Raw genomic sequence first — 72089 nt, 5'->3', positions numbered from 1 at the left:
CGGTATCAAAAATTTTTAGGTTTTGTTTCATTTATCATATTTTATGTAAAGTCAGCTTTTCAAAAAGTATAAATTCTATATACATCTTCTTAGAAACTTTTTAGATAACTTAAAAAGAAAAAGATACTTTTTTCCCCAAAAAATGGCAAAAAATTGCCTTTTTTTAATTTTTTAAATTAAAATGCCTATAACTTTGGACGCAGTCATGATTTTTACATAATTCTTTCACTGCTTGATATATAGACTTGTTGTTAAGCGAATAAAAAAAGAAATGGCGAAAATCGGGAATATTTGGACCCGCTATTATCAAAAAACTAAAGTAAGGACGGTAAAAATTTTAAAATTTTAATTTTCAAATGCGAATATCTCCTAAACTATAAGAGATAATTTACTGCTATAACGACATTTTTTATAGTGCTCGATGAGGAGATTCTATATACGAAATTTTTTTTAAATCGGAACTCAAATGAAGAAATAGGATCGTTTTAAAAATTTAACATAGCCGAGGTGTCCTAATTTGAGGACCCCCCGCCGGGCCCCTGGTTGGCCTATAAGGCCCAAATTCAAAACCTAAACTCGACAACACCTCCTCTTTGTGCATACCAAATTTCATTAAAATCGGATTAACCGTTTAGAAGTTACCGAATTATTTCCCTCTTTTTTTTTTCCTATACCACTGTGTGACGTCCGGGCTGCATGCCATTATATAATTATGGTCTAACTCGAAAATATCGACATCTGTTTAAAATTGATTACTATGATCAAAATAAACCCAAAATTTTGGACTTACAGTGTTATTGTAATGGGCAACATTAGCGTGAAAGTTACGAATAGTAAAAACTGAAATCTACTGTATAGGGTGACGTTTTGTAAAGGCATGTTTTGGAATTGTATACCGATATATTGTATCGAAAATTTAAAATATATTAGTGCTAATATGCACATGAATGCATACTAGCCAACTTTGTTGACCATAGTGGTACGAAAATCGACTTAAGGTCCATACAATTAAATTAGAAACAGAAGAAACAGAACGACACCAAAAATACATCTTGGAACTTTTAAGTACAGATCCTTATAACAAAAATTATTATTTTTATATACCTCAAGGGTCTATTAAATCCCAATATTAAAGTTTTATTTCTGAAAAAAAAAATAAATTACAAATATGGTCAAAAATCGCCATTTTAATGATATTACATAAAAAGAAAAAATGCTCAAAAATTGTGGAACATATGGGCCAAAAATATACAATTTCGGTTGATAGTAACCCCTTAACACAATTTTAAGCAAAAAACCACTCGGTTATAATTTTTGTGTTTCGTAAAGTATATGAAATACAGGAAAAATTCGAATACTTTTGTCAGGCAATTTTATGGACTTTTAAAAAAAAGTTAAATCAATTGAGGTAAATGTAATTTTTCCAAATTTTAAAGAGTGTGATATTATACTTTAGGACTTTCTAGACAATATAATAAATTTAATTATTCATTTCACACACAAAAATATTATTAAATTTTGTTCCTTTTCAAAGTACAACCAAATTCGAATACTTATGTATGTGAGACAATGTATAATGAATTATGCGTTATGGCTTAATTTTGAAATCTATTAAATGTTAACAAACTAAATAATATTGTTTTATATAAATACTATGTATATGAAGAATATTATTATATATTATGCAATTTATAACAATTTTAAATTACTTTAAAACCATTTTAAATTTACTTTTCAACTTTTCACAAATTTTAACAAATAGCATATACAAAAACAAGTTAATAATTCTCAAAACAAACTTTGACAACTAATTTATCTAGTAAAAAAATAGTTAGCTGTTCAAGTGATCTAAAAATACAAAGCATTTGAAAAGAAAAAATATTATATTTAAGTAATGACATAATTGATATGTATATAAAAGTTTAATTTAAGAAAAATATTTTTTCTATTAAATGTCAACATATTAAACAATGTTGTTTTATATTTTAACTAAAAAATATCTTTCGGAACACCTCAAATATAGATATGCATATGCAGAATTTAGCCGCAACTTGTTTTTACGTTATTGGTTAATTTTGAAATCTAAAATGTAATAAATGTTAACAAATTAAACAATATTGTTTTATACCTCATTTACACATACACGAAATCTAGTAGATTTTATTTAAAATCTTTTTTAAAATCTAGACCATTTACACTTACAATTTTTGGCACTTAGGAAGATTTAATTTTTCTAGTATTTCTTGAAATTGTGTTTGATATAAAAAATAAGAAGGAAAAATTGAATATTTATTAATATTTTATTTATAATAAAAAAAAAGTTATTGAAATATAACATTACTTTTTATTTTAAATAAAGTTTTCATTCATGTTTTTCAATTTATTAAAATTTTGTCTACATTTTAATTATTTTTTCCTCTTTTAGTTTTTCTTTTTTTCTTGAACAGCGCCGTATTTTTAGTATTATTCAGGAAAAAAACAGAGTTGCATCACTAAATACTATTAGATTTTGTGTAGATTTTAACGAAATCTAGTAATGAAGAAGATATTGTTTTGTATGGGAAATCTAGTTAAAATCAACTAGATTTCGCTTAAAATCTCATAAGTACTAGATTTTGTGTATGTGTAAATGGGGTTTTACATATACACTATGTAAATGAAGAGATTAACTAAAAAGTCTGTTCGGAACGGTGTATATAACAAAACACATATCCGGCCGACTGCTTTATTTTTATTTTGCTCTCGCAGTGTAAAGATCGTGTCCCTATAAGCACAGTGACAGTCACTTTTTTCCTATCACTTTCTTAAGGGCATTATGTAAAAAGTGATGGAATCATTTATTTGAGATGCTCATTCTTTTGTTGTTTGCTAATCATGGATAATATAAATATTAGATACGATTGGCTAATTATGTTTAATGCATATATCTGTTAAATTGACGGCTAAAGCAATTTATAATAAAACACAATTTGTTAATATTTTTAATATTTATGTTGTAATTCTTATTATATACTTGTGGATATAAGTTGTCTATAAGGAAGTACGTAAGTATGCATAAATACCGTAATATAAAAATCATATATACATATATATGTTACCATTTATTGTTAAAACTCCGAGTTGTTTATCTTCTGATTCACTTCCTGCACTTTTTTAAAATTTAATTTATATTAGTTCTTTTTACTTTTAATAATTAAAAGACATTGTAATAATTTTAAATTATTTAATTAATTTGTAAATACGAAAAATACAACTCTGTAACACAGTAACAGTCATTTGATAACATTTTACATGTATTTTGTTTTTGCTTTTATTTTACGCAATCATAAGAACGGCGAATTCATATTATAAATTTTTTTGTAAAATGTTTCTGCCGGTCCACACTAGGAAACTTTTTTGGGAAACTTTTGATTTTGCGTGAGAGAGAAAGAGAAAGAATATCATTCATCTCTCGCTCGGCACGGAGTTTCTCGTACTCGGAAACTTGTTTTATTTTGTTATTCTTCTCATTCGTACAACAAATCAATTCAATTAATACGCAGTTTCTGAAACAAAAGTTTCTATGTGTGGACATTAAGGAAACTTCAAAAGAGAATTAAGGAAAAGTTTCTCAACAAAAGTTTCCTAGTGTGGAACAGGTATTTCTATTTTAAACATAAAGATATACAAATTTGTAACATACAAGGCGAATTCAGATAAGGTGGTGACCAAGATATATTAATTATAAGGTAGTGTCGTCGGCGAATTCAGAAAAACAAAGCGAATTCATTTTATTTTTTATATATGGAGTTTGAAAGTATGCCTACACTTAAAAGTGCCAGCACACTGCCAAAATACATGTAAAAAAGTCAAAAGTGTTTTAGCAAAAAACAATCAGCTGCTCTGTTAACACTACCTTATAATTAATATACCATGGTGGTGGCAGTTCTGCAACAACAACATTTCCCATGTATTTTGTTTTTGGTTTTCGTAAATGTCAAAAACCATAAGTACGGCGAATTCATTTGATGAAAATATATTAAAAAAAAAAAGATAAAGATATTAAAATTTGTGAGGAAAATATATTCAAAATTGAATAACGTTTGTTTCCATCGAAAAATTCTATTCCGGCAGCTTAATTAGCAAAATTTAAGTAAGTGCCTTTAGTTAAGTAAAACTTAATTTTTTGTGAAAAATAAACATTAAAAAGTACATATTCATGAAAATATTATATTACGAATGAATATTTGTTGCGAATGGATAATTCTACTCCGGCGGAGTAATTTTCAATATTTGGCCATTATGTAGAACGCGCCGGATAGTTAATATCTTTATCTAAATAGTGTATATATAAAACAATATTGTTTAATTTGTTAACATTTAATAGATCTCAAAATTAAGCCATAACGTAGAAGTCAGTTGCCGCCAGCCGGGTAAATACTTCATATGCGTTTTTTAAAATTAAGTGTTCCGAAAGAGATTTTTTTAGTTAAAACAATATTGTTTAATTTGTTAACATTTAATAGATTTCTGAATTAAGCCAAAACGTAAATACAAGCTGTCGCTGTTTGGCTAATTCTTCTGTGTGTTTCTTAATATAAAGTGTTCCGGAATCGATTCCTTTTAGTTAATAACATTATATACACAATGTTAATGTAAAATAAAAAACAATATTGTTTAATATGTTAACATTTAATAAAAATATATTTTATTTTCTTAAATAAAAATTTTGTATGCATACCAATTATTATTTAAAAAAATGATATTTCTTTACGATATGCTGATTTTTTTACTTGAATATAAACGAAGTTTTTCTCCGTTTAACGGAAATTTTTAAATAAAATATGTAAACAATAACAAACTTTGATAGCTAAATAAATCAGGCAAATTAAGAAAAGAAACTGTATGAATTCGCCATGTAAAAAATCAAAAGTGTATTTCAAGGCGAATTTATATAAGGTGGTGTTATTCAATCAGCTGATAATTATTTTCTTATTTCGCCTGGTTTTCCCAGCTGTCAAAGTTTGTTATTGTTTACATTTTTATATATAAAAATGTCCGTTAAACGGAGAAAAACTTCGTTAATATTTTGAATTATTTATGTAAAATATCTGAAAATACCAAGCATCTCGTAAACAAATATCATTTTATTTAAATAATGGCATAATTGTTATGTATACATATATGTTATTTGAGAAAAATATTTTTTTTTCTATTAAACGTTAACATATTACACAATATTTTTTTATATTTTATATAAAACTTGTGTAGATAACGTGATTAATTAAAAAATATCTCTTCCGGAACACTTAATATTAAGAAACGCATATGAAGTATTTACCCGGCTGGCGACAGCTGACTTCTATGTTATGGCTTAATTTTGAAATATATTAAAAGTTAACAAATTAAACAATATTGTTTTATATATACACTATGTAGATAAACAGATTAACTAAAAAAAGTCTGTTCCGGAAGCTTTATATAAAAAATCCATATAAGGTATTTACCCGTCCCGCGGCTGCTACATTATGGCCAAATATTGAAAATTACTCCGCCGGAGTAAAATTATTCATTCGCAAAAAATATTAATTCATTCGTAATATAATTTTTTCATAAATATGTACTTTTTCTGTTTATTTTTCACAAAAAATTAAGTTTTACCTAACTTCAGGCACTCACTTTAATTTTGCAAATTAAGATTTTTTGCTTAAAACAATTCAGAATATATTTTCCTCACAAATTTTAATATCCTTATCATTATTTTTTAATATAATATATACATTTTGCAAAAATTTTTCATTAAATAAATTCGCCGTACTGATGGTTTTTGACATCTACGTAAACCAACTGCAAAAAAAAACTACATGTAAAATGTCGTTGTTGCAGAACTGTCACCACCTTATCTAAATTCGCCTTGGTGTATTTATTAGCAAAAAAATAAAACAATCATCTGCTCCGTCTAGTACAAGGCGAATATTTCATTTTGCGGCGAATTTATGAAATTTTTTATATATGGAATTTCACAGCGTCGGGTTTGAGAGAGATTTTTTTTATATGGAGTTTGACAGCTTCGGGCTAAATTTCCGTGGACAAAAAAACAATCAGCTGTTGAAATTACTTCACCTTATTAGTTTCGCCATGGTCTAATATAGCTTTAAGTATACCAAGAGGTTGGTGTGGACATGGACATTGACCGGTACTAATGCTAAGATCCTACGAGTCCAGGTTTGTACAATATTCTGTTTAATTTTTAATCTTGTTGTTGTTGTAACAGCTCGACTGTGGCCGATAGTTCTGGGGAAAAAATCTTTCGGTTGATACAGCTGTCGCTGGGTTGACAATCTTTGGCCGAGTATGACTCGGGTCGTTCTGGAGCGAAGATCCAATTGTCGTGGGAACGTTTAATCTAGTAAGCTTACCCTGATGAACCCAATGACTTTATTTATAATATTTTTTATTTTTATATTTCCTTAATACGTTTTTGAACTTTTAAAATCATTTTTCTAGCAGTTTAATAGTTTTTACAAGTTCAATTTGAATAAAATCAATGGTAATATTTAAGAAAACAATTTGGAAAAAATCTGTTTATATTAATTTTTATATTGCTATCAATCGTCACGAATGGTGACAATTCAATTAAATGAGTTTTAAATGTCTCAAAATATATTCCAGAAATAAATTAAAAAGAATTTTTTTTCAAAATATTCGAAAATATCGGACTTATGGGGAAAATTCTTAATTTATCCATACGGTTACTATGTAGCGAAAGGTATAACACTACCATTTAATTAATGTACCTTGATTATAGATTTTCAATAAAATCTGTAGTGATTAACTTGATGTATTACATTAATTTGCAACTCTGTGGTACATACTATTGATTGCCATTCGTTATAGATTTGTATACGATTTTCATAGCAAACAAGTTGGCAACGCCGTAAAATTTATAATTTTTTCTATCCCAAAAAAATCGGAGTCACGCTGAAAATATTCTTTATAATTATAAAAATAATTCAATTTAAATAAAATTGATATACATATAAAGGTAAATATTAATTTCAATAAATCATCTTGTTGCCTGGTAAAATTTTTTAAAATTTTATAGAAACAAAATGGCTGAGGACTTTGATGTGGAAGCCATGCTGGAAGCACCATACATTAAAAGTGTAAGTACATATTAGAAAACGAAGCAATCCTATATGTATGTAGATACATGTACATATTATCGCATACATAGGCACGTAAATATGTATCAAATATTAAAAAACAAACGTTTTCGTATGTATGTAATAATTTTATTAATATGTTTCAAAAATTTTTGTGGTAAACCAGACTTGCCTCACAAAAATTCATTCTTTCCGTACGAAAATCTTATGAAACATTAATTTGTAAATCGTCAACTTAAAGCCTGTATAACAAATGTTAGTGATTTTGATAACATAATTTTTTTTAATAAAAATTTTACTTTTTATTGTGCTTACCTTACTGGTTAAAGTAATTTACATACATCTGCAGTTGTGCATCTAAAGAAATTAAAGTTGGCCTTGTTATGCCTTTAAAAGGATCGGTATATTTGTTTTCGTAAAAGTTACGTATTAGAAACGACTAATATACTATTTATTACAAGATTCTAATTATCTTTTAGTGAAAGATATATCTAAATTTTTTAATAAAGAGTGTGTGCCAAACGATAGCAATTTACTGTTAAAAACATAACACAATATGGTTCTATGGATGTATCATGTGTTAAAAGTAAATTTCTGATAGATATGAGGTTAATATAATTTTACTAGCTCATTGGCTTACATAAATTTCTGACAAATGAAAATAAAAAATTTACAAAAAAAAAATAATAATAATTAATTAATGAAAAACAAAAATTTTAAAATTTACACTTTATTTTAAAAATCCATTTCATATTAAAAAGGTATATTTATAAAATTCATAAAGGACAAAATAAAAGTTTATTTTCAATGGATGTGTTAAATTTACGGGATTAATCAGTGAAAATTATCAAAATTTATCACAGAAAGAAAAGATATCGTTTGGCAAAACAAAATGTAAAAATTTTCCCACCATAAGAAAATTAATAATAATCCAACATAGAACTTTGCTATCATTTGGCACACACTCAAAGTCAAAAATTAAAGAAAAAACTTAAACGAAATTTTCACTATTTGATAATAGTGATTACTTTTGTCATTATCTAAAACGCTCTGGATCAAATTTAGTTTTAAGTTGGCAAACAATTCTGATTTTAATCCCCTTTGATGTTTTTGAGTACAAGATTAAACTTATCAAAACAATGCATGTTTTATAAAATAGAAAACATATTGTGAAGTCACGTCAATTTGTATAAATCGATAAATCAATAAATTTTTACTAAAATAAACATTAATGTTTTAGTAAAAATTGTATTAATTTTTTTGGATCAGCTGTTTACACTTTTGCATTTTTTGCTCAAGTTTAAACCACTTCCATAGGTCGCTTAAACTACCAAACAAAATTAACTAGGCTTAACTTGCTGTTAGATTAAACTCGGAACAAATTTCAGTTATTAAGTTCAGTTAACTTTGTTAGTATTGCCAGCTTTTCACTCACGGACATAAATAATTAACTGTTGTCTTTTGCAAATAATACTTTTGTAAAATGAAGAATTTTTGGAAAATTTTTAAATAAAGATTTAAGCAGTAATAAATAAAACAAAACAAATCAGAAAACTGCAATTTACTTGAAATATTAAGTTTTTATTCTTCTGAAATCATTGTTTTATTGTTTTTGTTAATAACGTTACAGTTTACTGAAAAACACAAAACATTAAACTAGGTTTAAACAAAGAATGTAGATTATCTTTATCTGTAAAACCCGCATTGAGTATACTTTCACCTAAAGATTGGCCCTTATACTGGACTTAACTTGCTGATATATGTATTAAACTCGGAACAAATTTAGGCGGTTATTGTGTTTTTCAGTTATGAATAAAAAATTAGTTTACTTTCTTAGTATTTCCATATTTTTTGTAAAATACTACTTTTGTAAAATGAAAACTTAAAAAAAAAATAAAATAAATAGTTAAAACAATAATTGTATTACTATTTCCCTCACTCATTTGAAATAAGATAATACGTACGTAAACAGAGAATGTAGATTATATTTATCAGAAAAGTCTTAATTGAAAAAAAAAACTTTTTTAGAATTTACTCAATTTGTTGTTCATATGTTGAAACTTTATTCTAAAAATAACATACATTTCCAGTTTTTTAAAAACTTATGAAATAAGTTTTAAATAAATGAAGCATGGATGCGAATAAGGGCGTAAAGACCACCTTTTCAAAATCGCGTTTTTCGCATAATTATATTAAACTAACCTTTTTACATCTATTCATAAAAAATAAATTGAAAAATATAAATTTTTCGCTAATATAGATAGTTTTAAAAGCACGATTTTTAAATACTATTTATTTTTTTGGGTAAAAAATATTAGCAATTTAATGTATTTTTCTGTAAAAAATCGTATAAATTTTAATTCTAATTGCACCAAATTTGCAGAATGGTTGGAAAACATTTCAAATTTATTAATTTTTTAATTATATTGCAAAAAAGATTATTATTGAATGAATTATTTAAGTACGAAAGTGTGGACAAGAAGAAGGGCGTATATCCATAACTATAGTTATATTTTAAAAAATTATTATATCTTGTTATTTTAGGATTATTTTAGTTAAAGAGGTCCTATCCAATTTGATAATGAACTAAGATACTAATGTGGTTCGCTGATTTTGACAATAACGCAATAAGGTGCGATTTAAAGATTTTTCTAAGAAAAATTTTTCTAAGTACAATTTTTACTATGCTATTGTTATTATACTATTTTTATATGCATATTACTATAATTGATTGATTAATATACCAAAAAAATCTGAAAACCGCTTATAGCAAACAATTTTTTAAATATATAGAAAAATTTAACTGCTCCAGGCTTCATTTATTTATATATACTTTCAACTAAAATATATGGATATATGCCCTTATTCCATTTTAGCAAAATTTCAAGTATTAATTTTGGCAAGTTGTGACTCGAATTTTTTACTGAGTTTTAGCACAGGGATAGATGTGAGTTATATTTATGCATATATGTGAAAAAAGTAGGAAAAAATGCCGATTTTAAAGTTTTATGATGTTTTTATCGTCTCCTGTAAAATTTCCCAAATGGTTTATACGCCCTTATTCGGCTCCATGCTTCAAATGTTCATTATATTTTGTTTCCACATATTTTTTTATTTTACTTTTACGGCTATTATAATTTGAGTTAATTTTAAAAAATGAACAATAAATTTATTAATTTTAAATAAGTTTTTGTAGTATTGACATTCAGCTGTAATAAAAAAATCGTAAATAAAAATAATGCAAATTTTAAAGTGCAATATCGTCCCTGGATTCTACGATCCAAATTTATGTTTTTTGTATTCGCGATTTTTGTGTCGTTTTTACAAACTACAGAATTATTTTTCTTTTTTAGTATATTTTTATTAGGGTTCATGTTTCCTATGATTTCTTTATATTTTTATGCTAAAGATGATTTATTTTATTCTAAAATTCAGCTGAAAATGTTGTGATTTTAACATAAAATAGTGAATGTATTTAACCCTATTCGGCATTTCAATTCATCGAAATTTTCTCCGTTTGTCAACTTTGATATTCTGTATTGCGGAAACGTAATCGAAATGCATAATAGGGGCGGTTATTTACTTCCTTCAAAAAACAGTTTTGAAGAGATGGGCTTATATTATGGGAACCACGATATTCTAGGGCAATCTACTCAGCAAAAAAAGTGAGGAAAAAGAAGTAGAATTTTCACTACAAATAACATTCTTGAAGTTATTTCAAATTTTGGTGAAAAACCTATGAATTTTACATTAGCGTGTCATTGGAATAAAACAAATTATAATAAAGTTGTTATGTTGTTAAATATCAGTGTAATGGAAACATAAAGCTAAACTAAACTAATATATTTCAAAATATCAGAATCAAATTTGAAATAAATTATCTTTAGATGTAAAATTATGTAAAAAAATTATATCCACACAAAATATTTGTAATTGGAAAGAAATTGGGAGTAAGTAGTATGAATCGAACAGGGTTGTTACATTTTGTATTTGTAATATAGGAGTCAAAATCTTGTGGTTTCTTTATCGCTTGGATTAAGTAGATTTTTGCCAACGTGTAATGCTTTGTTTAATGTTATAAAATATAGGATATATGTACAATAGAGGTGTCCAGTGTCTTAAACTAACTGGTGTTTAAATGGGGTAACATGAACCAATTGAAAAATTTAAAATTGGTTTCTTCAAAAAATGTAACATTAAAATTATAGTTTCATAAAAATTAGTCAAAATGTTATCTTTTAAAGATCAATCAACAAATAAAAAAGTTTATGCATTTTATTTTCACAAATATGTTGCAAAAACGACTAAAAAATTCTTAGTGTACTCGTTTTTTTAAGACATAATTTTAAGAAATTAAAAAAAAATATTTTTTGGATACTTTTAATCAAAGTATTACAAGTACAGTCATACCTTTTTAATAGGGTTGGTACTCGAGTACCAAACTCTAAGCATGTGTTAGTGAAAAAGTACCTATAGGTAGTTTCTCTGAGCTCAGAGTTAAAAAAAAAAAAAAAAACAATTTTAAATTTGTTTGAATTTTCAATACCAATAATTGAAACTCTGTTTGTAAAATAAAATTAAACAACAACAAAAATGAAATGTCAATAATTAAACAAAAAAGTTTTTCCAGTTCATGAAAATTAAACAAAATCAAAAAAGTGCGGTTTTAAAAAAGTTCAGTTTTTTTGTGGATAATTGCAATTTTGTGTACGATCCTTAAAAGTGGTCAAAAAAGTAAGTTAAATATTTCAGTGTTTTGACAAGTTTTAATTTCTTACAAGATATTCGTGAATTCGAATATCGGCACTCGTAGATGTGAGAGAGTAATTTTCTATATGTGAGAGTCGGACTACATGTTATACTTTGGTATCAAACTTTTATATTTGTCATTAAGTTTTAAGTATTTAAATATATTCAAACTTTCTGGACTTATACACAGTAATATACTAAGATGATCGACTCGGTTTTTCAACCGGATTTAAAACCGTTTTTTTCTTCTGCATTACCTGTGTCGGTTTTTTCTAAATGTTGATTTTTCGAATTACAAATAACCCGGTTTTTTTACTTTTTTAAAAACCGCTTTCGTATACTTTTATTTGCTTTGTATTCAGAAATTACTTAAATTAAATTTTGAAGTAAATAATAATACTCTAATATTTTTAAACTTAAATTTTATTTTAATTTTAAAAATATTCGATTCGAGGAATCAGAGTATATTTTTCTAGGAAAATCAAGATCCTAATTAATTAAATAATTTATTTGTAAAATTGATTCGAACTAGAACTGTTTGATTATATTCTATCTGTTTAAAGATTTTATTCCAATTACAATAATTAATTTGCGGCTGAAATATTATAAAAGTGTTGGAATGCCTATGAAAATTGCCTAAACAAGAACTTTAGAATAAGCTAGGATTACACCTTATGTTTAACAGAAGTGTCCCTATTTTTTTATTTTATTTATTTATTAATTTAATATAGCAATACAAAGCCTTAAAGGCCAAAATATAAATATGTATTACTTAGTAATAATAACCCTGAGTTTACAAAAGGACTTAAAACTAATAATTAAAAATTACAATCCAAATCACATAATTGGCTCCCCAGCCAAATTTCTAAATTAAAAATATAAACAATGTAGGTAGGTCCCAATCAGCAGTATGACGAGATAATGTAAATCAGATCACTATATGTAAAGTTGTAATATTTTAAATTCTTAAAAATCAGTTTGGTCCATGTTTTGTTAATCAAATTTAAAAATAAATATTATTTTTTTTAATTAAAATAAATTTTTTTTGTTTATAATAAAAAACAGGTTAACCGGTTTTTTCAAATGTCAACTATTCGAAAACCGGTTTTAGGAAAATGTCGAATAATCGATCACCCTATAATATACATATACATAAATTATAAAACTATTATACACAGTAAAGCTGGCTACACACTATAATATTTGGTAGAACGACATGTAAAAATTAAAAATTTAAATAGTGGTAGTGAAAATTTTCCACTACAATAAAATAGTGCAAAAGTTTAACAGTCACTACATGAATGCTTCAATATGCTCTAAAACCTCAAAAAAGTGTTTATAAAAATATTCCAAACAAATTGAAAATACATGTGTTCTATTTTATTATTTTTATTGTATTAAAGAAAAATATATGTACCAATATGTATTTAATTTAATTTGTTATATTAATATATTGATGAAATTTTCGTATTTTTTTGTATTACAATTTCATTTTGTCTTTTAATTTTGTTACTACTTTAATATTAGTATTAATTAATATAATAGAGTATAAATTAATTCAATATAATGATATGTATTTGAGTTCCTTTAACATTAGTGAATGATTATATTTTTCCACTATCCTATTAGTGGAGAAAAAAATTTGCTATCACTATCACTAAATTAATTTTAGTGAAACATGTTTTTGTATCACTACCACTATTGCTTATTGAGGCTGTACTTTTTTAACTCACCACTAAATATCTATTAGTGATAGTGAAAATTTTTTTGAATTTGATTTTTTGATAATCATACCAATTTTCATTTTATTTTGTATTGGCAGTATGAAATAAATGACTTCTCCCATAAGGTGTAAGCAGCTTAAACAGTACATTTCGCAGATAAATATTTTAAGTGGTCATTTATAGCGAATCTTCAGGTGAATGATTAGAGATAAAATTAAAATTAATAAAATTAAAACGTAATTTTTGAATAGTCAGTTAGTTAATTTTGTTTACTAGACTAAGAGCCCTATGGAGGTGGTATTGAATTGAACAAGAAATGCAAAAGTGCAAACAGCTGATGCTAATGATGATAAAATGTTTTAATTCTTAATTAGTATAAACTATTGAGACTTTAAAATACAAAATTTGCGTTTTTAATTTAAGTTTTCGTTAGTTTTTATAGTTGCCTTCTTCTCTCTGCATTGTTTTGATGACAAACAATACGCTCTTTGTTGTTTTGTATGGGAACACTTGACGATTAACATCAATTTAAATCTGATATAATCTGATTATTAAGAAAATAAAAAAGAAAATTGTAAATGTTATATGAAAATTAATGAAAACTTAAAATTAAAAAAAATATTGTGAGGTCCCTATAATATATAGGGTATATTTTTACTAATTGATAAATCAAACATATTATTTATTTATCAGTAATACTAAAAGCCTTTGCGGACAACAACGTATTACATTTGTATTTTTACATATTTCTATTATTTAACATATAATATAATTCAAAATTAGTACAATGAAATGTATAAAAAATAATAAAGTTTGTTGAGTTTAAAATTTATTATAATAGAAAATTAAAAAGGAACACTTCTAATTTCTGTATAAAATTTGTTTAAGACTTTCTATCAGTGCTTACGCTCATTCTATAACACTAACTATTAGGTTAGACATTATAAATTTATTGATCATTAAAATGATCGAGAAGGCATTTACAAAATAACCTGAAAGAAAAAGAAAACTTTCTAAGATCACTAGGTAAGATATTCTAGTATCTTGCAGTTTTTACAATGAACGATCGTTCATAGACAGAACACGCTATAAGCGGTAAGATAATTTGTGGTTTTCTGGTGGATCTAGAAAAAATAAATATTTTATGAAGATATAATGGTGTGCCGTATTTAATGATTTTATAAAAGAATATAAAATTACGGAGTTTTATGTTTATATTTTATGAAAGAACAGGGTAGAAAGTTATTAATAGCATTAGATATGTGTATCGTATTTAATACAATAGACAAACCGTACAATTCTCTTGATCAAACGAAATATCCTGTCTAAGATAAGGGAACTGACACCAGAGTTGAATTAAATACAGAAATTCATATGTGACATTAACAATGCGTGGGCTAGGTAAACTTAACTTTTGTGGGCAAGTATAAACCAGAGTGGTTCAATATTCTTAAAATTCTAATAATTTTTTTGGCATCAGCTATTTACACTTTTGCATTTTTTCCCAAATTTGGCGCTTTAACTAGTAAACAAAATTAGCTGAATGAGTATTCAAAAACAACTCTCGAGGATTAATTTTAATTTAATCCCTAATTCTTCACTTAAAGATTGGCCCTTAATGCCATTATATATATATATACATATATTTTGTTTTTCTTTCAAAAAAAAATATATGCTTTTTATGTGTTCATGATTTAGAATGGCCCTTCGAAGGAGCTTTCATATGATAATATATTCGTTAATAGTTAATCACCCCTATCGCCAATAGAAGTGAAAATTTTGTTCCCTTGAAATTTGAATTTTTTGTGAACAAATCGAAATTTTTCAAATTAATAGTTATGCATAGTATAATTGACCTTGGATGCTTCTTATATATTAATAATTAAATAAAGTTCTCGGTTTCAAAATTCTCGGTTTCAAAGATTTGATTTGAAATCTTTCTTTAAATCCAAACCGTTCGATGTCTATTTTGAATAAATTTTTATTTTTTATTGAAAAATGATTAAATAATTTATATGTATGTATGTATTATTATTATTATTATTGTCCTGTTTGTTTTCCATTTTCATTTGTTTCTTAAGTAAACTTGGTAAGCGTTAAAAGTTTTGATATATTTTTTTTTTTTTAATTTTTGAAAATTGTATAAACAAATGTACTTTTTCTTCGTTGAACCAAAATTTAAAAAACAAACTTTTTCTTTCACATTTTATTAATATGATTGAATATGTCCATAGATTTTCTTGCTCTGGCTTTGAAATTTAAAAAAATAATAATAATATTTTATAGTAATATGGTGTCATACATTTAAGGGCAAATGCACTACATTTTAATTTGGAGTCCAATTTTATCTATACAACAGCTTGATTTTTGTTAAGAAAAAATAAATTTTCAATTACGTTATAAAATATAGAATAATTTTCAAGGGTGAATGTCTTTGCAGAAAATCTTTAATCCCAATTTGTTGCTAGAGATTGATTCATTTTGGTCATTCTAAAATATCTAAAGCTGGAGTCCATTTGGTAAGTTTTGAATGTGCCAGAAAAACGCCTAAAACTATATATAAATACTTTGTACAAAAGCATTTCTATATAAGCAAATATTTTGATTTTTTTATCTGATATTTGATTCGTAAAATAAAAAATACAACATTTAAATACATTCAAACTGAACCTGAACTAAATTTCAGATAAATGCACAAATATGCGTCTGGGCAGCACTAATGTCTAATGCAGGATATAAAAAGGCAAAAAAATAAAAATTAAAAACAAATTCACAGTATCTACTACATTACTACTTCTACCCCAAAAAATGAAATTACCAATCGCCTACCTCTCCACCAACTGTCAACAGTTTAAATGACAAAGAAAAGGCAAAAGCAAACAAATATACTAGATAATTAATGCAAAAATTCGCCACAACTCGAATGAACGAGAGACGGCGAAGATTTAATTACATATTTATATTCAAGTATTTAACAGAATGTGTTGAGTAAATATGCGTGTAAAAGTAAAGTAGTATAATGCAACAAAACAAACTCAAATAAAACAGATCACCAAAAACGATGATGGTGTTGTGATGTCTGACTTGATTAACATTGGGCTATCACGCACTACCATTGTTGTAATTAAGAATTGATGATTAATTATTAATTGCATACTTTCAAAGAGATAACTAATTACTTTGATTTACTTTCTCTTGTTTAATCAACTTTTTTTACTACAACAACCACCAACAACAATACAAACCCTAAACGATAAATCAATTCAAATTAAAATGAACATATACAATGTGTGACGTCGTGATGTCTGACGACGTTATTATTTGTACGTGAATACCTTGTTGTTGTATCTTCTTACGACCTCCTAACAGAATTCTACTATTGGCAGTAGCGGCACCAGTGGTAGCGGACACGTCCAAGAAGACGACGTATCTCATAAATATGGAAAATCCGAACATCGGAACTCAGTATCTGAAGCGAATGGGCGACGTTACAATAGATCCAGGTAATTTATATATTTATACATACTATACTACAATAGAATACATTTAAACTTTATTATGCAGAAGCCGATCAGGGTCACGAGATGATGAAAGAAAAAAGGCCTCAAATTCGGATCGAGACAAAGGCAGGGTAAAAGATAGGAACCGGTCAAAAGATCGTGAACGTGATCGTGAAAGGGAACGTAAAAGATCTTCACGTGATAGAGACCGTGATCGTGACCGTGACCGCGAACATCGTTCAAGAGATCGCCGTATTAGGAGTCGTTCACGTGAAAATCATCGCAGTAGGTCAAGAGACCGTAAGAGGAGTAGTTCAAGATCTGTACGCAAAAGCAGTCGTTCTCGTGATTACAGACGTAGTCGTTCTAAAGATCGCCGATCTAGGGAACGTCTTAGTCCCATAAAAGAACGAGGAAACAGTCGATCATACAGACAATCTCGCTCCCGCGAGAGAAGGTAAGTAAATATTGTCATAAAAATTAAATTTATATCTGAGGAAAAATAAGTAGAATTTTCACCACAAATAACATACATGAAGTACTTTAAATTTTTTGGTGAAAAACCTATGAATTTTTCTTAGCGTGTCATTGGAGGGATGTTGTTCAATTATTTTTTGCTGGGATCTCCATGGAATTAATGAATACATTTTTGTCAATTAATATTTTTGTTATGAAAGCAAAATAATAAAAAAATACGAAATACAACGATTTAACGCTACGTCACTCATTGTGCATTAGACAAATATTTTCATCAATTTTTTTAATTTGTAGTTTACAAGGTATATTCGTTCAAATTAAATTCCTTATTAAAGTGATTCGTTGTTTATAATGATTTCCGAACATAATCCTGAAAATGTATGGAGATTGTGTTAAATGTTTTAAAGAAGACGTTACAAAATTATAAATTCTAGCAAGTAAATGAATAATAAATGATAAATTGCTGAGTAAAGGTTAATACTAAACCAAATGGGCAGTCATAAACAACTAAATTTCCCTACTAATATTTTAACAGGCTTTGTTTTTGTCCATTATAAAAATCCTTAAAATCAATAACAACTAACATTTATATACAATTGTTGTCCCACTAAAGTTTTCTCATGTCAAACATCAACATCCGTTTGCATCTTACATCATTAAGATCATAATAATTCATAATTTGGTTCACAATTTATCACTTTACACTTTGAAAAATAAAAAAACAATAAAATCATAATATATTCGCTTTGCCTGATCCTGTCTGTATATATATTTTTTATAAAAACAATATTATACAAATATATCATTGCAAAATACAAAAAGAAAACATTAACAGAGAAGTAACCTGTTTTCATACTCTTCTCTCTTTATTTTACAAGTTCTTTTTGCATTCTTATTTTGTTTTCTATTTGTTAATTTAAGCACATGTTTGTGTGATTGTGTGTTGGTAGAAACTCTAAAAGCATATATTTCCGAAAATACTGAACCGATTTTGATCATATATAGATTCTGCAGTGTGGCTCGCTAATTCGATCAAGTAATAGAGCCGGAAACTGTTCCCAATCGTTTTGGCTGCGTGTATTTATATACATACATATATCTAAGCTTAAGACCGCAGTAGTCATAGTTAAATTTAAGCTATAAATTTAAGATAACAAATAAATAAGTATTGCAATGTTTTATTTCTTCAATGTTAATAAGGATATGTCAATTTTCTTTCATTTTTGCAGCAAGCGACGTACCAGTGGTTCACCACGGCCCTTTAGACGTGGCAGAACTCCACCAAATGGATTGGGTCCCGATTGTTCACCTCAAACTGAACTTAGCCCAGAGGAACGCGATGCTCGTACAGTTTTTTGTATGCAACTTTCCCAACGTGTTCGTGCTCGTGATCTTGAAGAGTTCTTTTCTAGTGTTGGAAAAGTAAGAGACGTTCGCTTAATAACATGCAATAAGACAAAGCGCTTTAAGGGTATTGCGTATATAGAATTCAAAGACCCAGAATCAGTAGCTCTCGCTTTAGGCCTATCAGGACAAAGACTACTGGGAATACCGATCGTCGTTCAACATACACAAGCTGAAAAAAATAGAATTGGGAATACGGTACCGACGTTTACACCGAAAAATCATACTGGACCGATGAGACTTTATGTTGGATCTTTACATTTTAACATAACTGAAGATATGCTGCGCGGCATATTTGAGCCATTTGGAAAGATTGACTCTATTCAATTAATAATGGATAGTGAGACAGGACGTTCGAAAGGTTATGGATTTATAACGGTAACTAGCTTGATTATTTCGTATTATTTAAGAAATTTTACCAAAATTTATTCTTTTTAACACAGTATCACAACGCTGAAGATGCAAAAAAGGCATTGGAACAGCTAAATGGATTCGAGTTAGCAGGCCGTGCAATGAAAGTAGGCAATGTTACGGAGAGATTAGACATGAACACAACATCACTTGATACTGATGAAATGGATCGAAGTGGTATTGATTTGGGGGCTACTGGTCGCTTACAATTAATGTTTAAATTAGCCGAAGGCGCAGGCTTAGCCGTCCCTCAAGCAGCTGCCAATGCTTTACTTGCAACTGCTCCGCAACCAGCGCCCGTACAAACTCAAGCACAAAATCCCCCCATTGCTACACAATGTTTTATGTTATCAAACATGTTTGATCCACGTACGGAAACCAATCCAACCTGGGATACAGAGATACAAGACGATGTTATTGATGAATGCTCCAAGCATGGTGGTCTTTTGCACATATTCGTAGATAAAATTTCGCCGTCTGGCAATGTTTATGTCAAATGTCCTAGCATAACAACCGCTGTTTTAGCTGTAAATGCATTACATGGAAGGTGGTTTGCGGGCCGTGTAATTGCTGCAGCTTATGTTCCACTGCTGAACTATCACTCTATGTTTCCGGATGCGATCACTGCTGTTAATGTTCTGACTTCTAATAGAAAGACAAATGAATAAACATAACTAAAAAAATGAAGTACACTCTATAGAACCCCTTTTATTATTTTTAATTTGGTAGTGGGCATTCAATAAACATGCTCCCATTCCTGCTTCTTTTTTATTAAATTAAGAGTTTCCTAATATTATCATTAACATCAAAGACATGACTTTATGTTTTAAAATGTTATTTTCGATATATTCTAAAAATATATGTAATATAACAATAAAAAATGTTTTGCTTTATATGGTTTTTGCTTATATGAATCTGAATGGAAGAATAACAAGCCAGGCGGATTTTGAGTTATCTTAAACTAGTTACTAGTTAAAGCTAGTTGTATGGTTAATCGGGTGGTTAGTTCGGGAATGTCTTGCCGATCTGTTGTAACTCATAGTTAACCACAAATTAGAGGTAACTCAAAGCAACAGTGGTATCCCAGCAAATCAACAGAGTTAATGCACTCGTTAAAGACAGTAATTTATAGTAATGTGTTTAATTTGTATTAGGAATGCCAATCCCGATCCCGAAAATCCCGGGATTATGATATCCCGAAATCCGGTATTTTTTAAAATAAATCCCAGATATTGTTTCAAAAAAAATGTTTTTATTTTCTTTTTTAAGCCATAATTTTCATAAATTTGAAAATTACGATTTTATTTTATTTCTGATTTATTCAAAACAAAATTCTGCTCAGCTAGTTTATACATATTTGAATGTTTTATTTTTTTAAAGTAGAATTATTCCATGCTCATAGTGCATATAAATTGATTTATTCATTTCGTTTTTAACACATCGAAATGTTGGTAATAGACCCAAAAAGTATACACATTCTGTGTCTGTAAGTTGAAAACGCGAGTTGGATTCAATTTGAAATTGAGAACACATTCAATTTGAACTGCAAATTAGGACAAAAAATGAGGCTAAAAGACCTAAAAGGACCTCCTCCGAAAAAATTAGTATTACAATATTTTGATGGTGGTTATTTCATTTTTGTACAGTCGAATACGAGTTTTATTAGTTCGCATGGAACAGTACGAGGTTTTAAAAAGTGCTTAGGTCCAATTTTGGAACTTGATATTTATTATACCCTACACCACTTTAGTGCGGAGGGTATATTGGGTTAGTGCTTATGTTTATAAGGTACAATAATATTGGTCCTATACCCACCTTAATGTACACGAATCATTTTATGAGTCGATTTAACTATGTCCATCCATGAAAAGCTTGTTTTCAAACTACAGGTCGCAAATTTGAAGATAATTCAATGAAACTTGGTACATGATCTATTGTCCCAGCGACGATATTGCAAATGGTTAAGATCCGTTCATTATTTCACTTAGCTCCCATACCCCATAACCCGCTGAAAAGGGCTTTTAAGTTTATAATTATATTTAATGTACTCGTATCTCGACAAAAAGCTGCAAAACCAAGTTCTATATTTTATCAGTCTGATGACCCTAACCCCTATAAAAAGGCCCCATCAAATTTGACTTTAATGTCCAACAATAAATGGCTATGTATGTATAACTGAGTCAAGGTATAATTTAAATTTACTTTCTTACTTGTTTTTATTTAGGAAGTATGTATTTAACAAGTTTAAGAAATTATGAAATTCTAAAAGTTTTTATTTAAAAATTATAATTAATTAGATTGTTTTAGTTCAAATACATCTTTTGTTAACTACATTTCAACAAACTTAAGCATTTTCTTTACAAACATGATAATTTGAAGATTTTCATATATAAAATAATTAAATTCATGTAATCCCGAAAAATCCCGGGATTGCGATTTTCAAATTTTTCTTTTTACAGTAACTAAGGTAAACTATTGGGGTACACTTGAATGTAGATATTTTACACATCTATTAGAGGCCTATTTGATATTTTTCACCAAAGTCTACCCAGCTGATTGTACTCTTTTAATGAATTCCTATCAATCATTCCCCGACAGCCGGTTCTACGTACCGGAATGACCCAATATTTTTCGTCCAAAGACTGTCAACCGCAGCAACAACTACACATTTTTGCCAACGGAGCAACATCTTCCGGCAAGTTTCGCGAAACTGTCATCGCAGAAGCCCGCTTTATTCCTGCTAATCGAATACCTATAATGCGGCCTGAAAAAGGGTAGAGTCATCCCCATACTGAAACCAGGAAAAAAGACTCTTGAGGCGCTCCTCCCCCAGCTGTCCTGCCATCCACCAGCATGGATTCCGTAAGATGTACATCACCACCTCAAAATTAACCGCCATAACCCCTCAGATCTCATAAGGCTTTAACTAACAGATGCCTTGTGAAAGGAAACTCCTAGTGGCGCTAGACTTATAGAAGGCCTTCGATACAGTCAGCCATACCACACTCTTCAGGACATCCTGCAGTCAGTCCATCATGACCAACAACTTTAAGAGATGGATTGTAAACAAGGTCCTTAAAGCGCTAGCAGGCAGCACTTGGGGAATGGACGAAAAACCTTGTTGGCTACCTATAAAACAATTGGCCGGTCTGTGGTCAATTATGCTTCTCCAGTGTGGTCTCCTTCGCTGAGTGATACCCAGTGGGGAAATATTCAAAGCTGCCAAAATGCTGTCCTACGGACTGTAACGGGCTGCATGCAAATAACCTCAAAGCACCATATACATGAAAAAACGAAGGTCCTCCCAGTCAAGGAACGTAATGTCATGCTGACTAAACAGATCCTCCTGGGATCTCACCGGAGGAGGATGCTCCTCCGATGAATGTCGTTCTTGGAGGTCGCCCACCGATCATAGTACAAATAGAGAAGAATCTGCCGCGCAAAACAAGAGTAGCTCTGGCGCAGCTGAGATCGGGATGGAGCAACAGGCTCAACACCTACTGGTCTCGCATAGACCGTGTCGTCCCCAATATATGACGGGCTTGTGAACAGGGTCCCCATGATACTTTCCACATATTCAAATGTCCAGCCCTCCCTACTTCATTTAGGTCAATGGATTTATGGACTAACCCTATTGAAGTAGCCCAATTTCTTTGCTTAGAGCTAAATACAGAATCCTCGGATTAAAAATTGTATAGTTCAAGCTGTTACAACAACTACCCTTTTTTTCATTCCCCGACAGCCGGTTCTACGTACCAGAGTGACCCGATTTATTCGGCCAAGAACTGTCAACCCCAGCAACAACAATACAATTTTCTGCCACGGACAACGTTATCCCGGACCATGGTTCTGCACAGTTTGCCAGAACCGACTGCACCATATGTCCATCCAATTAAGGTGCAACTCTTGTTTGGGCTGATGTCATCTCAAGAACTGCTCCTGACCTAAGCAACATCGAGAGTGGTCGGAAAATTTCGTCGCCACATGCTGCTTACAACAACGAAGAGCTTCATCACCATCATCGACAACATCGTCATTTTCCTACGCTACCGCTCTGCCCTCCCCCTTCAATCACAACAACAACAGAAACAAGTCGTTATTAATTAATAAGAATATACAATTTTTTGTAATTACTTTACGTGAGAGGCACAAAAATGTGGACTAACAGTTGCAGTTTTCTAGATATACATATTTTGCTTAACTCCCTATTTTTGTACAAAATATTTTTATTTAAACAAAAGTTACTTGTACAAAATTTGGGGACTCTATACGTGGCACCTCGCTCATTTGAATTTTTAACATAAAAAGTAGGTAGATATTGTGAAAATTTAAAGAAAATCGGTTTAGCCGTTTTCTTATTCGTTTATAAAAACGTACAAACTAACACACATTAATTTTTAAATATTTCAATAAATAAATTTTCAAAATTTTAACTACAATAGTTTTCCAGATTAACAATATGTTACATATGAGAGATGCCAAGCAAATTATTGCAAGTTTGCCAATTTCTATCTATCTATGAAAAATTTGAATTATCTAACAGTTTGTAAGATATACGAAAATTTTTATTTAACTCATATATCGAGCACTTTTTGCAAAACGGACGTAAGCGACTTGATTTTCGTTTTTTTATAGAAATCGATAATTTAAGTCTATTAGCATCATCCCTGAAAATTTCATAGCAATAGATCCAATGGTTTTAACGTTACAAGAAAAAGAAAGAAGACGTAAGTGAACATTTATTTTATGTTTATGAATTTTGTAACAGCAAGGTGTCGGTTACGTCTAAATTTTCTTTTAAAATATATTAAATTGATAGAAAAATTTTAAAAAATTAACGTTTTAAATTTGTTTGTGAATGAAATGCCACATATCTGAGTATAATTATAATAAATTCATGTAATTATCACTATGCCATTTATAATTTTTAATTTTCTATAACTCTTTATGAATTTAATTCATTCTATTTACTAATTACATTACATTTATGTTATTTCCATTTAATCAACTCTTATATTTGGTTGTAAATTCGTGGATTTCGAAGGCAGGCCTGTATATGGACTCTTAATGAATCAATAGTCCCAGAATTTACTTATTTATTCGATATAAGGCGAATTGTACTACAATGTATGGATATTAATGTGGACATCAGGGTGTTTTTCAGAATGGTCTTTAATGAGGTATTTGGTCAATTGTGAACCGAGGTCTATAGAATTTAAACGCGTTATTAGTTTTAAAAACAAATGTTTTTTTGTAGAATTTCATCATACCTTTTTAATATTTGAAAGATTTATTAACTGTAAACTTATTTTCTGTATGGAAAAAATCATTGTCTTATAGGATCTATATATAGAGGCTAGGGTCAAATATTTCCTGATATCTGTAATAATTACCAACATAATTTACAGGTATATATAACCGCCTTCTGCAAAATTTTATAGCGATTGCAACATAAACAACATATTTATTAATGTTACAAAAAAATTACAAATTATATAAAGATAGACACAAAAAATATTTTTTAAACAGAGAATTTTGTCTCGGCAAAAAAGATGTAAGCGACAAAAAAATCGGATATAGCTTCAATATAAAATCGAAACAAACTGCATCCCATATTTTACGTGTAATAGTATTTTTTAACGGAGTTTTGGAGTAATGCTTTGTCCTACTTCGAAGATAATTAAAAAAATGCTCTCCTGTAAAATTTTGTTTTTGTATGTTGCGCCCGTTATTTTCTAAATGTTCACATGAATGTCATGTAAAATTTGAAGATTCTGGCTCTAATAGTTTCTTAGATATACGAATTTTTCTATTTAATTCATGCGGGGGCTTCAAGCTCTCAGATGAAAGTCCTCTCTTTTTCCCCCAAAATGTTAAATTTGTGCAAAATTTGAACAATCTAGTTCTATTAGTTTCCCAGTCAAACGAATTTTTATATTAAATTCTTATGGGAGGTACCAAGTACCCCATTGGAAGTCCCCCTCTAAATGTTCACATAATTTCAAAGTTTTTCAAGTAAAATTTAAAGATTTTGGCTTTTTAATCCCAGGATCGGCAGACATATACTACTACATTCTGCACTTGTATAAGTGAAAGAGCGAAAAAACAAGAAATGAGAAATCATTGTACTCTCATTTCAACAAAATTGCTTGTATGGAAAACTGAAATTTAGAAATAAAATTAATGTAACACAAAACTAATATTTTTTAGTTTAAAAGTAGCAAATATTTTTTGCCCTGTTTTGCACATATTTTTTTTAAATATTAAAATATATGTATATAAAAACACAAATGTGAGCTTTTTAACTATATTTGTAACTAAATATATACATATTAAAGGTAAAGATTAAACAAAATTACATTACATTTTGGTTAATTATTATAATTTGCAAATTATGTTGAAAGAAAAAACATTTTAAAAAGTTAATAATTCTTAAAACTACTAAAATGTAGTGTAGATACTAAAAAAGTACAACAATAATTAGTATTATCCATCCCTTCATTAATATACTTTCATTAATTTTCATTGCAAAAACTAGAAACAAGCGACAACACTACCTTCTACTATGACAGCTCAAATGAGACTGAATTGTGTTTTCTATGCGTGTGAGCAATCTATGTAAATTTAGTAACGCCCAAAAACAAAATTTTCTATTCGATAAGAAATTAACAACCCAGTCAACAATGTCAAAAGGAATACCATTAGCTACAATGATACCCCATAGGGTGCCACACTATCATAAGCACTCTTTATATCTATCATACAGGCAACAACCTTAAAACCTTGGTATTTCAGAAGAGTATTCCTAAAGATTAGCTCATTGATACAAATGGGTGCAGATAAATTTTTTGTATACGCAAACTACATTATGGGAGCAAACCATTCCTCTATAAATGATTAAGATTTTCCACTATCAGATTGATTGTCTTAAGAAACACCGATATTAAAGAAATCGGGCGAAAATTCACATAATTCTCCAAGTCCTTATTCCTTTTGGGTATATGTATGTACAATTCTTATATCCATCCAAAAAGATCTGATCTCACAATTGCAAAAGTAGACATTAAATAGGGAATTCCTATATTGTATCGATAGGGCCTTTAACATGTCATAAGTTACACGATCACATCCACCAGTTGATTTTGACTTTCTGCTTTCCAAAACGTTTCTAGTTCAAATCTAGTTAGAGGAGAAGAGGGATCTATCTGCATCCCAGAAAACTCTACCAATGTGTTATCCGGAACCTGCGCCCTTAGATGTTGAAGATAATGTAAATTATCACCTACATCCCACAAATACCATAGAGAATTTGTTGAATTATCCACACTATTTACGAATCTCCAAGTACTACGAGTGTATGCCTGAGCGTTTAGCTTATCCAACCAAATGAAAGGAGTCCGATTTAGCCTTTTTCACTGCATTCTCAAAATACCGGAAAGACGTAGAGGCTATATCTAGATAGAGAGGAGAGGGATATTTGGAGGCCTTCTTTCTTGCAGTTGAAAAAGAGTTGACTGTTCCACATTCCACCAGTGCTTAGGAGTGTGATCACCGGAAATTCTGTGAGTAGCAGAGGAAATACCAGAAGACAGTGTCTCCTCAATCACATCAAAATCAGAAGAAAGATTAATCCTAGATAAGTCCGATAATAATTTGCGCTTAGATAGAAAGTAAAGTTTGAGCTAGACATCTCAAATTCACAATTTGAGAAGCTCAAATCTAGAACCGTGCCATTGGGATTGTCAAGCTGACAATGTACATGATCAGACAAGTGAACCATGAAATAGAAATCAAATATACCCTAGAAACTCGTATACCTTTCCTGACACCTATAGAGCACCATAACCATCATCCCTGAGTTTACAAAATGATTAAAAATTCAAAAGTCTTCCCGAGGAGCTGGTATCATCAAATTTAAAAATTTCACAGAAAAAAACATCAATATAATTATGATTTATGTAAAACTCAATTTTTTGTTAGAAACCAAACTTTGTATACTGTACTGCAGTAATTTCATCCAAACCTTTAACATACGAACTCTTACACTTCTCAGAAAAGTAATTCTTCATGACTTACGTCATTTCAGAAATCAGATTTTCAAAATTAGTCACCTTAACCAACTATCACTAAATTATCGGCGTAGTCGGATTCGTATGAACCTCTTTAATGAGTAAGGCTGAAGATTACCAGACGACGATCACCCATTTTCATCGCAAAAGGTAATAGGAAACACAGTACGATTATCCAAAAGTCCAAAAAAGGTAAGCATTCCAATAGCCTTAATTGTTATAACTTTACGTTCTTTAAAAATTTGCGTTATTTTCTATGGAAAATTTTGATACATTTGTTACGCTTAGCAACAGACGTATAAACTTGATGCAAAAAACACAACGTTTGAAATGAAAGTGAATCGGATTTGATAATGTAAAAATAAATTGATTATGATTTTTTGAGTACAAAATTTAACCTTGCATTGGCAACACTGCAAAACAACAGAAAACGTCACTGTTTGTTATCAAAAACAACAAATGAATGAAAGAACAAGACAACTTAAAAAAACATTTTACTCTTTATTCTTATAATAAAATACATAGTAGAAAAAATAAAGGTATAACCCAAAGTAAATTAATAAAGTAGCATCACTTGAACAGCTGACTATTTTTTTAACTATAGTTTCTATAGAAAAATAAAATTAGTTGTCAAAGTTTGTTTTGAAAATTATTAACATTGTTTATGTCGCCATTTTTAAATTGTGTTTTGCAATTTGTTAAAATTTGTGAAAAGTTAAAAAAATGAATTAAAAGTGGTTTTAAAGTAGTTTAAAAGTGTTATAAATTGTATAATATATAATAATATAATTAAATCCTTAATATTTTCAACTTAAAAGAAATATTTTATATTTATTTTTTTCACTTTGTTGTTAAAGGAAATTTTCTTAAATTTTATTTTGACACATTCTTGGATTATTCCAAAAACAAAATACATGTGTTTGATGTTGTTGTACAACAAGAGATGTCGCTACTTTATTAATTTACTTTGGTATAACCGTTCTCTCTTTTCGTAGCCATATTAAACTTCTGACGTTTAAGCGATTTATTATTTTATAAGCTACCGTATTTACTTTAAAAATCCGAGTTTTTTGTTTACCTTTTATTTTTTTCAATTTAAAAATATAAAATGGAAAATATTTTCAAACTAAATTAAAATATTAATCAATATAAAATTCTAATAGCAAAGAAAATAATAAGAAAGTTAAAATGTCCTTGCGGACGGACCTCGCTGGTCTCCCTAAAAACGTAATGTCATTACTTCATCTTGTGTCCAATTGCAGAAGTTTCTTATGAGATATGTGTTCTGCTGATATTTTTAGCACTGGGTATACAGAGACGTCACGAGAAAAAGCTATTTCCCTCTCTTTCGCACAAAACGAATTCAATGATTTTTTAGGTGTATTTTATATACCTCTTCTTACCAAACAATTTCAAAATCAAACAAAAGCTGATTTTAGACTTTTTCAAATGTCAAAATTGACATCTCTGATATTTGTAACATACAAAAATATACGTCCTATACCCACCTTAAAGTATACCAATCGGCTTAGAATCATTTTCTGAGTCCGTCCGTCTGGCTGGCTGTCCATGTAAACCTTGTGCGTAAGGTACTTTTAAATTCTACATAAATAATATTGAAGAAGACTTAACTCCCCCTACCAACATTTTTAAGGATAGAGCCATATTTTGCCCTACTCCCCTTTGTGCCCTCTTAAAAAAATCTCTTTTTTTGCCAAAAAAAGTAAAAATATTCCGAAAGATATAAGCGAAGTGCCAAACAGTTTTCAGCCTGGTTCTACAGTGCCAAACAGTTTTCCAATGGCAATGAAACGACTTCAATGCCTTGAAAAGAAGTCAAATCCTGAGCATATTCCAATAATTACACAACAAATCGATGCATTAGTGGAAAAAGGTTATGCTCGAAAATTGTCCAAAGATGAAGTACAAAAATCAGATGGTGTTACTTGGTACCTTCCCATATTTACTGTTATAAACCCAAACAAGCCAGGAAAGTTCCGATTGGTTTGGGATGCGGCAGCAAAAATAAAAGGGGTCTCCTTAAACTCCATGCTATTCTTTCTGGATTAAAACGACCTACAAAAACCGATGTATTAAGAACATTGATGTCTATTTTTGACCCTTTTGGTTTCCTGTCTGCATATGTAGTTTACCTGAAAATATTACTTCAAGAGGTTTGGAGAACTACTGAAGGATGGACCGATAAAGTGAATGATGAAGTCTTTAAGAAATGGACAATATGGGTTAAACTTCTACCTAATATCGAAAATGTCAAAATTCCTCGATGGTATTCAACTCAGCCTGGTTCTACAGTTCAACTACACATATTTGTGGATGCTAGCGAATTAGCTTATGCAGCTGTTGCGTATTTTAGAGTGTCATCAGCCAACGAAGTTCAAGTTTCCCTAGTAAGTGCTAAAGTGAAAGTAGCTCCGAAGCAACCCTTATCAATTCCACGTATGGAACTGATGGCTGCCGTGTTAGGTATTTGTTTAGCTAATTCCATATGTAGTATTCCCAACATACAAATAGAAAGTCATTTCTTTTGGTCAGACTCGTATACCGTCCTCTGCTGGTTAAATGCTGATCCTCGAAATTACAAGCAATTTGTTATGCACCGAATTGGAGAAGTCCTTGACAGTAGCAAACCATCAGTGTGGAAATATATAACAAAGGACAATGTGGCAGACGATGCAACGAAGTGGAAAACAAATTTTGTATTTGACATGGAAAGTCGTTGGTTTAAGGGTCCACCTTTCTTAAAAATAGACGAGTCAGATTGGCCAGCAAGGAAGTCGAAATGTTTCAGAAGAACTCAGAAGTCATCTTGTTATGGTCCACCAAGAGGTAATTGATTCTAACTTAATCGATTGTCATAGATTCTCGTCGTGGAAGAAATTACTTCAAACTGTGGTCAAACTCTACACATTTATACATAAATTGAAGATGAAATGACATAGATCAAGAAATCAACCATACATATTTCCAGAAGCATCTAAGCAGCATTTTATGGCAGAAAACTTAATTTATCGAGCTATACAGTACGATTCTTTTAAGTAAGATTTTATCACGCTTTTCTTCGGGAGATGATAATTCGTACTTACGGCCAATATTTTCTAAAGACATATATTCAGATACTATTACATTTAATTTTTCCATTTCATAGTCGCAAGAACAGTGTTCAATCTTGTGATGTCCGAGAGACTTTTCAATAGTTGAATCACTTCCTCCATGAACAACCCATCCTAATCTCGTTTAAGACGCGCATGGTTCATTTACATCACCTTCAACTATCTTTAAAGAATTGCACACATAACCATTATTTAACCCAATTAGAATCTTTGGGCAAGCATTGTTGTAGCTTGGTATTGGAATATTCTTTAAATGGCGATATGATTCCAAATCACGTTTAATGGCACTTTGTACTGGCAAAGAAAGATTTTTTACACTTTTTACATTGAAAAGTTCATACCTTTTAGAATTATCATTACGTCCTGAGATACAAACATTTACTTGCATTGATTCTTCTTCTGTACGCCGAGTTTCTGAGGTCCATTTAAGACAAAGGCTGTTAATGTTACCTTCTAACCCAAGCTTATCACAAATATCATTTTGTATAAGAGTAACATTTAAACCGTCATCCAAAAACGGAAAAATTTCTACGGATACTCCTTTGTTGTATAAAGTAACAGGTAAAATCTTAAAATAGGGTTTGTTTTCAACATTTAAATTCGAATGAGTTGTTATGGTATTATTCGTTTTAAATTTGTGGAGTAATTTGGTGTCTAGCTTCGCAACCTTGAACAGAACACTTTTCATCTGAACAACGATAATATCCATGCTTCTGGAGGCACATTCGACACAGTTTCAGTTGATGTACTTTATCCCAACGATCAGACAATTTCATCTGGGAAAACTTATCACAAGCGTCGACCAAATGATCTTTATTACAAATGATACATATTTTTTTATTTTCTATTACTTTCTCCACCTCATGTTCATGTACATTTCCAGTTGATTTATATGATGTAATTGATGGACTGACTTTCGCCACTGCCTCAGCAATGTCAAACAACCATTTGGAAAACAATGAGATATCGGCATCTTTGAACGCAATATACATGGCCAAATTGAGTTTTGTCTGAGCTGGCAACTTATCTACCAGTTCTTGAAGTAGCAACGGATTATTTATGTGAGACTTTAAGCCAGAAGCTTCTAGAGTAGATCAAAGATTTCGAACAGAAATAGCGTAGCTTACAAGACCATCAAGTTTATCTGATTTTGGAGCCGCTTCTAATCTTTTTCCAACAGTGTATTAATTATAATTTCAGGACGTCGCTTAAGATGATGTTTAAGCGTTCGAATCACTTCTGGTACATTTTTTGGTAATAACAGAGACAACTTACTGCATCAAATGCTTTACCTTTCAAGTAGCCACATAGCTTAGTACTGTCATTAAGAGAACTTATAAACAAGGACCTTTCTTCAGGCTTTCCAGTAAATACAGGTAAATCGGTAAAAAGAGCCTTGCGTGCTGAAAGATGCATCTTCGTTAAATTATGTACATATTCCTGTGGCATTTTCTTGGGAATTGCGCCTTTATCTTGGTATTGATGTTTGTTTTCAGAGAGAGTAGGAGAATTGTGTAATGATATTCTAAATTGTGCATGCGGACAGTTTTGCAAATTTGAAACCCATTCCTTAGTACGTGACATATATTCACTATGAATACTTCCCTCAATTTCCTCCGATATTGCCAGAATTTCAAATTTTCTTTCCAGAAATCGTGACTCTAAAGCCTTTTCCTCCTCGAGGCGTTGAAGTTCCAAATTTACTAATCGTTTTCTTGAAGATGCTGCAGAGCACATCGACATAGCTATCGCCTTGTTAACAGATCGTTCACTTACGGGTTTGCTTGCATTTTTTTCTGTGCATTTGGAGCATATCCAGTCGTGGTATTCTACAGATTTTGTTACCCCAGCGCATTTGAAGTGATACCACACGTCACATTTATCGCATTGGACCATTTCATTTGTATCCTCCATGTTGCATTGGCCGCAACTGTTACCAGTATCCTTTTTTTCACTATTATGTTCGATGGAACTTATTGGCTTAATAGCATCAATTGGTGGTGTCCGGAACATTATTAAATTATATTAATTTTGAAGAATGTTGGAAATAAAACTATTTTTGAGAGTAAATTTGTCCAATTTAAAATTTATTTTTATTTTGAAAATTAACTTCAAAATTAATAGTTTTTACAATCAGATAATTTTTCCAACTGAATTATTTTTCAACAAATTGTTTGAAACTATTTTCAAAGTTAAAAATATTAAATATTTTTTTTTAAATTAGGGTATATAGATTAAATAAAAATAAGTAAAAAGTTAACAAGTATTTGTAACATTCTCCCCCTCGTTAAAACCTTGTTTTAACTATCACAGTTTTCAGAATTAGTTGGTCGTTTTACATCAAGTTTAGCTAGTTTAGCTACAGGTCGGTTGAAGATGCCATTTTCTTTTGGGATCTTCAAATGGTGATAAGCCTTTGGCGAATTTACGAAAGACGACTGTATTTTACGAAAAAATGGGAGAAAAATGCAATTTTTGTCAATCTATTTTGGAAATGATGGCTCCAAGAATATCTTCCTACCATAACTAAACGTACAAAATGGTTTTCAAAAAGTAGTCCCCTTGAAGTTGGTGACATCGTTATAGTTGTTGATCCAAATCTACCAAGGAACATGTGGCCCAAGGGTGTTATTAAATCAGTCTGCAAAGCAAATGATGGTAATGTCAAAAGTGCAGAAGTTTCTACAAAAAATGGCATCTTCAACCGACCTGTAGCCAAACTAGCTAAACTTGAGTAAAACGACCAACTAATTCTGAAAACTGTGATAGTTAAAACAAGGTTTTAACGAGGGGGAGAATGTTACAAATACTTGTTAACTTTTTACTTATTTTTGTTTAATCTATATACCCTAATTTAAAAAAAAAATATTTAATATTTTTAACTTTGAAAATAGTTTCAAACAATTTGTTGAAAAATAATTCAGTTGGAAAAATTATGATTGTAAAAAACATAGAAGAGGTATACATAGAACTGAAACTGAGTATGACAAAACCTAAGTCTGCTGTCAAAAACCTAAGTCGTGAGAATGTATTAGTTGAAAAATATGCAACCCAACAAACACAAACTCTTTCGTTTAAAAAGTTTTTATATTTTTGTTTGATATTATATTTCGATATTTCATGAAATAATGTTTTGAATTAGCCATTTTTATTCAATATCAGTTGACCAATGTAAGAAAGATCTTCATTAAAAATTATTCTTAATTTAAAATAAACTCTGTGTTTGCTGGGTTGAGTCAATATTGACACTTGAAAATTATATTAAAAAAATAAAAACGATTGAAAAATTTGTTTTTTTCTGAAAATGTTTTCAATAATTTTATAGGAAAAACATAACTTTTAGCAGTGTTTATTGCAGCAGCAGGGGCTATTTTGCCCAAGGAATTGTGCTAATGCTAAAATTAACGCTTGATATGAACGATTATTGTTAATTTCAAATGCAGTCAAAATACACCCTACACCACACTAATGGGAACGGCATTTTGATTATGTCTTAAAGTTTGTAACACCTGCGTCGATGTAATGATGTAATCCGTCCATAAATTAGCTTATTGAACTTTTTTGTAAGCGGTACATGCTATACAAGAATAGGGTATTTATAAAATTAGACTCAACAAATTTTATATATACGAAATTTTGACTATATATTGTTATAATGAGTAGTACATTCATTAATTAAGCAAACATCAATCTCTTGAATATAACTTCTACATTAAAAAATACTAAATAACTTATTGCTACTTACTCGCAATGTGGTATGGTATGATGTATTCGGATACATTTTGTACTTTCATATTTTTGTTATTTTATGTAAACAAAAAATAAAAATAAAAATACTCATACAATTGTATTAAATTTACACAGAACCTGTACATGTGAGAGAGTAATATTTCTTACTCTCAGTAACACTTCTATTTATTTTTCTATGGTGAAAACTATTAATTTTGAAGTTAATTTTAAAATAAAAATAAATTTTAAATTGGACAAATTTACTCTCAAAAATAGTTTTTTTTCCAACAATAGTGGTACTTTAGGTTATAACATTCGCAAACTTGTGCTGTTGTTTGACAGAGTTGTTAGATATGTATACACTGTGCGTCGTAACGAACATATTTCAGATTACATATCCAAATTCTTAGGTTGTTCATTTATTAATTATATCCATTATAGGCTTTTATTATATTTTTATAAGATTTACAGAAATAATAATTTGACATATTTGATGTCGTTTTTTTTCATTCACTCATTCAAGACGTAATAGTCAAATCATAATTCCAAAGTTAACTTCGATTTTAGAACGATCATATACGTGAGAGTTGCACGACTTTTTAATACATTACCAAGAACATTGAAAACTTTTGAATTGTCTTATCATACTTTTAAACGTAAAATTTTTAAATACATGTGTGAAAATGATATTGTTTAATAAATAATTTTTTTTTAAATTACATACATAGCAATAATTATTCTAATTTTTTAATTATTTTTCATACCTAATTTTATCCTATCTATGTTGTATCTCGTTATAGTTAAATTTGTTCTAGAAATAAGTATGGCACATTATCATTTTTTTAATTTTATTCACTTATAAGTGTTTTTTATACTTTGATTATAGATTTAGAGCCATATTCATAAGCGAATTTTTGTTTTATTAGGGTTTGTAAATCAAATTTTTTATAGAAATTTTGTTTTGTAAAACTTTTATAGGGTAAATGTTGCTTATGAATAAAGGGATTAATTTACTTATTTTATTACAGTATTATAGATTTATTCAGTAGAATTGTTTAACTATAGATGGCCTTTTAGACTCGGTTATAACGTTCAATAAATAAATAAATAATTTAAGAAGTAACTGTTTATATATTTAAAGTTTACGTTAAATGTTTGTGTGTGTATATCATAAATATTTTTTTTAAAACCTTTTAAATTGTAGCAATGAAACAAGTGTATTTCTTGCACGTTATAAAAAAGTATTCCTATGTATGGTATATTTTTGGCAATTTAATATAATTAAAACACATTTCAAACAAATTTTTTTAATATATTATACAATAAAATTATATTATATTGCATTGCATATTATACAATAAAATTATATTATATTGCATTCTTTATGGTAACAAATAGAATATGCACAAAAAAATTTACACATATTTTCAATTTGTTTGTGGTAATATATTTTATTTATGTGGAGAAATTTTTGGCATGTGGGTTTTTCGTTATTTACGGTATATATTTAAAAGACCACTCACTCTGGCAACATATACACTTTTTGACATAAGTATACACCATATTATTCCATCATGTATTGAACAAAGAAACACTAAACACAGCTCGTGCGATTTTCATTAAACAAACTTTTTGTTAGTGTCCTTAAAAACGATTATCTGAGCAATATTTTAGTATTTATATGCATTTATATTTATATATAAATTATATTTATGTATTTAGAAAAATGTAATATTCGTTGATAATAAATTTGTCAATAATAACTCCTGTTTTGAGGTGAAACACAACGCAGAAAAATTTGAGTAGTTGAATTTTTATATTGACTACTCATAAATATAGAAGGTATTTAGTACCCATATATTCAATACTTTTCCAACACTACTTTTTTATTTTAGTACTTCTTTTCGTTTTCTTCTTTTTATATGCGGATTTTTTTTGGTAGCGAATGTCTTAAGATATTAATAGTTATTTGTAGTTTTTAAAGTGAAAAATATCTTCATTTGTTTAAATTATAATTGTTTTATTTGATTCGTGCGATTCGAGATACAATATATAAAGGTTATATTATTTTTTAAAAAATCGAAGATATAACCAAAAATTATGTGCATACTTAAAAAAAAAAGTTAAAAGACCAATAAATTTGTTAATATATAGTTCTTGAAGCTAATGCCTTTGCTTTTCATTAATGTTGCAGTAAAATAATTAAAAATTATTAATTCTTGCAGTTTTTGTAAACAAAAGAAAACCTACCAATGGTAAATAAAAATTTCGTGAAAAACAAATTTGTATAAAAGTGATTTTGTAATCATTTTTTTTCTGTGATGTAGTTGTGATAATATACCTCCCTCGAACCTCGTTATTGCCTAAAAGTACAAACACACGCAACATTTTCTATCAGTGACAAAACATCAGCACCTAAAAAAACGATAAAATCAGAATCCACACACGATCTAAAAAATATGTGCTCGTTTTTTAATTTCGACATTTAGTATTTTTGAAGTTTTTTATTGTTAAACAAAATGATTGAGTTAATTGTTCGAATTTGCACAAATTGCAATATAGAACAATAACATTGACCATGGCAAATATTATATAATAATAATAAACATTGTAATAGCTCCCTATTTCTACATTGATTTGTTTTTCGTGGAAACTATAAATGTCATCATTTACAAATAAAATGTGTATTTCGAATCATTGGAAAGTTGTATTATTTATTTTTATCTTAAAGCGGCTACTTGTTCTTTCAAACTGAGTTCGTCCATAATATAAAAAATTAATAATATTTGCAAACATTTAGTGAAGCATGTCAAATGTGAGAAACAGTTTGTGAAGAAGAAGGCAAAACAAACCCGTTATCAGGGATGGATGGTTGTTAATTTTTTAAAAAATATCTTCCTATGTCGGCTATTTTATAAACTTCGAGTCGTCCTTATATTTATGGTTTATATTTGCAAAAAAATTTGTCGGCGGGCCATCGTTTCATAGTTGATGCATTCCAAATATTGGAAAAATATAAAACGGTAACCTCAAGGTTCTTGATGTACATAAAAATAGTTTTTAGCAGTTTTTTGTACATAAAAACAGTTTTTCCGATGTTGGAAATATACCAGAGGATATAATCCTTGCGCCTGAAGGCCGACAGTTTTTAACTTATACGTAATAGTAACCTCTAAAATGTTGGAATGCAAAAAAAGGATACTTTCGTCGAAGCCGGTGTTTAATATAATACAGAGAATGCATATATACATATGTGTATAAAGAAGATATGATATACATGAAAATATCAGTAGTTAGATACCTATTTATTTTTTTTTAAAAGGAGGATGTATTTATGTACATCAAATCCGAAGAAATAAATCTTTACCTGCTGTGAACTACTGAGCCTAAGGTGGAAATTGAATTCACCACCTCCGGTCTACCGGACTAGAAAACAAACCGATGAATTCCTTAATGCATTATCCACGCCTGGAACAAATTTTAAACCAAAAGATCTAAAATAATATTAATACTCGTTGCTCCAGACTACATATTGTTTTAGTACATTCCAACTGCAGCCATTTCATTACAAGTCGTTGTAATAACTTTAACTATACAATTTTAATCCGGGGTTCTGTATTTAGGTCCATGCCAAGAAATTGGGCTACTTCTACAGGGTTAGTCCATCAATCAATTGGGATAAGAGAATTCAGCATATCTTCGTATCCTTTTCTCGTATACACTTAAACCGATGAAATCCCCGGAGAAACTGTTTAGTCAGCATGACATTATGTTCTTTGGCTGGGGCGACCTTTGTTTCCTCGTGAGCTTAGGCAACTTTGAATATTTCTCCACTGGGTTATCTCAATGAAGGAGACCACACTGGAGCAGTGTAATTGCTCTTTGACCGGCCAATTGTTTTATAGAACCAAGAAGATTTATTTGTCCGTTCCCAAAGCAAGAAATGTGCCATTTTTGTTTAGGGATTTCTATGATATAAATTAATAATTATTTCCATTTATAGCATCCGCCTTTGAAAACAAACGTTCCGTAATACATTTCCAATCATGGTTAACAACTTAAAATCAACTTTTCAGTTTTGCAGAGCACTCTCTCAGGTCTGTCCCATATCTGTTCTGCAATACATTTGTAACAGTTTATTTGTGACATACACAAACATTGGAATAAATTTTACCTCTAATAGTGTCCGCCCTGTGAAAGAACCTTCGTTAGTTTTGGTATCCACTCCTTCCAAGCTTTCACACTACACCGACTCAATCTGTATGGAGAGCAGAAACGTGTTTTTGTTACCCCTCTCAAAATTTACCTTGCTTTGTTTCATAATGATTCCCAAAATATTTTATGTCTAACGATCACCGATCGTGAACTGGACCATTTAAAAAATATTTTGTAATTATTTTTTTTTTTTTTAATTTTTGTTTTGTTTTGAAACAAAATATCCAATATGGGGTATCGCTTAAAAGGGTTTTAAAGACGCGTCCAATGATGTATTAATCATAAATAACCGCTTGCTCATAATTGTTATATTGCAAAATATTTAAAATTATTAGATTTTTTTTTGCACATTTTGCGCACCACCACCTTTGAAATGATACCACATTTGTGTATATTTTGTTTAGGAAATACTGTAAATAATTAAAAAAATAAAAAGGCACTTCTTTGCAAGCGGTCCAGCTCACGAACGGCTCACTATAAATATTATGGGAATCATTATAAAACATAACTAAAAATATTTGAATCTGGTAAAAAAATTTTGCGAGTCGGTCTAATGTACATATATCTTAAAAATGTTTACATCTTATACATTTTCACCTTTTTATTTGTTAAACCTATAACATATTTTATAAGAAACAATTGTATACATATAGAAATGAAACTTATACCATCTAAGCTGTTCCCTGCAACATCGCACCTGTTCCAAGTGAATCGCCTATAAGCCTTATAAAAAAAAAATTATAAAATAAATGTACAAATTTGAAAATTTGTCTAATCATTAGTTTAAAGCAGGGATTGAAAATAATTGTTATTGATAAGTTTTTCTATTAAAAAACTCAACAAATAATGATTATTTTCTGAGTTTTATTTTTCTTCAGAGAATAACAGTTATTGTGAGAGTTTTATTTTTCGCTCAGAAAATAATAGTTATTATGTGATTTTTATATTTCGTTCACAAAATAACAGTTATTTTCAGATTTTTATTTTTCACTTAGAAAATAATAATTATTTGTTGAGTTTTATTTTGAGTATTATTTTTAAAATTTGTATAATATAGAAGAAAACTAAAAGCTATAATACACGGTTGTCAGATCTTACAACATTGTCTTTAAAGTGTGCAGAAATATGTCTGACCAAAATATAATAATAATATGTAATAACAAACCACCATAAAATGGGGGTTTATATTTACAGATCTCCTTATAAGAACGAACAAGTCTATTGTTTTTATTTTCTTTTTGTTGAACAACGTAAATAAGACAAATTAATTTTAGAGTATTATGCCATTTTCAAATTTATACTTGAGTTAAGTATTTAACAATTCTATGACATCTCCCGTTTTCATTTGTTTTGATTTCTTATTTTCATTTAGAAAGTTTTCTATTTGTGTGATCATACATACATATGAACATATGTGTACACATATATATATTAAGCAAATTTGTACAAATGCGTACATACAGATTTACATATATTTTTGTGAATAAGATTTTGTATATATTAATGTATACATATGTTTATGTACTATGTATATATTTTAAATTTGTTTCTGCTATTTAGTTTTTGCATACATTTTTTCATTACGCAATTATTGTAGGTTTTATTTTTTAGTTCTAAGGGCTTTAAACAAATGCACATGGAATATAACTGTATTAAAGATCAATGTTTGTCAGAAGTAAATTTCATATGAGAAATGTACCTTAATATGTATGTATGTATATATGTATGTATGTATGTATGTATGTATGTATGTATGTATGTATGTATGTATGTATGTATGTATGTATGTATGTATGTATTTATGTATGTATGTATGTATGTATGTATGTATGTATGTATGTATGTATATATGTATGTCCGATTTTGTTTTTTTCTCTAGTTTTTTATATGTGGGCATTACTCCAATATGTTTATTGTATATTTTACTTTTATACGCTCGTTCTACCAATCTTATGTATGGGGTGTATATACAAACAAGGTGTATAAGTTAAATAGAGGATGTTATCGGTGTGTTTGAAAGTTATTATGAGTTATCATTTAACAGTTAAAAATTGCATGGCATGAATCACGTAGCCAAATTTGTACATAACATAAACAAAAGATTTAACGTTTCTGTCTTGGGAAATCTCTAATTGTGTTTTTGAACTTTAAAATTGTCTCTCAAAAAGTTTTGATTTCTTGTGTTTATTTAAGCAATTTAAAAACATAAATTTTTGAGATGACTATATAATTTTTGTTATTGATTAAAACCTCGAGTTACTAGTTATTGTTAAGGGCTAGAACTTAATAAATTTTTATTTGTTACTAATTTCAGAAATGTATACATTTATAGACCTATGAATATCGTAAAAAATATTTTATTTTGTATTAATATTTTAAAAGTTGCACATCTGATTAAGAGGCACTAAAACGATTACATTTAACATTGAATATTATATGTACTAATTTTTATCTTTTTCGTTTATCTATCTATCCACTTGGAGGTCCATTGTGATTCTCTCAAAAATTAAAGATCCAAAAAAGAGTGACAAAACACTAATATAGCAAGACAAGAAAGAATTAAGATAGGTAAAGAATATGCAGTTAACCTGATGCAAATTATGACTTAAGATATTTTTCAATTCAATTAAAGATTTTATTAAAAATAAACAAAATTTTGAAGGATGATTTAGATTGTTACTATGTAAGTTATTATATGCATGATCAGTTAAATAAAATAAAAAATAGATACATATTTTTTATTGATTTATCTATTAATTTTGGAAATTGTGTAAGCAATTATTTTTTAAGAATCATAAATGTAATAACATTTAATTTGAATATTTTATGAATATATTCGTGAGTTAAAAGACACACGCGCTCCTCTCTAGTACAAAACTAAGTGATAGTTGTTATATTTATATCAATAAAAAGTGATAAGGTACTAATAACTTAGAGTAACAAATTACTGTCGCTAATTTGGAATTTTGCTATATGAGCCAATGTTATAACTTATTTCATGTGACACATTATAATATCAAAATAAATAAACAAAAAAAAACCTATTGTTAAGTTGAAGTATATAAAAAAATTATATGAACATACATTTATACATATACATATATGTATGTATATATGTATTTTATGGCCAAAATGCGCGAATATTGTATACATATCTAGGTAATTTAACTGATATTTTTCCTTTATAAAGTGAAAAATTTCCATTTTTAAAAATTTCAATTTTAGTCCAATCGAATAAATGGAACTGGTGTCTGAAATCGATTGAAAAGTATAAAATTTAGACTTTTTTAATTTCTTCAAAAACTGTGCCATCAAAATTATATTTACATCATATTTCTACCAAATCTTATCATCTACATTATTATCTTTCCTAAAAGGAAAAACAAATAATGCTATAATATAAATAAATAATTTTCATTTTTCAAATATGTACATTAGGGATATAACTAAATATTTTCCATTCAACCACGTGATGGCCAATGTTGAATAGGTAATGAAATTTTTTATGTCAGTTGGTATCACCAATTTCTAACCAATTTCTTTCATGTTTTTATTTTCAATAAATACATCTGGACACACATCACGCACTATTAAATACATAGAATCAACATGTAGTTAATTCAAATTCGCACAAAACGATACACTAGCTCCATACAAAATGCACTATTTGGGTTTTAAAAAATCGAACATTTTCCAATTATGTATATCTCATAACAATTCAGTTCGACTGGCTCACAAAAATCCATAAAAAAATAACAGGGACATACTGGTTTTAAATAGATAGATTCTTAAAAACATAACACACAATAGAAAAATCTATGGTTTGGATTCCATCAAATAGGAAAAAATTTAATCCCTTTAAAAAACTGATTTTTGGTGAGTGAAATTTTTTAACAGCCTCGAAAAATTAATACCGTGGGTTTTCATGTTTTAAAAACTCTATTCGACTATGCTATTCCAACGTTTGCGAATTGGTTATACATACCCCTAATGTATGCAATAAGGACTAATTAATTTACATATTTCTCGTAGAGCTAAAAAAACTCAAATAATTAAAAAATAAATCATTTTTAAAATATATGGTTTGGTAAACTTTTAATAACTTTGTTGTTTGTCCCTTGTTATAACTCGTTTGATAGACAATGTTCTCTAGATAAGAAAAAAGTCATACTACAATTTAACACCAGTTAGTCTAATACTAACTGATGAACGATCCAAACTAAATCGATATTCTTATTCCACTTTAAATGTACATATGATATAAACCTCTTACTTGTAGTTGTAAATCAAATGAAGAAGGGCCAATGTACTCGTCGTACAATTTAAAGCAGCATCATTACTAGATTTTCTAAAAAGTGTTTTTACAAAATTATATATAGAAAAGTGTCAACAGAACTATTAATAGAAATGTTTGTGATTAAAATATTTTTATCATGGAAATAGTAATTGTTTAGTGTGTTTAGAAAAATTTCCCTCCTAAGAATCAAAATCCAAGTTCCATAAATGATACTTACGTATCTACTGTTGTTCTTTTAATTTAATTTTTTTAATTTATTTATTTTCAAAATAAACCTAGCCTGTTGGCCATAATCGGTTACAAATTTCTACTTTATATACTTTTTTATACTAATTGACATTAGTCCATTATGAAAATTTTCACAAAGAAACATATACTTTGTTGTATTTTTTTATTTGTTTCTAACAAATGGAAAAAACAGCTTATTTTGATAAATGTTCAATAAAAATTAGAGATGACACACATCGTATGGAAATTCGAACTATTACACGTAAGGTTTATTCGCGGTTGAAATTTTAAAAGGCGAATCATGTAATATAGGTTGAATTAATGAGAATGTGAGCGTAAATGATGAATAATTGTATATTGAGAACGAGGTATATGGAGTTAAACAATAGGGTATAAAATATGTATATTCAGTTTTTATAAAAAACAAACATGACTAAAATAACTTACTAATCCATATTTTTACAGGATTCGACGTTATATATGTTATCTTCAGCACTGGGGGCATCTGCCCCCTTAAGTCCTTCAGCCCAAGCAACTTTAAACAAGCATCTCCCTAAATTGTCGTCAAAGCGTTTAATTCAACATCCACTTAATGTAAAACCTGCTGTTCAAACAGCGGATGCCGCTTGCCTTACAGGTAATTATAAAAATATTAAAATTAATATACATAGAACTATATTTATGGATTAAATGATTTTAGTGTTTGCAGTTCACTGTCCGAATATTTTTTTATTTTAAATAAAATTAAATTAAAATTAGCGAATACATCGTATGCAGTACGTTGCACACGTTCAGATGTTATTACAAATTATATAGAGAATTAAAAGTAAGAAAAATATAAATTATATGGGTGAACCCAGTTTTCAAGTTTGTCATGAAACCGACTAAACATATCTTGCTCCATATCTGAAACTAGTACCAAACTAGAGTTTTGTTTCAAAGGGTATATAAGTATAATATAAGGGTATATACTTGAAGAACCAAGGAGATCAATTGTGATTAACTTGAAGAAAAAAAAAGAACAAACAGAAAGAAGATTGAAATACCGGAGATATAAGTGAGAAAATTAATGAATCTTAATAGAGAAGGAATTTTATTAGTATTGGAAGGGAATTATACGAGGTCTGACAAAACTTTGAATGTAGTTTTTTTTTACACCTAGCTACATCTCCATTGGGATATATCGTATACTACTAGTACCAAATTCTCCCCAGTACTAGTTTCCAACTGTATACTTTTCTATACCATCTAAATGCTCAAATTAGCATTGAATATTTTACTAATACCAAAATCAACAGTACTAGTTCTAAACTGTAAACTTTCTTATTGCACCTTAAAGTTCAAATTACCATTGAATGTGTTTGAAAAGTGATTAGTACCATTAGTTTTAGTCTTATACGAATACATTTGAACCGAATTTGGTCCTTTAGAACCAGTTTACTACTACTTCTAATATTCATAAAAAGGCTCTGTAATTGGTGGCTTCGCTCCTATGCGAGATTCCCACCTCAATTTGATCCCGAAAGCCCTATTCGGTGGACAACACTTGTATGGGGGCTAGGCGAAATAATGGACCGATTTTAACCATTCAACCAATAGCGTTCTTTCTTGGACCAAAGAATGTACCAAATTTCATCATTTTATCTTAAAAATTGCGACCTGCAGTGTCCGCACAATATACTTAAAGGTGGGTGTAGGACCTAATGTTGCAAATACATTTACCTAACAATTCTAAATGAAATTTTAGACGAATTCCGTTTCTATCCTTATTACTAACGTTGTCCAAAAATGTAATTCAAGTATCGCCATTTCGTTTTAAACTAATTTTCCATACGATAAAATTAGAAATAACATGTTTAAAAGCATCGCCTATTTTATGCAAAATTTAAAAATAAAAACTCTAACACAGTTTGTACTAGAGTTTAATGTTCTCGTATTAGTACTAGTATTATTAAGACGATTAGAACACTTGGACCTAAATGGGTACTTTAGAACCAGTTAATTACTAATTCTAATGTTCACAAAATAATCATAATTTGTGATTTTGCTCCTTTGTAATCCTTCTACCTGGTTCGAAGTGAAAATTACTAAAAAATTTATATTGTTTTATTCATGATTTAAAAAATATATTTAGTCCTTGGTTTTAAAAATTCAATTCAATTTTTTGGGCTGAAAAATCTGAAATGTTCTCCAGGTCTCCTGGATTATTAAATTTTTTTCCTAAGAAATTAAAATTTTCAAAAATATAAATATTGTTCATATATTAAAACTTTATTCTCGGAAGATTTTACACACCAAATGTCATAAATAGATTATTTATTAAAAATTTCTATGAAGTTCTATCCGGCCATCTGTATATCCGATCCAGGATTTCAGATTTTTCTTTCAAGATATGAACAGCTTAAAGTTTCGTTTTATAAAAAAAGGGGGTAAGATAAAATTTTGGTTGGTTTGATTGTCTTAATCAATCATTTTGTAAAACGAAACTTTCATTGAAGTTAAAAAATTACACTAAAACAAAAATACTCTATAATAATTCGATGACCATTCCCAAAAACATACAATAATAATTATTCAATATTTTAGATTTATGCAGCACGGAAAATTTACCAGAAGTAGAAATATTTTCATTACTTGAAGAACAAATTCCGAAATACAAAGTTCGTTCAGACTTTCTTACGGAATTTTCTGGATACTCAAATCAGGATTGGTATGTACCTGCACCAGCATTGGAAATACCTCCAGATGGCTTAGGATTAACAAAGGAACAAACTAGAGAAACACTTAATTACTTCCGTAAGTATTTTTTATTGTTACTTTTGTAAGGATTTTACAGTAGTGCATATCGTCACCTAAAACGCAAACGGATCATTTTTATTAATATCTCATTTTACAAAATGAAACATTTGTTAATGTAAAACAAATGTATGAAGAATACTGGGAAATTTTTGGAAATTTGAATTTTTCCTTAAACTTTTGTTATTGTTTGTCGTTTCGTTTTATAAATGTTTTTGTAGATAGGGCTTTTTTCACAATAATCGCTAACTTTGGTCGAAGAAGTCCTTTGATGTAATACATTAGAATCAACAATAAAATGGATTTTGAATTTTTGGTTAGTTAATGCCGTTTGCGTTTGTGAACTAATAATTATAACAGAGCTTAATTCATTTATTCGAACATCAATTTAGAACCTTTTCTTTGAAAAATATTTGAAATTTTACATAAAATACATATTACTTTTGAAACCAAGACCCAAAAGTTATGAGTTTTATGACTTTTTTCTTAAATAGTAACTATTAAAGTTTAACATTTATTTTATTTCTTAGTCATAACTATTTGATTCCAATAATATATTTTTCCTTGAATATTATACATAACTATAATATTTTAATAAATATTTTATTCGTCTTTTTATTTATTTATTGAACGTTATAACCGAGCCCAAAAGGTCATTTATAGTTTTATATTACTTATTGATATGAAGTAACTATGTAAAAATACCTATATACCGATAAGATTCGACATAATGAAGATTTTTAAGTTGGACCCACTCTATTTACTTTATTTCATTTTATCCTAGCATCAATGTCTTTAAAATATATATCTGTATTAAAATAACAGTGAAGCGATTAAATTCGACATAAACAAGAACCTACATTTATCTAATAATTAAATTAATTAAAAATAAGTCCATTATTGACCATTCTCTCTAAATAAAATAGATTAACAATGTTTTAAATAATATAAAAAGAAACATTTGTTAAAAAAATTTTTTTGTATATATATATATATATATATATATATATATATATATATATTATATATATATATATATATATATATATATTATATAATATATATATATATATATATATATATATATATATATATATAATAATATATATAATTATATATATATATTTTTGTTTTTAAATTCTTGTATTTTTATATAGGACTTCAATAGCTCTATAACTGGTCGGAAGAAGAAATTGAAAGATCTTAATGACCCTAGGATATAAGTAGATAAAGTGCGTGACGTGATGTGACAGAAATAGAAGTTGCTTATTTCTTTTTTTGACAAAAATGTCAAAATCTGCGAGTTTCACCTGGCTATTTGGTTAAAACCTTTTTTATTGTAATTTGGAATATTTATTGATTATTTTTCAGCTTATAGAACTAAAAAATAGTTTTCAGATTTTTTTGTACAAGCCGTTATGTGTGACGTGACGTGACATGACGTGATGTGACAAAATTTCCAATGATGAAATCTGCAATATTATTGCAAATTAATTAGTCCATAGATTTAACTATTAACTATTAACGACTATTTAATAACATTTTAGTTGAAAATAGCTCCCGTATAAGAATAATATAAGAATTAACACTAATTAACATAAAGCTTTTAAAAATGCTTATATCACCATAAAATTCAATACAAATAATTTTGACATACACAAAATTCGTTCATCCTAATTTTTTAAAAATTCGTCCATGATTAGGCATAGCTTCCATACAAAGCCCACATTTGATATAACCATAAACTTGGATATATAACTAAAATTTCGCCATCCTGATAATACAAACACACAAAAAATGCGGTCAATTTGACCGCAGCAAATAATATGTTATATTGCGCCATCTATGATTCATTAAAAGAATTAAATGAACATATCAAATTATTGGTTTATCTTTACACCGAATACCAGATGGAGCATTTTGTGAGACATGATGATGAGGTATTTCTTTTTTTGAGATAATTATGGGGATTTTAATTTAACCGTTATGTCAATACCCATAAGGTTTTTGGTAGGAAAATAATTAAAATATTTTTTAAATGTATTTTATAAAAATTAATTCTTTTTTTATAAAAATAGCACAAAACACAAAATTCCGAATCTTATATACCCACCTTCAAACCATATTTGTGTCGAATTTAATCGCTGTATTTTTAATTCTGTCATGAGCTTTAAAGTTATTTCTCGAAGTTCATCGCTATACTCGTATTTTTAAGCGAGTAATGAGCGTTGAAGTAATTTTCTTAAGGGGGCCTGATATGGAGAATAAGGTCAATTATGGACCGATTCCCATAAAATTTGTTAGAGATATCGGTTAGTACTCGGCGTACTCGTATTGTTAAGCGAGTATTGAGCGTTAAAGTCATTATCTGAAGGAAGGACATAGCTACATCGAACTAAAATTTAATAAGAACCCAGAATGTGTTACAGTTTTGGGTATAAAAGCACCGCTTGCTACAACTTAGGTTATTTGTTATTTTTGATAAATGTCATTTTTTATTCATTTAAATAATAATAATATTTTTATTAGTTCGTTAAACAGAGTACAAAAAAAAGTTTTGTTCGTTATTTAAGGTAGTCAATAGGAAAAATTAGTTGTTCGTTAAATGCGATGTTCGTAGAATTGAATGGTTGTTAAATCGGAAAACTACTGTAGTAATAATTCAATTCTCATATAAACAAAAATATTTATGTTTAAAATTTAGAGTCTCATTATAAAACTTTAAAAAACTTTCGTTCGTTTTATAATATGAGGGGGTTAAAATTTTAATATTTGACCATCAATATTAATATTTGACAATCTTTTTTGTGAAAAAGTTCCCTACTTACGAAAGCAAAAACAGTTTCTTTAACACTAATCGATTTTATACACCTTAATAAATAATATATAAAATGGTTTCTTCAATTATCATTCCCGTCCACCGATTAATAGCTTCTTGAAGTCAAAATTTTACAAAGTAAAATTAAGGAAAACGGCTTGTTTATCGTACATTATACAATATGTTCTTTGCACATGATATTTTTGTTAATAGGAAAGCTTGTTAAAATTTAATTGTTAATGATCAAAAACTATTTAACTATTTTATTTTATTAAAAAAAAAAATACGTTATATGCTGCGTAAAAACTGCCGTTAACTTAGCATTGACGACAACCACAACAAACTTTTATAAACCATTTTGTATTTCGTATGATGCTATCTATGTGTCGTAGAAAGAATCAAGTTAATATGGGTCAGAGACTTGCGCCGATTCGGCTTAAGCCGAATCTCATAATAATGCGCTCATTGAAATTTGGCCGGTGTAGAACTTTGCTAAACGTTCGATGTTTATGCTTCGCCTCAGATATTTTCGTATTTTACGCTCCTAATTCGAGTCGCTGCTACTTCAAACCAGCTTCGTTGACATCAAACCAGCTTCGTTGACGTCAACCGGAGCTACACCTTTTTATACCCTACACCACTTTAGTGGGGAGGGTTTATTGGGTTTGTGCTGATGTTTGTAACATAGAAAAATATTCGTCCAATACACCTTAAAGTATACCAATCTGCTTAGAATCATTTTCTGAGTCGATTAAGCTGTGTCCGTCCGTCCGTCCGTCCGTCCGTCCGTCTGGCCGGCTGGCTGGCTGTCCATGTAAACCTTGTGCGCAAGGTACAGACCGCAATTTTGAAGATAATTAGATGAAATTTGGCACACCCGCTTCTTTTGGCCCAAGGACGCTTAGCCTATTGAAAATGGTTAAAATCGGTCCATTATTTCGACTAGCCCCCATACAACCGTACCCCCCAAATAGGGCCTTTTGGCTTATAATTAATTTAAATGATCTATTATGTTAACAAAAGTCGACAAAACTCAGTTTTATAGAACTTTAAATGACACTACCGATTTTTGTAATGATCGGGCTTCATTTGATCCTATCCCCCATACAAACTCCCCTTCAGAAAATTACTTAAAGGTCAAAATTCTTACAAACACTATTAACACTTTTAAATTCTACATAAATATTATTGAAGAAGACTTAACTCCCCCTACCAACATTTTTAAGGTTGGGGCCATATTTTGCCCTACTCCCCTTTGAACCCTCTTGTTAAAAAAATTTTTTTTTGCCAAAATAAAAGTAAAAATACTCCGAAATAAAGTTAAAAAAACAAACCAAATGCTTTATTTTTTAAATAAACCCCATTTTTAACATACATACTGACAGGTGTAGGGTATTATATAGTCGGCTACGCCCGACTATACATTCATACTTGTTTTTACATTGCTTGTATGTCATACTGTAAAGGGCTAGGGTATCAAACATGTGTATTTTAAATGGGAAGTGCAGTTGATGTCAATTCTGCCGACTGCGAAAAGAAATTCTGCTAGAATTTTTCGCGCCAAACAGTTTTCTGTTTTTTTTTTTTGCAAAAAATAAAAATCAATTGTGGTATGTGTACGAAAATCTAAAAAGACAGAAATAATATTCTTTAAATAAATAATAACAATTGAACTTAGAAATTAATAAAATAGTGTGCTACGCAACTATACCAGGTTTACTTACGATCCCTTTGAGTTGTCACACTATATGAGTCCTTTATAAAGGAAAAATATTAAGGTATTCTTTCCGATCACTTGATGTACTTACTTACGTCTATAACATCTTTCTTCACTTTAGAAGAAAAAAGCCAAAATCAAAATTTATGTCGCTTACGTCCAGTTTGCAAAAAGGGCTCGATATCAATCAGTAATTAATTTTAACGTTTTTTACGTACTTAATAATACCATAATAAAACAATTTTTGTTGAAACGAAGATATGTCTACCAAATTTAATGACGATCAAAGCATAATTCACCCTTAACCGATGTAATAATAGAATTCGACGAAAAAAACTTTTTTAGGAACCCAAACCTATATTTATGAAAAATAGAATAATGAGGATTGGTCCGCCAATATAACCTTCTTACAGAAAATCAATTCATAGCTAATACATTATTCCAAAAGTTATCATTATGATAAAAAAATACTTTAAATTATGTAGCACTTGGTCCATAATTGACCCAATCCCACATTTAGGTCCCAATTCCGAAAATCACGCTGTCGTTCTTATTTATCTAATGATCAAAGTCTATATTCATATATATAAGATCACTTCCGAAATTTGCTTTTTTACTACATATGATATAAATATAAATCTTACTTCTTAATTATTTAATCATAAAAATTAACGATAAAATGGTATAGTCTGCCTTTAGAGTTGCGAGTTTTCATATACTCTAATAATGTTTTCAAAGTGAAACTTTTGGAATATTTTTCAATCTCTTTATGATACAATTAATTGATGTTGTTCTGGTTCTCATTATCCCTAACTGGACCTATTTCATTTGTCCTTTTTAAGAAAATCTTAACAATTGTTGAACCTTTTAAAATTTGGTATTCTTCAAATCGATTTTTTTTGCTTTGTTCCAGAACTTTTCTGGCTAAAAAGAATTAATGAATTTTCTCTTCGTACTTGTAAAAAGTTCGGGAACAGAAAAAAACTAAACTTCTCTTTCAATAAATAACAAAATTGCAAACATTTTTTAGTGTACTTTTTTAATTAATATAATAATAATAATATAAATCGTTTTTAATTTTTAAGCATTTTTTATCCATCCCTCCCTAATTTCTCACACAACTTTTTTGCTTGCTCTGTTTTGTTGTTTAATTTGACCTGGTCCACACTAGGAAACTTTTGTTAAGAAACATTTTTTTAATTCTCTTTTGAAGTTTCCTTAACGTCCACATATAGAAACTTTTGTTTCAGAAACTACGTGTAAATTGCAATTTGCAATAATTGTTACTCCTGGTTCACACTAGGAAACTTTTGTTGAGAAACTTTTGTAGAAAGAGATGGTTGATATTTCTTTCTCTTTCACACAAAAATCAAAAGTTTCTCAAAAAAATTGCCTAGTGTGAACCAGGTCTTACTGAATTTTGTTTGCGTACTTTTGAAAACTTGCAACTAGAAAATAACTGCCGGTCCACACTAGGATTATGCATGAGAAAGGTATATCATTCATCTATCTCACGGTACGGAGTTCCCCGTACTCAGAAACTTGTTTTGTTTTGTTATTCTTCTCATTCGTACAACAACAAATCAATGCAATTAATAAGTAGTTTCTGGAAAAAGTTTCTATGTGTAGACATTTATTAAACTTCAAAAGAGAATTTAGAAAAAGTTCCTCTACGAAAGTTTCCTAGTGTGGACCGGCACTAAGAGAGCGATAAAAATAACAGTTCGATGTTAGAGAATTGTTTAATTTAACTGGATAATTTTTTCCCAGTAAAAAATTTGCAAACATATGTATGTATGATTTTTAAACATATGATTGAAATTGCAAATAAAAGAAAAAAGTAGGAAAATAACAGAAATGTAGTAAATTGTTATAAATATCAATTATTAATTAAAAACATCCAGTTTCTTTTGCTAATATTTATTTAAATGGATAAAAATTTAATTTCATTTGAGTTTTCATTTATTGTTTATGTATTTTTTACTTTAGTTTATAATTGAAAATTTCATAAATAGTATACAACTAGCGATTTTTATTGACGTTTGTAGCGTTTAAAATTTTTTTAAACAAAAAACATTAAATAATATTATAAGTCTTCGTTTTAAATGTATTTTACATAGTTAACTCTTTTTTTAATTTTGACTATATATTTTTTTTAATAAATTATCTTCGATTTTTATTTAATAAAAATTTTATACAGCTGACTAGTAATAGTTGTATAAAATCATTGCTGGATAATATTTACAAATTGGCGTACGCGTACTTTTTTAGATATTTTTTGGATTGACATATTTAGTGTCAGTCGCCGCCGCCGATAATATTTGTCGGCTCAGAGCTCTGGCTGTCACAACAGTCTGTCATTTCTTTTTTAACTATCTTATCTCGGCCGGACTTTTCTTGAAATTAACTTTATATTTTGTATTGTTATTATAATTAAAAAGCCATTGTATAAAAAAACAATTAACATATCCAAAAATAAATGTGAACTAGTAAACGTGATAAATAAAATAGTGTTAAACCATAATAGAGAAACGCCAAAATTGTGTATTACCGAACAATACTGTGTCATCGTCCGTCATCGTTAAAAGTCAAAGAGGAAGACTCTCAAATCTCTTGTGTGTGCCATCATCATTTTCTATTTTTAGGAAACAACCCAACTAAAAATATTAAAATATAAAATTTTTTAAACATTTACCAATTGAAAATATTTTTAAGTTTACTGCTATTGAAACAAATAATGGTACAAATAATATAAACACAAAAATATTAAATATATTTTGTTGTATTATGTAAAATCTTATTAGAACTAAATACCTATACATTGCTGTGTACAATTGTGTTTCATCAATAGATAAGAATATTTCCAACTTTTTATACTTTGTGTGGGCCAATAATAAAATTTTTTACATTTCCAATCCAATTTTAAAATATGTAATAGTAAAATGTTTCCATTTATGCATAAAATTAAATTACAAGTATTTTGTCTTATTTAAATTATAACTTAATGTACGTGTGTCATAATTATTCTCATGCATGTTTGTATGGCTTAAAATCTCGTGGCAGGTCTTAACAGTTAATTATTCTTTGTTTTGCACAATAATTTTAGGAATTGTACCATTAAATATATGTATATTTAATGGTTCAGTGTTTTACAAATTGTTTATTTATGCCTTATCGTCAAAAGCATAAATTTTTGTAAATTATTAGAATATTATCACTCTACAATCTACACTTTGTAGATATATGTATATATATATATAGGTACCAATTAGATAACGGAAATCGGTTGAAAAGTGTAAAATTAGGTAAACAAAGGGACTTTTTAGATTTCTTAAAAATAATGAATTAATTTTTCTTAGTATTTCGATTAAATCTTATCTAATAAAAAAAAAATAGTGTTGCAAGAAGATAAACATATTAATATTGAGTGACAAGTAACAATGTTATAAGCATTTTCTGTCCACAAATAGATATGTATGTAGTCACAATTACTAATTGGACTATACCTTTTTATTTGTATTTTTTATATATATTTTTGTTTACTTCACATAAAATCAACAATATAAAAACATTTAGGAATTTTCGAATATATTGCGTGGAATTTATAACTAATTGGTCAAACATTTTACAATAGTTAGTTGTTGACACTAATTCAATATTTATATTTTTTGGGCATCTCTAATATACTTAAACTTATTCTTATGTTATCTTTTTAAAATTTATTGCTGATAAACTTTACGAGTTCGCCAATTTTTTTTATTTACGAATTAAATTATTTGTGTATTTTTAGATGTGGAATTTAAGTTATAGTATTTCATTAACACAGACGATTTTTTAGAGTAAAAGTAAATCCGCCACTTACATAATCATGACGGGGGTTACAGTTTTTCTCAAGGGAAGTAATTATACATAAGCTTTAAAAACTGTATAAAATTTTTAATATTTAAAAAAAAAAAATTTCTAACAGGCCATCCCCCTCTAGAATTTTTCTTTTGGTTGTAAACCTATGTTATGCAGAAAATTAGGCTGATAGGATAACGTCAACAGGTGCCACCAAGGCTCTGAAATTTACAAGGAAAAATATTTCTCAGTTTTCTAAAATTTTGGCATTTAGTAATAAATGTTGCACTTTTTTTTGTAAAGGAATCGTAATTGGCACAGAATTAGCATTTCGGATAGATTTAAAACACAAAAATTTTAAAGTTATAGCAAATTTCCGAGATCATTATATTTACTCTTAGTTTTTGCTGTTATAAGTTAACGCAAACTTGTTCTCAGCTATGGTCACTTCAAATTTCAATTTTTTTAACTTTCTTAAACAACTTTCAAAATTTTTAGGAGATTTTTTAGAAATTTATGGACAATAAAATAAATTATAAATCAATTATACAATTCAATATATAAATTTCCACGGAGTAACTTTAGTATTAATATGATTATTTAAGAACAAAAGTAGTCGAACTACAAACAGGGGGCGTGGCACCTCCTATTTAAATTAAATACAAAAATTCCTCTATCGTGAAAACTATTAGAGTTAGAATCTTAAAATTTTGCACGAAGAACTTTAACATCCATGTCGACATTTTAGGAAATAAAATGGCAGTCATAGCATGAAAACTGTCAAAGTAATTCAGAACCATATGAATTATATAAATTTTGCACGAGAAACTTTAGTATTCATCTAAACATTTTGGAGACGAAATTTTGTATGTATTTTTTTATTTTTAGGAGATTTTGTGGATATTTATGACAATAAAATTTATAATTTATTTTATTTTTTAATATGATTATTAAAGAATTTTAATTTAATACAAAAATTCCTCTATCTTGGAAACTATTAGAGTTAGAATTAAAATTTTGCTTAAAACTTTTCAAAGATTTTTAATGTAATCTTAATTGACTTTTGGAAGAAATTCGTGAAATTGCAATAATTTGAGAGGCATCTCCCATATGTAGAAAATTGTATATCTGGGAAACTGTTGCAGTTAGATTCTTTTTAAATTGTTTTCAGTGCTGCAAAGCTCAATGAGTATGGCTAGTTATAAATATAATTGTTAAACGTATTTCATATATATAATAGAATAATGCAAGATCCTTATAAACTATCAGAATTTTTTAACAAAAATACAGACGGAAATCAAAATCTTATATATAGAATATTTTATTCTTTTTCTTAAATTATAACATACATGGGAATTTTTCATTAAGCATTAAAATTCATTACCATCTATAAAAAAAATGTAATGAAAAATATTTTAAGTACCATTTAATGAAAATTATATTTTTTTCATTATAACTTTTTTGATAATGGTAATGAATTTGATAATGAATTTTCAAAAACGAATTTAATTAGTATTTATAATTGTCGAAAAATATATTAAGGAAAATTTTTCGAAGATTCGAGGTTTGAAACCTTTTAAAACCAGTTCCCGTAGCCCAAATTAGCTGAAATTTTGCAGTCATAAGTACATCTGATGACAATACAATAATATGTTCGAATATTCGAAATTAAGTTCGAAATTTCGTTATTTTCGAAATTTTTTTTATGTTTTTAAATTAATCTCTGTGTCATAAAACCTAAAAAAAATTTCGAAAATTCGAACTAGTGTTCGAAAAATTTTTAAAAATGTTAAAACTAGTTTTTCTAATCCGAATGTACTGAAATTTGCCATACATGATTTCACCTAATGACAATACATTATAATGTTCGGATATTCAAAATTAATTTCGAAATTCGAACTAATGTTCGAACATTTTTAAAATCCATTGAATAGTGGTAATGAAAATTTATTTTTAAATAATTACTAATGGAATCGTTTCATTAAAAACCATTACCATTAGACAAAATAATGCTAATGAAAAAAAAAATAAGTATAATATTTTTCAATTTAATGCTAATGAAATCGTCAATTAATTAATCGATATAATTAACTACTCGCATGTATGAATTATAAAAGTGAAATTTTGTGGAACTATTACTTCTATGCAAACACATACACATGTATAAATTTAATATTCACTTTTAGTTGTTATTTAGATTGGAAATAATAAATTACATTAAAAAGATATTTTCAATTGGAACTGTTTAAAAATATTTTGGTATTGCATTTATAGTAATTTTTACTTCCCTTGAGGAAAAATTTATAGTAAATTAAAATTAATATTAATTAGTATGTTCTAAATAAAAATATAAAATACCATTTAATTTTAAATTTAAAATGTATGAGAAATGACCGCAAGAGAAACAGAATTAAAGCCATTTGATGGAAATCCCAATATAAATAAAATTAAATACGGCGATGCTGATCTTTGTTCAAAACGACGAAAACTTCATAAAATTAACGAGCAAGAAGAAGAAGATGATGAAGACGAGGAAAATTTAAATACTTCAATTTGCCCTGATGATGAAACTTACTTGAAGTTTGAAAGAAACGTAAATAAAAATTGTTTTCAAAGTTCATTTGTTGATATTGAAGAGGATTCATATAGTAAACCTAAACGTAATTATACTTCATATACATTAACATCCCAAAATTTGGAGTCAAGTGCCAAAAACAACCTCATAATAACCGATAAGCCATCAGTATCTAGTAAAGGCTTCGAAAATACTTTCAAGTTACTACAGAATCAAGTAAAAACGAATACTCAAAAAACAATTGACTTAATCAAAACAATAAGTCCGGATAATGAATTTCCATCAACATCAGGATCAAACATGTGCGTTGTAAGAGAGGAGGAACCAACATGCTTCGAACTTGAATTGGAAGCCATGCAACGGATTCAAGTTTACGTTAATGATTTAGAACACGTAAAGCATGTAGAAAAAAGAAAGAGTGGATTCTTATCAACGCCATTATTGGAGTTACTTTACAATTTTGTTTCTAGGGGGCTTTCACAAGATTTTCTTAATGACACTGAACATTCATTTGAAGCAAACACAGCATATAATGATACTGAGTACAATTCAAACTTAATGTATCATGTGGGGAAAAATTCTAAAGGTGCAAAATGTTTGAAAATTGTGCGCAATTTACTTAAACACGATCAAGGTACATATATTTCAAATTCAATAAATATTTAAGTCGTTTAATTCTTTGAATTATTGATGTAATGTATTCGTAAAATAACTAAAGCAATAACAGTTGATATATCAACTTGATAAACAAAAAAAATTTCTTAATTTAACAATTTAACGAAATAATTTAGGATATATATATTATATGTATATATATTTTTTTCCAAATTACATAAAAAAAATTGTTGGCAATTTTAATTAAATTTTAGTTAAAAATTTATTAATTGCAAAAATTTTTTATAATTTCTCATGAAATTAATTCGATAATTAAATTGTACTTTTTCCTAAATTCTGCAAAATTAAACTGTATTGGTTCCACAAAAAGTAATGATGTATGTACATGTATATGTTTATCATGTTTATAAAAGCTAAGGAAACAATTCATTAATGTGAGATTTTTGTTAAGATTTGAATACTTATTTATATAATCACCCATTTTTGTTTTTGTGGACTTATACTGATGTAAATTTCCCTTCAAAATGTAAATTTTGTAAAAAAAATATTTATACTAACGGATTGACAAAAAATTAATATGTTTATGTAAGGGCGGTGTCACACGTTCAATATATGTATATCACAAGGCTTTGTGCAAACACGAAACAACCTTCATACACTACACAACAGACTTGCACAAACGTAAAATACTGGTAAGTTTGTCAAGCCGCTTGTGTAGGCCATTTAGAAAGTCTCGTGTAAGGAATTTTGAGTTAAACTAGCAAAACATAGTTAATAAGTAAATTGTTAAACTTTTCGTTCCACTGTATAGTTTTAGAAATTTGTTAAAACTTCAAGTAACGGTAAATTTAAAACGTAGATATAACAAAAAAAATATGCAAATTGTAATAATATAAATGGGCAAAATATTTAATAATAGCATATACAAAATTAAATCTATTCATACAAATTAAATTTTGTATAAGAGACAAATATAAAAACATTTACCAACACTGCCAACATACTAATAAATACAACTCTGTTGTGTATAGATTGTATAATTCATAAATGTATCTACGTATCTATATAAGTGAATTTGTGGATTGAGTGCCTGTGTATAAGTGTGGATTTTAAAGATTTCATAGAAATGTGCAAAACGAGATTCGTTCGTGTGTGGTTATTAATTGTATTGTTAAACAATCTTATAGATTGATTTTAATATATATTTGTCAGTGTTTTATGATAAATAAATCTATTATAATTTCTCTTGCTAATAAATACAATTGATATAAATATAACACAAACATTCAATAATTGTGTAAAATCATAATACTTATATTCTGTTAATCTACAAATTGAAAAATAAATAAACAAATGTGTACGCCATTTTGCCGTCCCTCATCCGGATTTGTATATATCAGTCGCTAATAAACATCACGAGTCTCTTGGTCGCATAAATTATTATATTTTACTACGTTTTTTCCCTATTGTTTTAAAGTTAATATTTCTACCTAATAGAATATTTCCAGCAGGTTTAAAGGTTATTTGTATTTTTATTTGTGTTGTATGCATGTATATATGTAGGTAAAAGGAAAATATAAATCTTTGTACATACATACATCTTATGTATACATTTATGTATGTACTTAGTTAAACGAGTATTGCAGTCCTATATCATCCTTTAAAATGTGAGTTTTAATATCTAAACATAATTGTTAATTACAAATATTTATAGTTTATTTACAAATGTCACCAAAGTAGTGAAGTCGTCGTCAATAATATTTACATACACACATACATATGTGCATTCTTTGATTGTATAATTTCATTAATTTAATTTATGGATAAATACATATATAAATACATACATATGAACAAGTATGTAGTTTGTTTGTTTAGTGCAAAAAAATAAAAGGGTGTATTTTGCATTTTAAAATATTAAGTGCGCAAACTCACCAATTAAGTTACAATAAAAACGGCGATGGTTAAAAGAAAAATTAAAATAAAAAATCTATTGTAAAAATATTTAAAAAATTTGAATTTTATTTTTGAGACAAAAACTTTTGAGTCTAAGATTGTGCTTGTGATGTGTCATCAAATTTATTAATAATAAAAGTAATTAACCACGAAATTTAATTCCATTGAAATGGTGTGAATGTTTTTAAACAGTTTGATTAACTCTTTACAAATGTAATAAAAACTTACTTTAAAGAGCAAATAACATGGCATGAATTGCATAATACACCATATATTTATCAACCACCAGACACAAAGAAACTATCTACATATAATCCTTTAAATAAAACGTGCCGCTGAGATTATAACTTCCGTTCTGGTCATATGAGTTTTAACAAAAACACTCATATGGAAGGGCCAATTAAGGATGAATATGTTGCTACTGTTGCAACTACATCACTAAATGTCTGTCATACCACAGGAGCTAGCTCAACTAAGTTTCAAAATATTTCGATAGAAAAAAATGTATCTGTTATGGAACAAGAAGATACAAATGTTGAAGATTGGGAGATCTTTAGTAACGAAACAACCCAGCTGGAATATGATGAAGAAGAGTTATGTTATTCGACGTTCCCAAGTAGTACTAGTGAGCATAATTTCGGATCTAATGAAAACGGTTTTATAAATATAAATTCTAGTTTAAATTCAAATCAAACATTAATTGGCGACGAACAGTTGCTTATCGAAGGTAGCAAAATATGTTCTTTTATATGTACCTATTAATAGTTAGTTGTATTAAGAATAATCTCAATTAATTACAACTTTGTTACAATAAATATCAGCAAACTTAAGTATTAGCGTGTAATCAAGAGCTATATATGATTTAACTTGTCTTTATTAAATTAAAGTTATACATACAAAATAAAGCCTATCAAAATGTCTGCAGAAGTAAGCCTTCAGAGAGAATTATATACATACATACCCAGCAAAAAAAGTAATGAAAAAGAAGTAGAATTTTCACCACACATACCATACTTGAAGTACTTCCAAATTTGGTGGAAAACCTATGAATTTTACATTAGCATGTAATTGGAGGGATGTTGTTCATTTTTGACAACTATGAACTACATTTAATCTTATTCATAATTCATAATCATTTTAATTTCATTGGTTTTTCACCAAAGTTTGATGTACTTCTAATATGTTATTTGTAGTGACTTTTCTACATTTCTTTCCTCACTTTTAACTTGGTAAGAAAATGTAAGGTAAGAAATGCAAAATATATATTATCGCATTTTTAGATGTGATTAAGATGTCGTTTGTAAAGTATGACATCAGTTATTTTTTGCTGGGTATAGAAAATATTTTGAATAAATTCAATGTTAGTTAGTGCCGCGTGTAGTTTTGCAAATATTCATGTTTATTATATTTTTTGACCTATTGAACTTTAAAATATATGTAATATTTTATAAAAGAAGATTTTGATTATATCTCTTTTTTATAAAATAAAGCAAAATAAATTTTATTATATATAAATGACAACTTATATAGGAATAATTGCAAATGAAATAATTATTAATAATGATTTGACAATTTTTTTAATCAAATTTTGTACAAAGTACATACTAACTTTTTTGGACAAAAAAGTTGAAGAAAAAGCTTATTTTGCGATAAAAAAGAGTGAAATAATTATTGCATCCTTTAGTCCTAAAAAACGTAGTTGCAAATTTTGCCCGTCCCACCTCTAGAATTGTTCTTGTTTTGTTAACAGGTGCCGCAACGGCTCTTAAGTTTCCAATTGCATTTACAAGGGGAAAAATCGAATTCAAATTTATGTGCTGTGAGACACGTTAATGGCCTGGGAATTTGCAATAACTTAAAAGTTTTCAAACAATTTTTGTGTTTTATATCTTTCTAAAATGCTTATTCTGTGTTCATTTATTAGTAAATGACCAAATTTGAGCATTAACTGAAAAAATTCGATTTTTCCCTCGTAAATGCACGTGGTGGCACCTGTTAACTTTATTCTATCAGCCTAATTTTTAGCATCAAATAGTTTTACAAACCATAGAACAATTCCAGAGGGGAGACGGCTTGTCGGATAAAATTGTTTCCTTCATACAATCTTGGAGCACTCTAATGTACAATGTACATTGCTTTTATGTATGTTAATAATTTCCATCAAAAATATATTTGTTAATTGAGAGTAATATGTATTTATATTAACCACATTTCAAATTAAAACATTTTGTTGAATAAATAAACAATTTTTAAGTTTTTTATAACCTTTGTAGAAATTCCGTTAAATGTTTTCTAAATTTATTTATTTCATTTATTTGTAATATAAACATGTTCAAAAAAACATTACATTTAAGCAAAATTTTTAATATACATACATTTTTAATATACATAATATACATAATATTATGTATGTATATTAAAGGGATTTTTTAAACATTACTAATTTCTTATATTTCACTAGAATCAAATATTTTGAAACTTAAGTTTTAACAGATTTCTTGGCTCTTGTGATTTGACAAAAAAAACTTGTAATTTTTAATAATATGTACTACACAATAAGTTATGTTGACTATCGATTCTTTCATATACATTTTTAACATTTATGTAACATTTTATCTGTTGAACAAAAACTCGTTTTAGCAGTTCTTGCTCAAAAACGACATTTAAACTTTATCTGTCGGTTTTAATTTAAAAAAACTAGTTAAGTAGGAATTTTCCAAGAGAAATTTTTTAATATAAAGTATATTTTTAAATAAGGGTCTTATTGTTTATTAAAAAAATACCTATGTATAGACAATGATACATGTTATAATATGCTTATATGCATACAAAAAGTGAAATTATGATAGTATGAAATTCTTCGAAAGATTTGATCTTGAGTGGTCAGTTGTATGGGAACTCTGAATTTTTTTTAATACAATTTTATAACAAAATAGGTCCAAATATGGCTTAAAAACTACTAAAATACATACATATATTCAAATACAAAATAAATAATATAAAAAGCTAAACCTAAATGTTCATTCAAATTGGAAACTTGTTAATAGTTAAGTAATTTTACAGCTATTATAATATTCCTTAAGCTCCTGGGTAGAGAATTCCAAATCCTAGAACTGTTAATACGAGGATATATTATTTGTGGAAATTTTTAATTTGTTTACATAAATAAGATGATATATACGTTTTATATTATGCTACTGCACTCAATACACAAGGAAAACAAACAAAAATTAATTTATTTCTTATTTTTATTTCAGTTCTATGTGGTAATCGAGTAAGCCAAATGACGAGAGCATATGATGATATAGAGGCCGTCACTCGCCTTCTCGAAGAGAAGGAGAAAGACTTGGAGCTGACGGTGCAAATTGGTAAAGAGCTATTAACACAAAATAATTTACTAGAGAATAGATTAGCAGAATTAGAAGCCGATTTAAAATCAGCAAATGAGGATCGCGCTCAACTTGTACATGAGTTGCAGAAGAAAAATGAACTTATTTCTGTCCTCACAAATGACGGAGAAGATACTAGTGATAATGGTAAGATTATTTTATATTAATAAAAAAAATACAAGGATTAATGTGGTAAATGTCCGATTTTTCTAGATACACCAACATATTCTAAATCAATTACATTAGATTTATTACAAAAGAAAATTGTAACATTACAAGATGAAAATAAATCTCTCAAAATAGAGGCATCCCAATTAGCTTGTCAAACGGATGAGGTGGAGGCACACGAACGACAACTAATGGACGATATATCGTCGCAACTAAATGATGCAAACAAACAATTTGAAGGTCTTAGTTTAGAATTAGAACGTCAGCGGGAAGAGAATCGTCTCCAGCATGAACAAATTGTAAGTTTAACTGCACGTTTATCCGAAGCTGAAATGAGGCTACATCAGCTAACCCACGACAACGATGAACATATTACATTATTGAACATCACAAAAGAAAATCAAAATTCGCTGGCATTAGAGTTAGTAGAATTTAAACAACGATACCAAGAAGTATTGGCTCTATTGCAGGAAACCCAAGAACAACTACGGAAACAACGTAAGAAGACGCTTCCTCAAGCACGTAGTTCATTTATGTCTACTCTTGGCGGTTTGCAGCCAGACTCACTACAATCTGAATTAATGGAATCTTCACTATACTCTGAGAACAGTATCGACTCTGGCATTTCGGGTGATAATCAACGTATCAACGATCGAATAGGACGATTGATGTCACAACTTCCAGGCGTTAGTAACTGCGGCAACAGTTCCATGAATTCTAGTGGTATTTGCGCTTTTAGTGGAGGATCTTTACCTCCTTATAAACGAGTGTTCGATACAGTGCGATGTGCAACGAAAAGCGGTAATTTCGCTGACAGTGAAATTACATCCATGACTCACCTTGGCGCCATGTCGATGAGTAGTGCATCTGGACCGCGCATGTCTGCGATGCCATTCGTGGGCGGTGTAAATCAAAATAATACTTCATTTTGTCGTGATGGTGGCATGTCTTTGGGTATGGGTGTAAGAACATTATCGTGCGAAAGCATAAATTCTCAGTCAGATGACTGTTATCCAACCCAACCGTCGGGTGTACCAGGGGCTCCAGGTGCAAAAGAACTTGAAGCTGCTTTAAAAAGACTTACACCAGCAGAAGTTCTGGCAAGAAGAGCTATGTTATCTTACGCCCCAGCTGGAACTTATTCGTATGATGATCAACAACCCCCAGCTACCCTTCCACTGGGAGTACGAACACCTGATAGCATTATGTCGACCGGATCATCCGGAATTTCGTCATCGACTAACATGTCATCATCGATGCATCAATGGCGTCTTCCTGAGAAATTACAAATTGTCAAACCGATAGAAGGTTCTCAGACATTGCACCATTGGACGCGTCTTGCTACACCTACTCTAAGTGGTCTGTTAGAAGAACGACCTGGAGTTACAATAAGGGGTGGTCGGGGTCTTGATGATTTAGGTATGCAAGTTTACACACTCTCAGATGTAGAAGAAGATGTCAGTGATGAATTGCCTGGTAAACAATTTGAATTTTCCGGTTGTACTTATACCTATACCACCAGCACTGTCATGCACCCAGATGACGGCCTAATAACCGATTTATCTTTCCTCTCGCAATCCCAGATGTCCTCTCGAATGGCATCAACGTCGACGTCACGTCAACCAAGGTAAATATATTTGTGTGTTTAAAACCCGTGATAAATATACTAATATGGGTAAATTTATGATTTTCAACTTAAGCTGCCCTCCAACACCTCGAGCTGGTTTATCGCGCAAAAATTCGTGTTCCACATTTTCTGTTAACCTGGGCTTAGCGTCCATGTTGAACGAACGAGGTATTAAAGCTGTGACTCCAAGCGCCTTAAATACACCAGCAGGTCCTAACTTTTCACCCACTGTCACTCCGTGCAACAGTCCAGGTTGGTTTATGTTAATAACTAATCATTAATTCGATTATTAACATTATTTCTTTTTTATTTATTATAATTTAGAGGGATCACCTACGCGTTCAATGTCGCCAGAACCATTATTCGGTTTACTTTCTTCTGGAGCTGATTTAATTAGACGAAAACTTGTTGGTGGTGATATTGAAAGACCAAATCGAAATCAACAACACCAGAAACAGCAGAAAATAATGCTAACACGTCTTGAACGACGTGCCCTAAGATCATTGCGGCTGGTGGAAAAAGTCGAAAGTATTGGCCTAGAAAACATTATTACCACACAACCAAATGCAATGTCACAGCTCGCAAGTGGTATTGCTAATCGCAGCGCCAGTCCAATGGCTCAATTAACAAGCCTCAAAAATATTCACACGAATTCTAATAATGTTGTAAGTGACTTACACTTTGATCGCAACCAGATAAAAGACGTACTTCAGAAAGGACTTAATCCTAAGGAGCTACAAAATCCAACATCATCTAAAACATCAGCTGCTGTAGTATCAAGAACATCGGATGAATGCGAAAACAAGAAAATAAGCCATACTGATACTAAGCAGCACCAAAAGATGCACAAACTAGAAGATGGCGCACAAAGCAAAGCTGGAAGCACAATATCTGATTTGGAAAATTCTAGTGTTCGAGTTAAGCAAATGTTGCGACAAAAATCACGTCGAAACTTGAAAAATGGCCAAAGACCTGATTTAGGTACCATTGGAGGTCGAGTGCGCACAGATTTAGGTCGAGTTTCACCAAAGCAAAACGACCAACCGTCAAGCACTCACAATAAGTCATCTGCTGTAGCACCTGGAAGCAGTTCCAAAAACATCTCTACAAACGGTAAAGACCATGATACCAAAGAACAACAGCAACAAAGCATTACGCAATCGTTCGTCGGAACTGTAAGCTCGTTACTGTTTGGTCGGAAGGGTGGTTGGCTGTAAACTAACTATATGGTTTAGACTCAAAACTGTGTCTTTTTCTGGTGATAGTACTGATATTTCTCACCTTGGAAGCAAAACATAAACCCTTTTTAGATAACCAATTTCATAAACTATTTTAAACAACACTACGCAATATATTCATTCTATCCAGCAACTGTAGTGCACTTAATTCCGGTGCATTTATTCATATAAGCATTTTCTTTGTTTGCAATAATAATATAAACATTCGTATGGAGCAAGACTTGAACGTTTGAAGGTCAACATTTTCTTATATATAAAAGCTGAAAGAACTTCTTCAAGAATCGTAATATCTGCAATATATTAAAAAGTATTTGAAAATTGTTTTTTTAAATAAGAGATGACCATGTCAAGTGCTTCATTCAAAATCGTAGTCTTACAATGCTGCCTAAATGCAATCAAAAACAATATTACTTCTTACATACCTATACAATACATATTAAATGTATGTATGTATATGATATATATTATTTTTAATTAATTCTTTCAATTGAATTATGTACATTGCAATGTGTATTTTAATTTGTTTGATCAATGGCGGCCGGAATGAATGTTTATGCGGGGATGATCAGAACATTTTTTATTTCCTTATAACAAAATGTATATTTTTCTTTTGTTTTTAATATTAAAAATATAAAACAATGGATGTTTGCTCTAATGTATTATACGATATCAATGTATCTTTAAATGAGTTAGTACCAGCGTAAGTGGCTTTAAAAGCGATAGAAAATAATCCCATTTTTATAAAAGAGTGGTGCTGAAATTCTCTTCAATAAGGATTTTCTCATCTGTAAAAGCCTTTAATCGAGAAACAATATACAACATATTTATACACATGTAGCATTATACTTTGCTTGTAACTATTTTTTATTTATTTTTTGTTTAGTTTTAAATTTTGACCTTATAGGCGCCATTAGACAATATAACATATCTGACGATATTCTTCTCGATAAATATTTTATTATGGCTTAAAAACAAATATTTATAGAAAATAAAAATATATGTATATATTTTATTTGCTTGGCGACATACATATATTGTAGCGTCGTTAATAAACGTTCAGATAGTTAATCGTCAAGCATATCGCCTGAAATATGTATGTATATAATGGCTCCTTACTGTGCTATTTTTAATTTTACTTCTAGTCTTCAGTTATATTGTGCTTATAATTTGGCTTTGTTACTGTATTTTTATTTTAAGTATGAACATTAAAAAACACACTATAAACACTAAATATTTTAAATGAATTTATTTAAACAAAAAAAATTATTCTGACCTATTATTAGATTTCAGTCAAGTATTTTTAATGAAAATCGCTTTAACGAAGTTATCTGTATCATTCCTTATCATAAAGGCAATCGTATAATTTAAAAGATTTAAGAGTTTGGTAAGCATTTTATGGTTAGGAATGTGTACAATATTTCATAATTATATATTACACCTAGATAAGCATTATATGGGTCTCGTTAAAAGTACTTTCAAGAGGGGTTTCTCATCTGTAAAAAAAGTCTTGTGTTAAAATTTAAATTTTGTGCATATCGTTGCAAAAGCCTGATTTGTAGCGAAATTTTTATAAAAGCTAAAACGAATGAGCGTCTGTTACACTAACACAATTACACAGTATAAAAGTAAGAATTCTTATTCTAATAAAGAAATCACATCATTACTTTTACTGGTGGGAACACCCTAAAAAAGTATAGTATAGTTTTTAATACATACTTAGAGTGATAAAAACATTCAGAATAAAAAAAAACAAATACTTATAAAACATCAGAATGACATTTTTTTTGTAAATTAAAAACAATACAATATTATAGTTAAATTCTATTCAATTTAAATTAGTTCAACTATTGTTCTTTTTTTTCTTTATTTTTTTTATAATATTTTCATCTTGCTTTTAGACATGAGTAAAAAATGTAAAAATTAGTAAATAATTCTCATTGAGTAAAAAGTATTACTCAATAAGATGTTAAAATATAATATTAATTTTTATGCAATAAAAATATTGTTAAACCTAATTTTTCCGTTTGTTATTATTTTACATATCGTCACCTAAAACGCAAACCGCCCTAAATAACATTTTGAAAATTTTACAGGAAAAAATAAAAAAATAAACATTTAAATTCAAAAGTTAGTTTCTAACAGCGCGATTTATTTTTATTAAATGTGTAAACAAATTATTAATTAGTGAAACCTATTATTTGTTATGTACCTTTAAAAAAACGAAAAAGTACCAAAAAGTTCCCTTTTATGGCTTCTAAGCAGGGCTCCACATACTTAATTTCATGTTTCTAGCCAATAACAACACATAAGTGCTGCTCTCTCTGCTACTCTTGCTCTGCTTTGTTTTTATAAACAAGCGTACAATAACAAAATTTACCGTATGGTTATGTATTTTTTTTTTGCAAATTCTGTCAATAAAATAAAAATTTGAAAATATATTTTTAGATGTTGCCTCGGATTTTTAGATATCTTCCCGAAAGCACGTCTTAACAGAATTATTAAAGTTTCAGATCTCGCCGATATCTGGGGTCTTCTAATAACTGATTTCAACAAACAGACATACGGACATGGCTTAATCGACTCCACTGCATAGTATAAAGAAAACTGCGTTCTCTCTCAATGAAAAGTTTTTTGACGTAAATAAGAATTATTGAAATTTATTTTTTTAACAAATAAAGAAAAACATTGCCACACATGTATTCGCATTTGGAATAATAGCACGTCATTAAAATAAGTGCTTATAACCAATGAACATTCGATGATATAAACATATCCCTTCTTCTCGAACAACTTCAAAATTTTTTGCCTAAATTCTTATAAATTTGTCATAAGTGAAGTGATAAAAAATTGCATACAATTCACTCACATATGTAAAATTCTGTTATAAGAATTCACTATAATTTAGTATTCTCTTAGGATTGAAAAGAAACGGGCATATCTTCTAATAAATATTAAAAATACCATTAATTATACCCTACACCACTATAGTGGGGAGGGTATTATACTATTATGTAACATACAAAAACATTGGTCCAATACCCACCTTTAAGTATACCGATCGATTCAGAATAATTTTTTGAGACATGTCTGGCTGGCTGTCCATCAAGATAATTTGTTGAAATTTGGACCAAGCATGTTTTTTTGGCACAGGGACGAAGCCTATTGAAAATGGTTAAAATCGGTCCATTATTTCACCTAGCCCCCATACAACCGTACCTCCCGATTTGAACTTTTTATGCCATAATTACGTCAAATATTCTACTATCTCTCTAAAAATTGGCACAAATAAGTTTAATACAGAGATTAAAATTACTAATATATTAGTAACCAAAATGCATATTTTCTCCTATGCATACGTATGTAATATTAAAATATAAATATATTTTATGAATATAATATATTTAATTGCTCCCATTCGAAATATTTCTAGTATTTTTGCTAAAAATATTTACCCATACAAACTATTGCATATTATAGCTTACAAACAAATATAAAATGTTTTCATTTATTATACATTACGCAGCAACTCGCTAACATATTTATAATACCCACATATATGGCATATGGCTTGCCTATAATATTAAAATATTTTCCTACACAAATTGTTCGAAGTCAACAATATTGAAACCATGCAAGCAGTAATATACGAACATGAAATGTACGCAAGCAGAGCATATATGTGCCGACGAAAACACGAAACAAAACGATAGTCGCGACTATCAGGTTACAATATTTTTACTATCAAACTTAAATATTATTTACTATAGGAAATGATTTATGGTGTAAAATTTAACATTTCATGTTGAACTTGTATGCAAGATATAACCAAATTTTATTTAGAAAATAATATAAAACGTTTATATCTATGTATGTTTTATGTATATTATGGGAAAAATTTTAATTAGAAAATTTTTGAATTGAATTATTGAATGTATGTATTTTTTAAATTTATGTTTAATTTTTATGTGTAATATTAAAATGTATGTATTTGTATTGATTGTAATATAATTAGAAAAAAATTATATAAATTCTTAGAGGATCATATGAATGTAAAAATACATATATTCAAATATGTATATATGTAAAAAATTGTTTTTACAGGCTATATTTAAACATATTGTTTGTAACAGGATGATAAATTCAATATAAAGCAAGAAACACTAATAATAAGTTTGTAAACAGGTAGTGTCTATGAAATGATCAATAATGAAGGAAATTATAGGTATTTTAGAAATTTGTAACAGGATGGCAAAAAATTAAGAGGGGACTTAAAAACATAAAAAGTTGTTTTTTTGTTTTGTATTTTATTGTCAAAGAATCGTAATGTACAGAATTAGCGTTACAAAAAGACAAAAAACACAAAAATTGGTTGAAAAATGTAAAAGTTATTAAAAATTCCCCAGGCCATTATCGTGTCTCAGAGCACTTGAATTCGAAATGTGATAAAAATATAAACATTCCCTAATCTGTTGTCCATAAATCCCTATAAGTTCTCCCAAAAATATTGAAATTTGTTTAACAAAGTATCAAAAAAAACAAAAATTTGAATTTTGAAACGACCGTTAATATCATAATTTTTCGACCATAGCTGAGAACATGTTTACGTTATTCTATAAGGACAAAAACTCATATTCAAGTAACTACAGATGTATTTTAAGTAACACAATTGTTTTATTAAAATATTTTCAAAAATATGTTTATATTTTTATCACATTTCGAATTCAAGTGCTCTGAGACACAATAATGGCCTGGGGAATTTTAAATAACTTTTACATTTTTCAACCAATTTTTGTGTTTTTTGTCTTTTTGTAACGCTAATTCTGTACATTACGATTCTTTGACAATAAAATACAAAACGAATTATTTAACGACAAAACTTTTGTGAAAACTGAAAAAAATGCATATTTTCCCCTTGTAAATGCATCTTCAAACTTTAGAGCCGTTGCGGTACCAGTTAACGTAGTCGTATTGACCTAAATTTTTGCACGACTTATTTTTATAACCCGTAGAAAAATTTAGGGGGGATTCGAAACTTAGTTTTTTTGGAGAACTCTAATGTTCATGTATATGAAAAACATACATGTATATGTATGTAATACATTTATACATTTTTGTTGTTTTAACCTTTCACAATGTAAAATTACAAAAACAACTTTTTATGTTTTTATGTTCCCTCTTAATTTTTTGCCATCCTGTTACAAATTTCTAAAATACCTATAATTTCCTTCATTATTGATCATTTCATAGACACTACCTGTTTACAAACTTATTATTAGTGTTTCTTGCTTTATATTGAATTTATCATCCTGTTACAAACAATATGTTTAAATATAGCCTGTAAAAACAATTTTTTACATATATACATATTTGAATAAGAATTTATATAATTTTTTTCTAATTATATTACAATCAATACAAATACATACATTTTAATACTACACATAAAAATTAAACATAAATTTAATAAATACATATTCAATAATTCAATTCAAAAATTTTCTAATTAAAATTTTTCCCATAATATACATAAAACATACATAGATATAAACGTTTTATATTATTTTCTAAATAAAATTTGGTTATATCTTGCATACAAGTTCAACATGAAATGTTAAATTTTACACCATAAATCATTTCCTATAGTAAATAATATTTAAGTTTGATAGTAAAAATATTGTAACCTGATAGTCGCGACTAGCGTTTTGTTTCGTGTTTTCGTCGGCAAATATATGCTCTGCTTGCGTACATTTCATGTTCGTATATTACTGCTTGCATGGTTTCAATATTGTTGACTTCGAATAATTTGTGTAGGAAAATATTTTAATATTATAGGCAAGCCATATGCCATATATGTGGGTATTATAAATATGTTAGCGAGTTGCTGCGTAATATATTGTAAGTGAAAACATTTTATATTTGTCTGTAAGCTATAATATGCAATAGTTTGTATTGGTAAATATTTTTAGCAAAAATACAAGAAATATTTTGAACAGAACCATTTTTTAAATATGCATATTTTTAAATATGAGGTAAATGCGTATTTATTGCAAAGTCAAAAATAAAAATATAAAAGCATTTACTAATATTTAAACTCTGGTTTAATATAAGTATAAATGACACTGCAGATTTTCGTAAGGCCCATATTTGACCTATATAAAGCCTCATTTAGAAATTTTAGTTTTTTATCAATAAATTGCTTAAATGTTTTGGATTTATGGTTATAATCAACATAAAAGTTTCTTTATAAAAAATAAAAATGTTAAAAATATAC

The 72089-nt window shown here is 28.6% G+C and overlaps 2 protein-coding genes and 1 long non-coding RNA gene across 11 annotated transcripts; 2 read left to right on the top strand and 1 right to left on the bottom strand.

Moving 5' to 3' along the window:
- Window positions 1-6884: 6884 nt before the first annotated feature.
- On the top strand, window positions 6885-20303 carry LOC111681378 (RNA-binding protein 39). The gene is made up of 6 exons (XM_046949875.1): window positions 6885-7024; window positions 7085-7145; window positions 16988-17121; window positions 17183-17575; window positions 18825-19377; window positions 19443-20303. Exons 2-6 carry the CDS (start codon window positions 7092-7094, stop codon window positions 20076-20078), a joined length of 1770 nt encoding a protein of 589 aa, XP_046805831.1. The 5' UTR covers window positions 6885-7024; window positions 7085-7091; the 3' UTR covers window positions 20079-20303.
- A 15958-nt stretch (window positions 20304-36261) lies between these two features.
- Window positions 36262-67833, top strand: LOC111681383 (trafficking kinesin-binding protein milt). 9 transcript variants are annotated; one of them, XM_023443143.2, is made up of 8 exons: window positions 36264-36397; window positions 36565-36594; window positions 43545-43716; window positions 45666-45875; window positions 62654-62932; window positions 62999-64580; window positions 64654-64832; window positions 64905-67833. In XM_023443143.2, exons 2-8 carry the CDS (start codon window positions 36592-36594, stop codon window positions 65795-65797), a joined length of 3318 nt encoding a protein of 1105 aa, XP_023298911.2. In that variant the 5' UTR covers window positions 36264-36397; window positions 36565-36591; the 3' UTR covers window positions 65798-67833. The 9 variants fall into 9 exon arrangements, with proteins under 9 accessions (XP_023298910.2, XP_023298911.2, XP_023298912.2 ...); XM_023443142.2 differs by having other exon boundaries at window positions 36262-36594; XM_023443144.2 differs by lacking the exon at window positions 36565-36594.
- Window positions 36660-39313, bottom strand: LOC124418579. Its single transcript, XR_006940081.1, has 4 exons — window positions 39223-39313; window positions 38514-38597; window positions 37707-38454; window positions 36660-36754 (listed from the first exon to the last, which is right to left on the bottom strand). It is a non-coding gene; the product is annotated as an uncharacterized LOC124418579 (long non-coding RNA).
- Window positions 67834-72089: the final 4256 nt, after the last annotated feature.

The sequence above is a fragment of the Lucilia cuprina genome, chromosome 2, assembly GCF_022045245.1.
Source record: "Lucilia cuprina isolate Lc7/37 chromosome 2, ASM2204524v1, whole genome shotgun sequence".
NCBI classification, from domain to species: domain Eukaryota; kingdom Metazoa; phylum Arthropoda; class Insecta; order Diptera; family Calliphoridae; genus Lucilia; species Lucilia cuprina.
Note: the sequence above shows the minus strand (reverse complement) of the source record. Positions and strands in the feature narration are given on the sequence as shown.

What these genes read in the sequence shown, in the direction of transcription:
- LOC111681378 (XM_046949875.1), top strand. Translation starts at nt 7,092, where the DNA reads ATGGCTGAGGACTTTGATGTGGAAGCCATGCTGGAAGCACCATACATT. An exon ending in AAGCACCATACATTAAAAGT is followed by an intron (nt 7,146 to 16,987) that starts GTAAGTACATAT and finishes ACCTCCTAACAG; the next exon opens with AATTCTACTATTGGCAGTAG. An exon ending in AAGGTTATGGATTTATAACG is followed by an intron (nt 19,378 to 19,442) that starts GTAACTAGCTTG and finishes TTTTTAACACAG; the next exon opens with TATCACAACGCTGAAGATGC.
- LOC111681383 (XM_023443141.2), top strand. Translation starts at nt 56,640, where the DNA reads ATGACCGCAAGAGAAACAGAATTAAAGCCATTTGATGGAAATCCCAAT. An exon ending in TCGACGTCACGTCAACCAAG is followed by an intron (nt 64,581 to 64,653) that starts GTAAATATATTT and finishes TTTCAACTTAAG; the next exon opens with CTGCCCTCCAACACCTCGAG. An exon ending in CACTCCGTGCAACAGTCCAG is followed by an intron (nt 64,833 to 64,904) that starts GTTGGTTTATGT and finishes ATTATAATTTAG; the next exon opens with AGGGATCACCTACGCGTTCA.